Source organism: Onychostruthus taczanowskii, unplaced genomic scaffold (genome assembly GCF_017590055.1).
Source record: "Onychostruthus taczanowskii isolate IOZ18803 unplaced genomic scaffold, ASM1759005v1 scaffold14, whole genome shotgun sequence".
NCBI lineage: Eukaryota > Metazoa > Chordata > Aves > Passeriformes > Passeridae > Onychostruthus > Onychostruthus taczanowskii.
In genome coordinates, this window is record NW_024498573.1 from 259,588 (window position 1) to 329,185 (window position 69,598).

The following is a 69,598-nucleotide window of genomic DNA, read 5'->3' on the forward strand; positions in this document are numbered from 1 at the left end:
GGTCCCGGTGCCCGCGGGGTCCCGGTGTCGGGGAGCGCTGACAGCCTCCGCCGCGGGCTCCTGCGGGCAGGGCGGCAGCGGCGCGTCCGGGTGCACGCCGGCTGCCGCGGGCACCGACCGCTCTGGCTCCGTCCTTTCGCCTCTCTCCGCGGGGCCTGACCCCTCCGTTCTGACCCCTCCGTTCTGACCCCTCCGGCCTGACCCCTCCGGCCTGACCCCTCCGGTCTGACCCCTCCGTTCTGACCCCTCCGGCCTGACCCCTCCGATCTGACCCCTCCGTTCTGACCCCTCCGGTCTGACAGCGCTGCGGGCACGCTCGGAGTGGCCCCGACCGGCGCTGACCTGCGAGACGAGCGCTCGGCTTTAAGACACGAAATGTCGCTGAGGGATTTTTTTTTCCTCAAAAATAGTTTTAGTTGTGAGTGCTCCATGCTGGCGTTGGAGGATTTTAAAACATTATTTTTCTTCTGCCCCCGTTTGTGTTGGGATGCTGCTCCCCACACCTCTCCCCCTGTTCCAGTTCCTGTGTGACCATCGGCCTCTACAGGCTTCCTGGAGCTCAGACTTCCTGCAATTTTCCATGTCGAACGGCTCCAACAAAAGCATAAGCTGAATTATAAGCACATTTCCAAGATATCTCTGGAGATGTTTCCATTCTGTGACTGTGTTTTCCTCACTACAGATGGGTTCAGCTGTAGCTTCCCAGCGTTCCCCTGTTGTCTATATTTAGTTAGTGCTTAAATCAGCACAAAGGTGCCTTCTGTCATCCCTCCCACTCGGAAGGGACCTGATGGAGGTTGCAGGGAAATGCTTCAGAGCGAGAGGGAAGAGCAGCTGGCGGGGGCTGAGCTTCAGAGCAGATCTCGGGCTGTGGCTGCCTTTAGATGGAGTTGTTTTGAGCACTTGTGGGGAAGGCAGGATGGGAGTGTGGTGTGCTCAGGATGACCTGCCAACAGGAAGGAACAGGGAAATTGTCTCTGCTGCCCGTGCCACAGGCAGCTTTGCATGTCGGTGGAATTGCTGACGCTCTCCTACCCAGGGCCAGACCCAAGGGTGCCCATTCTGCCCAGCACCACGGGCACAGCTCAGTGTCTCTGGTCAGACCCACAGACGTGTTTAGCTGCTGTCCTGGCTCAGTAGACCAGATGGGAAATACCCAGCGACAGCCTGCAGCCCCTTGGGTTTTGGGTGCCATCTCTACCAAGCCCACCCCGGACTGTCACAGCTCACCACATGAAGGGTCACAGGGCCACACATGGGACTCAATGAAAACATTAAAAAACCCCACAGTTTGAGATTTAACCGTTTTTTCCTCTGCAGGCAGCTTTGCTAAACAAGGTCCCCAAAAAGGAAAATCTGAAATTCCTTAAATATGATGTTGTGGTGGAGCTGTGCAGGTGTACTTGCTGTACATGAGATGCTGCTCTTACTGTGAACTCCTTGTGTTACACCAGTCACTCCACAAACCGTGCTTGATACTACACTCTAAATAATTTTCTGACATGGATTATAAAAGAAAACCAGGCTGTCAGAGGCTGATTTGGCTATATTTGGGAAATAAACACTCAGCTTTGTAAAGCCATATGGCGGATTTATTCACAATCAGCAGTTCCTTTCAAATGCAAGTTCATGTCACTTAGTAATACAGTTTCCAGTGTACAGCTCAGCACTGTGTTTTCTCTGTTTCCTCTTGCAGAGTGTGATCTGGGAGCGGTCAGCTGGCTGCAGCCATGGGCCACCTCCTGTCCTGGCAATGCACACTCAGCAGTATAATTAAGCAATCACATTAGTGAGTTCCTATCAGCTCCTGTGGGTTTCATCAGCAGTTTTGTCCCTGCCCGTTTCCAGTGCTGCTGGCTGCTATTTTACTTTCTGTGCAGTGTTGCACAACAGTGCAACTTTTGGCTTGGTTTCTTCTGGAAACAGGGCTGTAAGAGCCTGCATGGGGAGTGTGTCTGGCCGTCAGAGCCACTCTCCTGCACTGCTTCAGCCACTTGCTTGGCCAGTCCAGCTCTGGCCTTGGGGTCTCGGAGGCACCAGCCCTGTGGGGACGCGGGCAGGGGGACATCCTCCCCGTGCTCTCTGGGCTGGGGGGCATCCCGAGGGAGGGGGCTGTGTGTCCAGAGGCAGAGCCAGGGAGCTGGGCAGCAGGCTCAGCAGGCAGGCAGGTGAGCTCAGCACCTGGCCAGGGCACAGCCAGTCCCCATCACGGCTGTGGGGGCTTGGGGAGAGTGGGAGCTCGTGTGGCTGGGAGCAGGGGCTGCACTGCTGCTCCCCATGGTGGGGCAGCCCGTGTCCCCAGGATGGGGCCCTGGGGGGCTTCAGGACAGTTACCAGCTGAGATCTGGAGCTCTGCAGCTCGTGTCTGGGGAAAGCCAAGAGCTGCTGGAGGTGCTCATTTTCACAAGGTGAAGGATGGCAGTGATAATTCCTGGGGCACGAGCGGGTCCAGGCCCCAGGACACCTGGTGCAGAGCAAGAAGCAGAGCTTGGCCCCTGTGGGGTGAGCAGGGCCTGCCCAGGGCTGTTGTGTGCTGCCAGGGGTGTCCTGTGCCTTCCCTGAAGGCAAAGAGTTCCTTCCCCATGTTTTTCTGAGGGTTCTGTGTCCTGGCTGCGAGCACATGCACAGCAAAGGCATTGCCTGCAGAATGACAGTCCCCGCTGCTTGGGCTGCCCTGAAACCTTCTTCTCCTTTTTGTGCTGGCTTTGTAATTTCTCAAGGGTAGTTGTCCTTGAGAGGAAAGATATTTCAGGTTTGCTGTGCTTGACCTCAATCCCCATGCTGTTGAAACTTAAAAGCCATAAAATTCACACTGATGAATTTTCACGTGTGAGTCTGTGAAGGCCACGGAGAATGTTGTTGATGGGCTGTCATACCCATATTTTTCTGACACCTATTTTTGGAGGGCAGGACTGAGGGGAACCTTGCTGTTGCATCTTTGACATCCTGTTCCCATAAATTTGGGTCTCAGGAAATCAAGCACCAGAGCATCTTTATCAAAGCCCATCGGCAAAAGATGTGTATGCTGGTGGTGGATAGATCTAAAACAGACTCTGCAGTCAGCAGGATGAAAAGTGATTTTCCTTGTAAGTTAAGGCAGGTTGGAGGGAAGGGCTGAGCGAGCAAAGCATGGAAGGGCTGGGGTGGAGGGAGTTGCAGGGGAATGCCTGTGGCTCCTGTGGGGAGCGGGGTGCTCTGCCTTCTGCCCAGGCATCCTGCCGAGGCAGTGCTCTGTGCGCTGCTGCCAGCGGCAGGGAGGCGCTAATTTGTGTGCCCTCGTGTGGAATGCACTGTTCAGCTGCCTCTCTGCAGCCAGCACAAGTGCTCGTTCTGTCAGCCGTCCAGGCAAGGCTGCCACAAGCTGCATGGAGCGGGTGTGAAGGGTGGGCGTGCAGCATTCCACGGACTGCACTGGGTGTCCACGGAGCACACGGCTGGATTGACAGTGCTCGTGGGACGATTCAATTGTTCTTCATGCACGGATGTTTCTCCCTTTCCATGCTCAGAAATCACTCACAAACATAACAGGAATTGAGACAGTTTTGTTTATTCAATTGGACTAAAGCAGCTGTATTCCTATGTTTACGAGGGCAATTGGATTTAATGCTACTTTGCATATTGTTCCACTCTCATCTTTGGGAGAGTAGTTGTCTGTTTGAGGAAGTAATTTTTATTTAAAGGACAATACAATCTTAATGATCACATCATCACATTTCAATGTAGACTTGTATGCCTTATGTCATACTGACCTCATTGCTGATGTTGTTACATGTAATTCAGGAAAAAGCCTTGGGAAAGGCACGAGGGTGTTCCAGTGTGCTGGAGCCCGTGCTGCTGCTTGATTCATGGCTGGGTTGGGGCTATTAGATCTCCTTCCCCCAGGCATTTTATAATCTGTTTAACATAACACAGTCGTTTGTCTTGTTTGCTGACTGCGTAACAGATGGATATGTGATTTTCATAATTACTATATGAACGTTAATAAGACATGATATCTTTTATTAAGCAACAGTTTTCCAGGTTTATTTTTTCAAATGACATGAGGTAGATTATATGTAGATATCAGTGACATACAAATATTAGTTTTACAGCATTGGCATTCTGAGAACTCGGCAAACTTTTAAGACTCCCCATGGTATCTCGTTTTTCTTTTTCCCCTCCCCTAAGCTGTACTTCATGAAGATTCTTAGGTAGCACAATTGGGTTTATGTTTTGTTTATGTTTTGTTATGTTTGTGGGAGTGTAAGGAAAGCCTAGACCTGGCTGATGTCCTAGGCCATCCTCTGTATTCACCCTGCAGTGTTCTTCCAGCCCATTTGTGTCCTCGTGTGACACTATCATCCCACCTTCCCTGCTGGAGATCTCCAAAAGTGGGCATCAGTGTGAACAAGTAGGAAGGCTGTACACCACACAGAAGAGAAGGTTTCTGTCCCTGCAGCCACGGCTGTTCCCGGGAGCTGTCCCTGCTCCGAGGCTGAAGGGGAGCCTGGAGGAAGGAGGTCAGCTTTCCTGGAAGCGGTGGGAGGCTGGCAGTGCCAGGCAGGGCTCCCCAAAGATGCACCTGGCCCTCGCACTGGGACTTCAAAAAGGAGGTATATTTTAGTTTTGTCATGGAGCAGCCCCCTCTGCTACCTGGGAGGGGACCAGCAGGTCCCAGGGAACAGGGATGGGGACCCGGGCCAGCCCCAGTGCCACCTTTCCCAGCTGCCGGTTTTTGCTGGAGACACCTGGAGGACCCCAGGAGTGATGGGTCCCACTGGAATGCTGAATTTCAGGTGATCCCAGAGGATGAATGGCTGACCTGGGGTGAGGTGGAGGGCAGGGCTGGGCAGGGCAGAGCTGGAGCTGAAAGGCTGGAGCTGCTCTGGTTGCTGTCGTTGGCCACTCCCTGTTTGTGGCTCTGAGTCACGGAGGAGTCGTGCAAATAACTGGATTTAGGACCATGTGCACATCAGAAACATTGAACAGGATTAGTGCAACACTCCCTGACCCTCTGGCAATGCATGAGCTTAGAACACAAACTCAGTTTAAGCTGACACGTTCCCTTCCTGGGGTCTGTGTTTTGTGGGACGATCTGCTGTAATGTGCAGTATGATGGCAGGTGAGGCTGTGAGGGGAGAGCAGGGCAGGCTCCCTGCAGCTCCTGCAGCTCCTGCAGCGCCTGCAGCTCCTGTAGGTCCCTGAAGCTCCTGCAGCTCCCTGCAGCTCCTGCAGCTCCCGCAGCTCCCTGCAGCTCCTGAAGCTCCCTGCAGCACCTGCAGCACCTGCAGCACCTGCAGCACCTGCAGCTCCTGCAGCTCCCTGCAGCTCCTGCAGCACCTGCAGCTCCCTGCAGCGCCTGCAGCGCCTGCAGCTCCTGCAGCTCCCTGCAGCTCCCTGCAGCTCCCTGCAGCTCCCTGTAGCTCCCGCAGCTCCTGCAGCTCCTGCAGCGCCTGCAGCTCCTGCAGCTCCAGCCCGTGCTCCAGGCGTGCCCGGCCGCTGCAGGCTCGGTGCCCCCGCAGTGCCCGGGCTGCTGCCACCAGGGCAGGACTGCCCTGCTCCCGGCCACAGACCCCGCAGGGAGTCACAGCACCTTGTGAGGACCCCTTGGTATTGCCCCAGAAAATACCAGAATAGTTTCATGCTGAGAACACGTTCTGGTTAACCAGAGCACGCGTGAGCCAGGCTGACTGTGCCGTGCTTTGCTGGTTCCAGGCTGGTTTGTCCTGGGGTGCTGTCCACAGCTGGGACCCTCTGCCAGGGCACCACGGGGGAGCACGGTTACTGGGGCAGGCCCTTGGCTCATGTTGGCTTGCTTTATGAAGTGCCACTAAAAATTGGCAAATTCCTGTTAGTGTGGAAACAGCAGGTGAGTTGATCACTCCTGACAGGCTCTCCTGGCTCCCCAGCTCTCAGCATTGCAGCAGCAGCTGTATTTTGCTGTATCCCATTTTGCACTTTCCACCAGGCTGATTTTGGGTCACCATCCATCCTTCTGACAGTTGTGGAACTTCAGCTAATCCCTGTGCAGGTCAGGAGTGCTGCTCTGCCAGACACACAGTTTCCTTTCCTTTGGGGAGTTAACTCTGACTGATTGGCCTTCTTGCTTTCCATTTTGTAAGGCTGGCCAGGCTGTGTCTGTGTGGGCTTCACTCTGCTGCTGCTGGGGGACATGTGAGAACAAGCAGAATGATTTTTATAAGATAGTAAACCCAGCCTCAGGTTCCCAATGCTCTGAAACTTACTGTGTTTGTGTTGCAAGACATGGGTAGCCCTTTTTTAATTTATAGCATGATTTCATTACTTTTTGATGTGGGACATATTCAATTAACTGAAGGCTGTGAAGTAATTGCAGTTTAGGAAATACAATTCACAGTGACCTGGATGTGTTGATGTTTCATTGGTGAACATTCTTCCAAATAAAATCCACCTTTGAGGCCATATGAAATTCTGCATATTAATTGCTAATTTAACAGAATAAATGCTAAATAGTCATTCTTGCAAAATATCCCAAGATAAGTGGGGAAGCATCTGAGTGTCCAATGTAAATACATTACATGACAAAGTTTGCTTTTTCAGTACTCAGACTGATTGATCCCTGTTCCTCTTTTGTTGGTTCTTCTGATTGTCAGCTGATGGATTAACAGTTGGCAAACTGTTGTTTGTGTAATAGTTTTAAAGGTTACAGGGTTGTTTGTTTGTTTGTTTGTTTTTATTACCGCGGGGTGTGACTGTCTTTGCCCTGTGGAGCTGGATTTGCCTTTGTGCTGGTGCCTGACACCTTTGGAGGCGCAGCGTGGGGAAGGCTGGGGATCCCTGATGCCTTGGGGAGGCTCTGGCTGGGCTGGGGCTGGTGTGCAGCCAGCTGACCACAAGCAGCTGTAGCTGTTCCACGTGTGAGTTCACATATTCACTCCCATAGGGTGACCCAACCTAATAAAAACATCTTGAGAGCTGTATTTCCATAGGAAATAGTCAAATTAACACACTGATTTTCTTCCCCAGCGGAAAATAAAACGGGAAAATCCAAGAAGCAGAATACTGCCTTTATTTCTCATTCTGTGCTTGATGTAGTAGCTCAGGCTGAGGCTTGCTCCCTGTTTCTCTCACGAGCAATGTCCCCGTGTCCCCATGGAGCCCAGCTCCCGTTGTGTGCCCAGTGCTGGGGCTGTGCCCGGTGCTGGGGCTGTGCCCAGTGCTGGGGCTGTGCCCGGTGCCCAGGGCTGTGCCTGGTGCCCAGGGCTGTGCCCGGTGCTGGGGCTGTGCCCCATGCCCAGGGTTGTGCCCGGTGCCCAGGGCTGTGCCTGGTGCCGGGGCTGTGCCCGGTGCCCAGGGCTGTGCCCGTGCCGGGGCTGTGCCCGGTGCTGGGGCTGTGCCCGGTGCCCAGGGCTGTGCCCCATGCCCAGGGCTGTGCCCCGTGCCCAGGGCTGTGTCCGGTGCCGGGGCTGTGCCCGGTGCTGGGGCTGTGCCCCATGCCCAGGGCTGTGCCCCGTGCCCAGGGCTGTGTCCGGTGCCGGGGCTGTGCCCGGTGCTGGGGCTGTGCCCCGTGCCCAGGGCTGTGCCCCGTGCCCAGGGCTGTGCCCGGCGCCGGGGCTGTGTCCGGTGCCGGGGCTGTGCCCGGTGCCCAGGGCTGTGCCCGGTGCTGGGGCTGTGCCCGGTGCCCAGGGCTGTGCCCCATGCCCAGGGCTGTGCCCGGTGCCCAGGGCTGTGCCTCATGCCCAGGGCTGTGCCTGTGCCGGGGCTGTGCCCTATGCCCAGGGCTGTGCCCCATGCCCAGGGCTGTGCTCCGTGCCCAGGGCTGTGCCCGGTGCCCAGGGCTGTGCCCGTGCCGGGGCTGTGCCCCATGCCCAGGGCTGTGCCCCATGCCCAGGGCTCCCAGGGCTCCTGCACCCGTGCCCTGCGATGTGCTGCACTCCAGACACCCAGCCAGTGTCAGCTCTGGCCTTCCACTGTCACCTGTGGTGCAGTTTGTCACTCCAGGTGAAACCCAAACCCAGAGCTGACAAAACACCGACGTGGACAAGCCTCGACTGCAGCGTGGCTCAGAGCAGCTGTTTTCAAGAAAAAACTTCTTCCTCAGCGTAGACTGTGCTACCCTGGCTCAGATGCTCCAGTGCTGAAGCATGTGGCCTTAATCTGCAGAAGTGGCAAATCCTATTTACTGTGTAAGTATTTAAGCTAATTATATCTCTGATGTGAGGAACATGTGACAAACTGTTCACACTGTATCCTTTAAAAGGCATTGATGTCTCAGACCCTCATGAAATATTCTGTGCCTCATTCCATTCTTGGTGTATTTTATGTGTTCTGCAGCGTATTTAGCAATAGTATAACTTAGTAATGATGTAGAGGTAATAAGCATGTTATGGCTGGATCATCTGTAGAATAGAATAAGAAATAATTCATAGCAAGTTTTTCCTGGAAGCACCATGTTTATGTTGCTGTTGCACAGGTGCATTATATTGTTGCTGTGCAGCTGTTGCATTATAGCAGAAATCTGAGGAGCAGGAAGATGTCTGGGCTTTTCTAAAGCCTGGCATAAAATGCTTAGAAGGGGAAGCCTGTATCTGAAGAAAGCTGCTAAAATGCAGCAGGAGCAGTTTGGTCTGATTGAAGGCAGGAGGGAAAGCCCCTGGGGAGCAGCTGTTCCCCAAGCCAGGCTGGTGTGTGGCAGTGCTCGTTGCTGGCACGCTGTTCACCATGTACAGCTTGTGCCAGCACCTGTAATGCATGGCAGGGGTCAAGGCCTGGAGATCTATTCATCATCTGACCTTTGGGGAGCAGAAGTCTTCACCTACTTTGCATTCAATGAACTGATTCTTCCCTTTTCTGCCCCAAGGTCCCAACTCTTGTTCTCCACCACAAGGGAAGAAGAGGGCTGCAGCTTGTCCTCTGCATGCAACCTGGCTTCCCAATTCTCTTGATCTTGGTTTAATCTGGTAAATTATTTGCCTTCCTCAAGTCATGCTAATTAAGGTTCATATGACAGGGACTTCATCACAGATGTAGGCTTCCCCAGCTTGCTTATGTGACTTACAGGAGAAAATGTGAAAAACAGATGACTTAGTGCAGCGAAATCAGTCAGCTCCTGCTGCGCTGCAGGAGCACAAAGGTTGGGCTCCAGAGGACAGCAGAGGCTGCACAGGGCCTCAGTGAGGATACTGACAGGTGTGGGCTTGTAGGCATTCCCTGGGGACCACGCAGCAGCCCAGCACACTGTCAGGGGATGGTCCTGCATGAGGCATTGACTGTGAGGGCGTTCATCCAGAGAGGTTCACCCTCTGTGCACGTCCCTTCATGGTGGGTGGGAATGTTTTTGCTGGCTGCTGCAAGCTGCTGCCCTTCCTGAGCCGTGCCCAGGCTTCCCAGGCTGGGAGACAGGAGCATCAGTCCCTCTGGGGCAATATTTACAAACTGGCTGTGAAGGACTCATTGTCTGTGGTCCTCTGGAGACCAAGATCCCTGACCTGGTGTCTCTGGCCATCCCAGGGAGCTGTACCTGTGCTTTGGTGTGTTCAGCACAGGGGATGGTGAGAAGCTCTGGGTTCCTGCAGGGTGGGGGGCTCTGCCCTGAGTCAGCTTTTTCCCTTTTTCCCTGGAGTTGTCCCTTAAGTATGGGCCAGCCAGCCACCAGCCCAGGTGGCTGACACAAGTTATGTGTGGAGAAGAGGAGCATAATTACCCATTTTTGCTGCATAATTAGCTCTTCAGATTTGTGAAGCTAAAGTGCTGTCTCTACTGGAATCTGTGAGCTGAAGGACTTGGAGCACTGGACGTGATGGGAGAAATGGTGCAAGGGCTTTAAGTGCTCTCCTTCTCACAATGCCTGTTGTGTGCCATGACCTTCAGCCAGATCACCAGGTGCTGGCTCTGATGTGAGGTGTTGAGGGGTTCATGAAAGGCCTGGTTTCCCTTCCTTAGCAGAGATGGGCTTTCACTCAAAGCATCTCTGAGCTGGTCAGTGCAGGTGGATGTGGCCACCACCTGTGTTGGTCCACAGTTTGATCAGTCACAAGGCTGAGGTGCTGCAGAGTGAGAGCATGGCCCTGTCCCAGGAGCAGGAGCAGGTGTCCTTCCACCCTGGGGAAGGGACAGAGAGGGGGAAGCAGTGTCTACATGCAGCTTCAGGTTGCTGTGCTGCTCACAGACCTGGGGCAGGCAGAGCCCTGGGGCTCTCCCTGCCAGCCTGTCCCCTGTGCCAGGGGCAGGTGCTGTCACCAGTGCTTCTACACACAGGCTGGCCTCTGGCACTGTCCACAGCTGGTGCCCCACTGAGGACACTGAGCTAACCGCCAGTTAACCAACAGAAATAATTCCTACAAGTTTAAAAGCAATTTTGTTATCTATATGTAATGGTTAAACGATGAGGGTATTGTTCAAAGAGTAATTAGGAAAATAGGTTGAGTGCTCGTGGATGGGAGAGTAAAATAAATGCTGTGAAGGAAGTTCTGTCCTGAGCATAAAATTGGAAGTTTGATTCAATTATTCTTCACACACTGTTTAGATCCCACAGAAAGCTGAGCATGGAACTCTTCAGCCTCTCTAATTGAAACAAAAATCATTGGAGTGGAAAGTGTCCTGGCTCTTCAGGAGATGTCAAAGTACAGAACATGGCAGACACCTGGGGGTTTGGGAAACTGTGACAGCTACAAGCCGACCTTTGGCAAATTTAATCTGCAAATGGATTCCTGCTTAGGACAGCTAATGCTTTTAGTTATTGTACAGGCTTGTTCCTGGATTTTAAAAAGCTGAGAATAAATGGATTTCATGATGCAGCTCCTATGTGTGTTGCATAACAAACAGGTAGCTTCTGGATCTGTTTAAATGACACAGTGCATTGAAAAACTTTGCAGAACTTATGAATACGTAAGTGTAGTTCATGCACAACGGGGGAATGATTTTTGCTACTTAATAAAGGAGAAGGGCCTTGGCACTTGTTAAAATGAAAATACACTGAAAGGGTGTCTACTGAAAAGGAAGGGAAGGAGGTCCCTGGTTGTGTTGGTGATATTCACGGGCATTGCAGGGGCTTGTTGCTCAGCTGGGCATTGCCTTTGGCCTGAGGTTTGGCATCTGGGGTCTGGTGGGAGGAGGTAATATGGTAGCAATTTCTTATTCAAAACCTGTCTTTATTTTTCTTGTCTGAAGCTGCTCTTGCCTCTTGCAGGACACCTGCAGGTGAGTGTAGCTTGTAGACAGAGAGGGATTTCCTGGTGACAGTGTTGTGGTGCAGCTTCAGCCTTTCTCCGTCTCTCTTTTCCTGCGGGAGGTCCGTGTCCTTCCCTGGGAGACAGGACTGCACAGACAGGAGCCAGCAGCACTCCAGTCCTGTGCTGTGCTGGGGTCTGCTCCCCTGGGCTCTTGCATGCACGAGGAGCTGCCAGCAACATAAAAATTATTTCTGGAGCATGATGTTAGTGCTGTGGCTGTGTTTGGCCTGCAGGAGAGCTTTGGTCAGCATATCTTTGCTGTGCTGCAAAGCCATGGCCAGGTCCTGTGCCTTTCCACAGGGAGTGAATTCAGACTAGCCTGTGGCTCCCACCCACTGCAGCCAAGAGCAACCTCAGCCTCAAATACAAGTTGTTTTCTTGACTTAAACGTGTACCTGGTGATTATAGCAAGTAAATCACATTCCAGTATAATTCAGTGAAGGCTTGGACATAGAGACTTCAGGCTTATGCCTGTCTGATGAATGCTTCTGGCTTGTCACATTAGTAATCCCTGTATCAATGAGTGGCCTGTGACATGATGTGGTTGACTGACAAATCCTGAAGTTATATATGCATATGAGTAAGTGCCAGAGTTCTCCAAGGTGCAGTTTTACAATGTCTTCTATCAGCCTCTATGTGACAGCGTGTCAGAAAACATCCTGGGGAGGCAGGCAGCTGTGGGCCCGGGAATTCACCTTTCCTCATAAGGTCACAGTGGGTAGAACAAGCTCTCCCTCTCTTGCCTCTCGTCCTAGAGTGTCTGCACACTCCTCCAAGGGATGTGGGGTGCTGGTGTGGCACAGGTGTGCTGCTGTGGGGTGTGCTGGGGATGCTGGTGTGGTTGTGCAGCACAGGTGTGCTGCTGTGGGGGGGCTGGGGGTGCTGGGGGTGCTGCTGTGGTTGTGCAGCACTGGGGTGCTGCTGTGGGGTGTGCTGGGGGTGCTGGTGTGGTTGTGCAGCACTGGGGTGCTGCTGTGGGGTGTGCTGGGTGCAGCACGGGTGTGGGACATGCTGTCCAAAAGATGATGTACGTACTGGATGTACTGGAGTCCTCGAGCCCTCTTGCTCAGAGGTGCTCTCTCCTGTGCTTCCCCCAGAATAAGCAGCCCCCAAGCAGGCAGTGAATCTCAGCAGAATAATAATAAATCTTGCACCTTCCCAATGAGATTTTAATTATGATACTAGGGTTGGGAGAGGAAATCAAGCTGCGGTGCAGCACTGTGTTTACAATGTTATCCACCATCTTTGTCCATTCCCTCTGCATCCTCCTGTTCCAGTAACAATTACACTCTGCTGAGGTGGCCCTGGGCTGTCAAGCAGCTCCTGTGCCGTGGCACGCCGAGCTCTGCAGTTCCTCCGTGGTGTGGGGGTCTCGAGGGGTGCTGGGTGGGTGGGCACACAGCGGGAAGGTGCCACAGGCCTGTGCCCACACGTGCCAGCTCTCTGCTGCGCCCGGCCAGTGCCCAGCACTGATGATGTTCCTGTGCAGGGTGAACAGGACAGTGCCAGGTGACAGCAGTGGGGAGCAGTGGGGTGCTGTGGGGTCAGACCCCAGGCTGGGTCTGTGCACCCGTTTCCCTTCAGCAGCTGAGTACTGGAGGAGGGGGCAGAAGGGACAGTGTGGGTCGGAGGTAAGAGTGGGCAGTAGTGCTGTCCTCTCACTGCTGCCCAGTGTGTGCTTTGCTGCCTGGCTGGGGATTTCCTGTGCCCTGATGCTGTGGTTGGATTTTACTGCCAGCTTCAGGTGCTGGAGTTGAGGGAACTTTTCCTCTGAGAGTTTCCTCCCTGTGTCTGTCTGTGGCTCAGACAGTGCCAAGGCTTCTTCCTGGACTCTACCAAGACACAAAACCCTTCCAGTGGGCAATTGTTTCCCTTTGGTGCGCGCCAGATGATGAGTCCAGAATACAGCCTGTGCTTTCAGAGATGTGCCCTGAACAGGAAAGCCCTCCCTTCCCCTATAGCCCTTGGGTTCATTTTCTTCTCTGGATGCCACCAATCCTCCCATTCACATCGACCTTTGTGGTCATAAGTCGCTGACCATTCCTACCCCCTTCCAAAGTCAAGACAGGGTGAGCCTGGACCAACTGCCCGTGGGCACACACCTCCTTAGCACGGCTGGCACGGCCACCTCCATGGCTCTCACTGCATCTCCTGTCCCGGCACCGCCAGCGTTTGCATGCTCTGGCTCTGCCAAGAAAGGGTCCCAGCCCTCGCCTGCGGTCTTGTGTTTGGGCAGGGAGGTCAGGGAGCAGCAGTCCTTCTGCCTGAAGGCTGCAGGAGCTTCCCCATGGGCAGTGGTCCAGCAGAGGCAGTGACGCCCCGGGCAGGAAGGAGCAATCCCCGGTCAGCAGTGTCCCCGGTGCAGGTGCGTCTCCAGGTATGCCAGCACCCCGCGGCAGCAGCGTCCCGGGGCAGCAACATCCCCAGGCAGGAGGGCGGGTCCCAGGGCAGGAGCATCCCCCCGGCAGGAGCCTCTCCCGGGGTGGGAACGTCCCCCCGGCAGGAGCCTCTCCCGGGGTGGGAGCATCCCCCGGCAGGAGCCTCTCCCGGGGTGGGAGCATCCCCCGGCAGGAGCCTCTCCAGGGGTGGGAGCATCCCCCCGGCAGGAGCCTCTCCCGGGGTGGGAGCATCCCTCCGGCAGGAGCCTCTCCCGGGGTGGGAACGTCCCCCTGGCAGGAGCCTCTCCCGGGGTGGGAGCATCCCCCGGCAGGATCCTCTCCCGGGGTGGGAACGTCCCCCCGGCAGGAGCCTCTCCCGGGGTGGGAGCATCCCCCGGCAGGAGCCTCTCCCGGGGTGGGAACGTCCCCCTGGCAGGAGCCTCTCCCGGGGTGGGAGCATCCCCCGGCAGGATCCTCTCCCGGGGTGGGAACGTCCCCCTGGCAGGAGCCTCTCCCGGGGTGGGAGCATCCCCGGGCGGGAGCGTTCCTGGGGCAGGTGCGTCTCCGAGCAGGACCGTGTTCGGGCCGGTGCCGGTGCCGGGGTGGGGCCGTGCCGGTGCCGGTGCCGGGGCCGGGGCCGCGCCGCGCTCCGCCCGCCCGCGCCGTGCCGGTCGGTGCCGTATGGGAGGAGCCACCGGGCACCGCCGCCCCTGCGCCCCCCCCGCCGCATTTGGCGGCCGCCGCCGCGGAGCAGGGCGCGGGGGGGGATGATGGATCCGCGGCTGCGGCTGCTGACGCCCCGCGCCCGCCTGCCCGCCGTCAATGGAGGAGGACGCTGAGACCCGTAAGATCAGCAGCAGTTTCCTGCGAGACCACAGCTATGCCACGGAAGGTGAGCCCGGCCCGCAGCCCCCGGCCCGCCCGCAGCAGGTGAGGCCGCCCCGCAGCGGCCCCGGCCCCCGCCCGCAGCGCCGCGCGTCGCTCCCCGGGCCGGGCCGGTCCCTCGGCGGAGCGGGGGCGCCGAGCGGGAGCCGCCGCAGCAGCGCTCGGGACGCAGCCGCCCAGCCCCGCCGGGCCCCTCCGGGAGCCGCCGCGCCTTCGCTCCTCCGGCTCCGGGAGAAACGGGGGTCCCGACCCTCCCGCAAGCCCTTCCCCGCCGGAGCGGAGCCCGCGGGGCCGCAGCGATGCGGGGCTCGCCGCAGCCGGAGGGATGCGGGCGGCGGCCGCGGCTCCACGGCGGCTCCCTCAGCCCCTGAGGGCGTTCGCGGTGCTGCAGGTGGCTGGAGCCGCGCTGTGGGTGCGGGAATACGGCAAACGCTGGCGCAGATCTCGTCAATGGAGCAGTTGTTTTGGGGTTATTTTCACTACAAGCCGCTTCGGGAAGGTGTAGTGAAGTGCATCCTGGCTGGAGCGTTGCAGATGCAAGGAGATGCCAAGGCTGTTGCACATGGATAATGTCACAGCCCTGGTGAGGCTCATGGTGCATTTGAAAGTGGTTTCCCATAATAGCTCAAGAGCAGGGAAGATGGTGTGGCCATGTTCGGTTCAGGCACCAGAACACGAGCTCAGCCTGCACATGCTGCTGCAGCCACCACAAAGGCAGCTCCAGCAGCGAGGGGTGAAGGAGGGATGGGGATGGAGCTGCTGTTGCCTTTGCTATCTTCCCTGCTAGCTGAAGAGCTGTCAACTTCACATCAGCTCTGTCACAACGTGCCTTTGCTCTCTCGCTTCAGGAGGAAAGTGCAGCTGATGTAAAGCAAAACGGAGCCCCCACCCTTTCTGGTAGCACTGACACCTTCAATGAGGCTTCAAAAACCAGACTCCATACCAGAGTCTGAGCAGGCTTATTCATAGCTTAATTAGTGGCCAAAGAGGCTTTCACTTACTGTGTCATCTTCATGAGACTTAGAGGAAGCCAGACTTTGGGAATTTTGTCACATGGCTAAAGGAGGATTTATCTAGTGGAAAATCTGTGGCTTGATATAGTAATGGAAAGCTTTGAATACCTGATGAGCCGAATAAATGGTTGTTTGTGTTGCCTGTGTGTAGCTGGAATGAGAGTGCCCAGCGTGACAGCCCCAGGTGCTGGGAGGGCTTGTCCTGGGCATCCCTGGCTCTGCTGCTCTGCCTGGGAGCTCCGCGCTGTGCCTGGGGTCGGCAGGACGTGCCGTGGGGCCAGGTGCCCGTGCCCTGTGGGGCGGGGTGGGCAGGCCTGCCCTGGGGCTGAGTGATGGTCCTGTGAGGGGTGGTGTGGGCCGCTGCCTCCAGGAGGGTGCTGTGGCCAGGGTGGGACTGAGCTCCCACACCTCCCAGTTGTCTGGCCCGCATCACCAGGTGCTGTGCTCTCTGAAGGATGATTTTGCTGTTGCTGCGTTCGCATCACCAGGTGCTGAAGGATGATTTTGCTGTTGCTGCGTTCTAAAAGGCAGCTGCAACAGCCAGCAAATGTGAAATGAGGCTGTGCTACCTTGTTGTGACCTGCTGAGAGCTCAGGTTCCCCGGTGGGGAAGGGTGGAGGGTTGAGATGAGCCCGCAGTGATTTCTGCCGGTGAGCCTGGGGCGGCTGGGGATTTTCAGTGGCAGTCTGTCTGTAATCTGTGGCTGTATGCTGGCATTTTCAGAAGGACCTTGTGCGTCGTACTAGGGAACCATAGCAATCCTCTCGGCAGAAATGGAACAGACAGAGGCGTTTGTGCAGCAGATGACCGAATCAGCCGGCGTGATCCCTGCTGCGGTGGCAGGGCAGGGGGAAGTACAGGAGGGGATTTAATGGCTGTGTGTCAGCTGGGAATTTTTATTTCCTTCGTGCTGTCCTTACTCTGTGCAGTGGTTCTGCTGGAGGGAGGCTGACGGCACTTTGAAATGGTAGATTCTGCTAAGATAAAAATTGAGCTGCTAAGATAATTGAGTTTTATTTTTTCTACATGTGAAAGCAGTGTATGCCTAAAACGCCGTGGTATCTGGTTTAAAAAGAAGAAAATCCTTCCAAACGCTGTGCAGCAAGTGCAGACTTGCTTTGGAAATGAAGGTGTCTCTGGTGTGTCAGCTGAGGGAAATAGCCGGTTATGTAATTTGCTTTAGTGAAGTGTCGTTGTCACTTAAATAGGTCTGGTATTTTCATGCAAATGTGGGGTGAGGATGGCATTTCACAAGTGCACATTTGAATGCCTTGTTCTCGTGCAGCTCCGAGTATTGCTGGGAAGAAACGGGGCCCTTGTGCGAATTCGACTCGGGCTGCCAGGGAGACGCTGAGGTGCAGCCGCGGCCCCAGCTGTGTCACAGGGTCTGCCGGGCACAGCGAGCAGGGCGAGGGGGTTCCAGGGCAATGCCAGCTCAGATCGCAGAGCACTGCTGCAGAACGGCAGATCCCACATGAAAAATGTCCGGAAAATGTGCTTGATTTGCTCTTGTTTTGCTCAAGTCTGTCTTCATTGGCAATTCTGCTGAGTGCCCAGACAAAAGTAGGACAAATTGAGACATTTGAATACAACCATTGGAGCAGCTTCCACTTTTAGATGTGCTTGTTGGAGATGTGGCCTTAAGGGCCCTTCCTGCCAGCGTGATGCCACAGGCAGGGTCTCTTCCAGGGTGTGATGGGTGCCTGCACCCCCGGGACTGCTCTGGGGAGGCACTGGAACACTGGGGTGTGCATTTTGGGGTGTGTGCTTTGGTCATTGGCACAGTGCACCGTCCCAGGCCCAGCAAAGGCTGTGGGCAGCACTGGCGTGGTCCTGCCCTGGCAGCCACGATTTCCAGCATGGCAGTGGGAGGAGGAGTAGTGCTCTCACCTGGGCCATGGCCAGGTGGTTGTGCTGTTGGAGCAGGATCCTTGGGAGTACTCATGTCCCACGGCCATGGTGTGGGACTGTCCTGGCATCCCCTGAGGGATGTCTGTGTTTCCCAATGGCTCTGCCAAGGGACCCTCTCCCCTGCCAGCCGGGACTGACCCTGCTGGAGCTGCGTGGCCTTGGGGACATGCCAGGGCTGACCCTGCTGGGCAGGACAGTCATGCACCTTGCAGCCACTCCTGGGCTGCTGCATGGCTGCTCCCTGCACCCTTTCCCTGGGTCTGGCTAATGCCCCTGCAAGTCTTTAATCTCCTGAGGGAGTGTTTCCCAAACGGAGTAGGTTTTGCTGTTGTGAAATCTATCACTAAGCCTTTATTTCCTTTTCCTGCTTTAATCTTGTTACGCCCTCTGTAGCTCCCTGTCAGCATCTCAGTCATGCCCACCCTGCCTGTGTCCCTGCCCTGCCATCGTGCTGCAGGAAGGATGCCAGTGCCTCTCTGCCCTGATGCCAGGGAAGTTTGCCTCGAGCTCTCTGTGGTATGGCAGTTGCTTTTTAAAAAATCTGCTTGTAGTCTCCAGGAAAGCACCAAGTGAAGCATTTCCCAGTGCTGGGTTAGGGCAAGAGCTGTTGGGTATTTCTGTTGTTGCAAATGATGCAAGTTGTTATTTGGAGATCATCTGGGTTGAGATTTAATTAATCTGGGAATCTCTGTGAAGTTGTTTTATCACATAAGTACTTCGGTTACAAAACAGTCACATCCTTTCTGCTTTTTATTTATACACATGTACTGTGTTTAGACATCCCTTCCTGTTCCTGAGCCCGTGCTCCCCCAGGTGGGAAGGACCCACAGACTTGGGGTCCATCCCATACTCTGTCTAATTCGGGATTGCTGCAGAAGCACAGCATAACTCAACTGTTTGCAATGCTCTGCGTCAAAGCCGATTTGGGGATGCTTTAAGCTCCAGATTAATGGGGGAATAGATGTGCCTAGGGACTCTGTAAACTAGAGATTACTGAGAGGACTGGGAGCAGGTAATGATGTGACTGACCCACTGCAGATGGACTGTGAGGAGGGAGCCTGCTCACTGGTGGTGGCTTGCATCTGTCTCTGTCTCCTCAGTTCTGTGCCAGAACCAGGCTGTTGCCTCTCCAGTGCTGGGGAAAGGTGGGTCACTCCCAGCAGGCACCAAGGGCACGCAGAGGGGTCTGGCCCTACAGCCTGGAGTTACCCTGGTCCCTGTTGCTGTGGGGTCTGAGTGTTCTGGGGAGCAGCTGCAGCCGGTCAGAACCCAGCACTGGTCAGGCCCTCAAGCCCAGGACCCCGAGCTATGCTGTGGGTGCTTGCAGGTGATCCTTGGGCTGCCAGCCAGGACAGCCCTGTCAGCAGGTTTTGGAATGGAATTGAGGGCCCTGGTGGAGTGGTCAAGATTTACTAAATGTAGAGAGACCACCTCTGGTTGATGAGCCCCCTGAGCTGAACATTGCAGAGGGCAGGAGAGTATTAGTGGGAACGTTGCATGTTTGTGCATCACCTGTTGTCTGTTGGAGACAGGACTCTGGGTGGGATGTGCTCCTCATCTGACCAGCAGGCTGCTCCTGTGGCTGCTCCTGGGAACAGGGGTCTGCAGGGCTTTGCCAGACCCCTGACACCTCCTCCCAAAAGAACTGGTGAGATCTGGTGCCTGGAAGGTCAGTAGGTGGGAGGGCTTAATGCCGTGGCAGATGAGGTAATCATCAGCCTGCCTAGCTCTGCAAGCTGGAGCAGAGGTGTACCCCTGCCAGCAGGCACAGAATCATGCAATCATTAAGGTTGAAAAAGACCTCCAAGATTATTGAGTCCAGACTTGTTAGCGATTGGCTGGGGGAATAAATGCTTGTGGAAAAAAAATCCTCTGAGAATATGGTGCGAGCTGCTGGATCGCTCGGAGTGCTGCTGCCCGTGCGGCTGTGAGAGGGGTGCCGGCCGGGCGCAGGGGAGGCTGCTCGCCGCGCAGGATGCCGAGCAGGCAGCGCAAGAACAGCTGCGCTGCTCCCTGCTCCGCCCCTGGCCGCTGAGCGGCCGCGCTGCGATGTGCGGAGCGGGCACAAAGCCCCAGCCGGGGCAGGGCTGGAGCGGGCTCGGCACGGCGGGGAGCGTGCGGCTCTGGGCATGGGGAGCAGCGAAGAGTGATCCCGGCTCTGGCATGGGGAGCAGCGCAGGGTGTTCCAGCTCTGGGCATGGGGAGCAGCGCAGGGTGATCCCGGCTCTGGGCACCACGGGCAGTGCAGAGTGATCCCAGCTCTGGCATGGGGAGCAGTGCAGAGTGATCCCCGGCTCTGGGCACCGGGCTCTGGGCATGGGGAGCAGTACCAAGTGATCCCAGCTCTGGGCACCACGGGCAGTGCACAGTGATCCCCGGCTCTGGGCATGGGGAGCAGTACCAAGTGATCCCCGGCTCTGGGCACCGCGGGCAGTGCCCAGGCAGCCCAGGCTCGCACCGGGGCTCCGGGCAGCCAGTGCTGGTGCAGCTCCTGCACAGCCGGTCCGCCTGGAGCTGACCAAAAGACGCCCAGGCTGCTCAGCTCAGCATCCCTGTGCAGAGCTGCTGTGGCTGCCGGGCACTGGAGCCCTGGGCAGTGGCACCTGAGCTCTTTGCAGCCCGTCCAAATGCCCATGACCTGGGGAGCTGGCGATTGCCCTGCCCTGCAGAGGGGCACTTGAGGCACAGCAAACCTGCAACTGCCCTGGGTCTGACCCCAGTGCTCTGGGAAAGGCTGAGATGCCACCGTGGCCACCTGCCCCAGCATTTGGGCACTGGAGCCAGATGTGTGCACATTGGTGTGTTTGTGTGCTGTCAGGAATGCTGTCCCCAGCTCACCTCCCTGCCCTCCTCCCAGAAAAGGTGGGATTGAGCTGTTGGAGTCATTGAGGGCAGCACTGGTTGTTTTCCCCTGATGCATTTTGCACCTGATTTCTTGAGGGGAGAGGGTCACCCTCTCTTGCCCGGGAGTCCCAGGATGGGGCAGGTGGCTGTGTGGTTTGTCTGAGGTTTCTGTTGTTTTGGTTTTCAGCTTTTATCTGCTTAAGCCTCCAGCAGCACAGCCCTCACTGCAGCTGCAGCTCGCTGTTTCAGGTTCAGCTTACAGAGGTGTTGTGGTTCTCTGAGGTGTGGTGTGTGCCTTGGGAAGGAGGTAAAGTGCCAGGCAGGTCAGGAGCTCTGTGTTGTGGCTCTGCAGGAAGCTGCAGGGCCCCCACAGCTGGGCTCAGGGAGAGCAGAGTCGCTTCCAGGCAGCTGAATATCCAGGAGGATCCTGCCTCCATGGCAGTGCTGCTTGTCTGCATTGCACAGAACTGTTGTGCAGCCTTTTTGTTTCCTTCAGAGCCTGTTTCCTCACTTCCTTGGGTGCCACGAGTCAGCTGTTGGGCCATCTCTTCTAATGTCATGCTAAGGCAGGTCCTGGGAATGGAAATGTAACTGGAATGTAAACCAGAAACCAAAGTAGCTGATTAATCCCTCGTTTTGATCTGCTCTGTCCTGCGTTTCAGCTGATTCCCTGGTGTGGTCATAAACCACAACCATTATCTCAGCTTCCCCAATGTGCAAACAAATTGCTGTGATTTTCCTGTGCTTGGATCAGTCCATATCCATATTCTCTGAACAACAATAAAACATTAATGGAGATAAAGACTGTTATCTCCCTCATGTCTATTTTGTCATTAGAATAACAACTTTAAATGTTAAGAGTGCTGAGATTTATAATGCCAAGCCTGCTCAGCAAAAATAAATCATGTTTCATAGAGCACATTACCATTTATTGCTGCTGTATTATCTGAAGCCAAGAGTGGGTGTTAACCCTGTGATAACGTCCTCAAAGGGGATTTTAAATAATTTTGTAGTTTAATTTAAAAATTCTGTTGGCTGCCTGGTTTGATCTGCAGCTCATTTTAGTGCAAGGGGTATCAAAGCTGAACCTCTCCAAATGCTGATAATGAGCTCGCAGAGATGTACAGCAGTGGGGGAAGCCCTGGACCCCAGAGTGGCCTCTGGTTCAGCTGTGGCTTCAGTGAACCAGCCCAACACAGCCACACAAGCAGGGCTCCCTAAATGTGCTCACTCTCAAGGTGCTGTAGACTTTGGAAGACCAATGGCTTTTAAAGTTTCATCTTGGTGTTTTCATTCTTGATATCTGGGCCCTCACTAGCTGATAGCAAGCTCATGGCAAGAGAGAAGCGTCCCAGCTGTGATTTGGGGTGCGAGCTGAGCTGGCGCGGCTCCGCAGTCAGCGCCCTTGCGGTGCTGCCCTGCTCTCAGCCTGCCCTGGCACCCTGAGGATGGAGCCACCGTGCCAGGGCAGTGCCCAGCGACCCCCAGGCAGCCCCAGAGCACGATCTGGCTGTCCCTGGCTGCCTGCAGCTGTGCTACAGCGCAGGCAGGCGCACGGCACGGCCCCGGGGCAGGAGGAGCAGCAGGGGAAGCTCAGCCACCTGCACCTGCCTGAGGATGGGACGTGCCTGCTGCTCTAGTTCCATGGAACCCTGCAGGGAGGAGGGGGAGCCTTGCTTGCTGTCTCGGGGCAGGGCATGGGGTCTGCTGCTGGAGGTTAGGTGTCAGCAGTGGCGGAGGTTGCTTCAACCTCAGCTGGCAAGTTGTCCCTGGAAACACAAATCTCTGTGGGATCTGGGGAATGGAAGAGGGAGAATTAGAGAGGCTGTTTTGGAGAGCCCTCCCTCACAATCCCTAAATAAACTTGGCCTTCGTTTCAGCAGGCTGACGGATTCTTAATTATAATAACAGCATGAGCAGTGTTGCTTTGTAACTGGCTCCCCATTGAAAATTTCTGGCTAGCAGGAATGGTGTGCCAGATGTCTGCCTGTGATTGCCTCTGCTCGGGAAGGTCTGTTCGGGTAGCACTCTCAGCTGGGGGATGCGAGTCGTGCAGGCATCCTGGGGCAGTCTGCTTGTTTGCCTGATGTCTTGGCAGAAGCCAGAGTCCCTTCAGAGTCTTTGCAAGCGTCTCTGCAGCAGTTTCCTTCTACAAATTGCTCTGTTTGAAGGCACCAGAGCAAACAGGGACCTGCACCTCTCAGCAGTGACAAACTGTTGATTTCTGGCTAAATTTTGGTGATGGTGTTTCTCCACCCTGGCCTTAGATGAGGGCTCTGCTCTGGGGGCTCTGCAGGCACCAGAGCCAGCACGATTTCCATCTGTAGGTCATGGCTACCCTGCCAGCACCTGGTGCTGCCTGTGAGTCCCAGGAGCTGTGCTGGCTTTGCTCAGCAATGCTCTGAGCTGTGAGCTGTGCTCTTTGTGTTGGGTGGAAAGCATTCCAGAGGCACAGCCACTCTGGAGAGCTCCAGCCTCTTGCTAGCAAGTGTGTTGTGGTGGTGGAGAAAACCCAGTGCTGATGGGCAGTCATGCTGCTGGCGTCCTGGGGGTACCTGAGGAAACCCCTCTGCCCCTGCAGGGCTCAGTACAAGCTCTCCTGCAGCAGAGATCTGGCTGTGGATCCTGTTTCACACTGTCATTTGGCAACCTGATGTAATATTTTTCATTAGGAGTCCTGCAAAGTGCAGCAGCAAGGTGTTACTGATGGAGCAACTCCAGCTATAACAGGGTATTGGCTTTTTGATGGAAGTCATCAGGGAGAAAAACACTGGGCATAAAAACAAAGCCAGAGATCAGTACCTGTGGCACTGAATGGTCAGATTCACCCAAAATTGTGAAGATGATGCTGTGCAGAGATTACCTTGTAGCTGGGGCTGTTTCTGGTGACAGTGAGGCCACATCCATGTCTCCCATGGATCTTTAGGTGGTCAGAGTTCCTCATCGTTGCCATCAGTGGCAACAGTTCCTGCTGACAGGCTGGTTTGGAGGTCAGCCTCAGTCAGGCACTTGAGAATTCAGTCTGGGTGTAGCTTAGAAGGGAGAAGAGTAGCTCTTGGTTCTGATCCAACACACCTTCACTAGCAGCTCTCAAAGCACTTCATAAACAGGACTTTACAGATGCCAGGCTGGGCATGGGTCTGGCTTTGGAGCTGAAGTCTGCTGTGTTTCCTCGTTTGCATGGGGCTCTGGGGAGGACACCCAAGTCTTGTCATATTTGGACATTTGATCGAATGTAAGAACTTTCTAATTGGGATGTTTATGAGTTAATCACATGTGACACTTCGTTTGCTCCCTGCTGCAAGCCTGAGATGTGTGTGAGGATGTGGGGAAGTGGATCATCCTTTTTTTGGCTTTGTGTCACCCTAATGCATTATCTCCATCTGGTTGTCTCCTCCCTCCTTGTGTCCCTCAGCTGGAAGCGTGTACCAGTGGCTATTAATAGATGAATCCTGCAACAGTCTGTTCTTGCAGATGGGATTCTCAGCTTCTGAAGGCTGAAACTCATTACAAATAAAGCAATACGCTGTGTGGTCCTTAATACAATTAGCCCTGCTCTAAGTTAGTCCCTCAGGGCCAAATGCTGCTGTCAGTTTCCATGTGAGGGCTGCCTGGGAGTGTCATGGCCTGTAGATCCCAACCCACATGTTCCCTTGCCCTGGCTGCTGGTGGACACAGCCGTGGTGCTTTGGGATCCTTCCTGACACCTCTGGCTGTGTGTCCCAGCCTCCTGTGTGGTTTACAGGGATGGGAGGACTGTGCTTCTGCATGTCTGTGTTGCAGAAGGATGTTGTCTTTTGAGGCATTTGACTTACCAGCTATCCCACCATGTCCTTGAGCAGCCAAAACCAGCCACAGTGCAGGGCTCCTCTTGGCACCAGGCTCTCCCTCAGGCAGGCAGGCCCATCTCCCCCTTCCTGACGGGTTGTTCTGCCTGTGGAAGGGGGCAGAAGGACAGAGGAATGTTCACAGGCATTTTGGGGATCCCTTTTCTCAGGGATCAGCAGTTGTGACCACATGGCTGTGGGCAGTTAGGTGTGTCTGCACTTGCTGCTGTGCATGTCTGTGTGCTTGGCTGCACACACACAGACACACACACAGACACACAGACACACAGACACACACACAGACAGACAGACACAGACACAGACAGACCTACACACATACACACACACACAGACACACACAGAGACACACACATACACAAACACACAGACACACACAAACTCACACAGACACACACACAACAGACACACAGACACACAAACAGAGACACACAGAAACTCACACAGACACACACAGAGACACACACATACACAAACACACAGACACACACAAACTCACACAGACACACACACAGAGACATACATACAGACACACACAGACACACAGACACACATACACACATACACAAACTCACACAGACACACACACACAGAGACACACAGAGAGACACATACACACACACATAAACTCACACAGACAGACACAGACACACACACAGACACACAGACACACGTCAGTGCCTCTAGTGAACCTTCTGCTTGCTGGGCTTGGAGTCATGACTGTTTTTCCTCCCACTCCCCCCTGCCCCTCCCCAGCTCCTCCTGGGGCAGGTGGGTGGTGCAGGCACGGACCTGCTGATGTGGGAGCAGCAGGAGAGCGGTGCAGGGTGAGCCAGAGCCTCCTTCAGACGCACATTCTGCACAGAACCTGCTCCAAATTGTGCTCCTGTCTGGTGTGGTTGCCTTTGCCAGGGACCCAAGCAGCCTGGGCAGCCAGAGGGGCTTTGGAGTGCTACTCTAAAAGGCTTTGTTTCTTTAATGAAGAGAGCTCTGCTTTCTCTTGAGAAAGGGAGCTGTGAGGCTGTTTTCAGATTAATTTTACCACGCCTTGCACGTTCTGGAGGGACGCATCCCAGCAGGAATGCTCGTGTTCCCACGTGCAGGAAGTGTCTGTCCGTGTCAGGCTGGGTGTCAGCATCTGCTGGGAATGGGCAAAGCTCCTTGCCCGACTTCCCCAGTGTGTCTGCAGAGTGGGGTGAGCTCGGGGCGAGCGCAGCAGTGAGCGTGGCCAGGGCAGCTCTGCTCTCCAAGCAGGGCACCACAGCCCCCCTCTGCCAGGCTGGGGAAGATGGTTTCACTTCCAAGCAGGGCACCACAGCCCCCCTCTGCCAGGCTGGGGAAGATGTGGTTTTCTCTCCCCTGGCTGGGAGTGATTTTCCTGCTCCAGGGAGGAGCCGTGCTCTGCTTTGAGGTACAGGTGTACAGCTGAATTCCAGACTTGGGAGGCACTTTGTTCTTGATCTCCTGATAGCTGCTGCCTCACCAAACCTCTTTCTTTCCCTGCCATCTGTTTCTGACAATGTGCAAAGTTATTGATGAGGTGATGAAATCAGAGGACTGGGCTTTGCCAGAAAAAGGGGTTTTTTCCTCTGCATATGCACTCTCAGGCCTTCAGATGAAACCAAGCCCTTGGGAAACCTGTGTGTCAGGCTCAGGCAGCAGCTCCTGGGCTGGTGGTCTGGTGGGTAGTGGTCCAGCCAGTGGGTTCTCAGTGCACAGGCAGGCCTGGGGGAGCTGTGGGTGGTAATCAGCAGTGGAAGAACACACCATGGCATCACCTGAGCGAGCTGTCCCCGGCGGTGCTCAGCGTGCTGACAGCTTCCTGCCTCGCTGGATTCAGCTTTGTTAGTCCTTGGCAGTGCTGTTTGGAGGCTGGAAGGCTATTTTAGGTATATTTAATTACAGTTTTTTCTTGCTTAGTGAATAGCTGCAGTTATTAACGTGGAAAGGGTTACAGGAGATGGCAAATATTCAAGGCATTCTTTTGTCCTGTCCTCCAAAAGACAGAGAAAACAGTTACATTTATCAGCAAGCGCTGTTTTCTGACTAGCAGAGTTTGCAAGCAGTTTTCTGTGTTTCTTTTACTTTTCAAAAGCCATTGATTTTTGCAGTGTTGCAGTTAGAAAACAAGCCTATAAACTGGTGTATTCCTGCATTTAAAATGAACTTTCATTCTCCTGCTGTCTTTTTACTGGTTTCCCAGCCCTGCTGAATGTTGCTTTGCTCAGCATGTTGTAATTGGCCTGTGGAGATCCAGGTCTGGCTGGTGTCACTTAAACCCCAAATGGCTTTGCAATAATGTCACTGTTTCTGGACTTCCTGCACAGGAGCAAAGGTGCCCACTCCTGCACAGCTTGTACTGCATCTGTATTGACTGGGAGCACTTGGCTAATCGCTTCCTGTAATTAAATTCTTCACTAAGAATAAAGTTAATCTTCTCAGAGCATATAAAACCTGACCCGCAGCCTGAGCAGGCAGAAATGCTGCTGTTTATAGGCACCTTGATCCAAGAGTAAAGGGCCCATTCCCAAAGCAGAAGCAATTAGGATAATTAAATATTCCTTGTCCTGAGTCAGGGATATATAATAATGAACTATATGTGATGTGGTAGTTTTCTGCTTGAGGTTCCATAGACTCTTGAGGTTGCAAGGGACCATTTTGCCCATTTCTCATGGCTCTGGCAAGACACCACTCAGCCCTGTGTATGTGATGGGACCACCAGTTCTCCTTGTCAGGGTGCTGGGGCTGGCTGGGGCTCTGTTGCGTTCTAAAGTTTTTCACATTTGCATTTTCTCTGTTTGATGATGCTCAATAAGTTTGGCAGAGAGAAATGGATGAGACTTTCCCCAACTTTTTTTCTCTTTGTTTACATAAACACATTAATAAAGTAATTGCCCAAATCCTTGCTGGCTGGCAGAAGCATTAAGCTTGCTATAGGCCGCTGACTTAAACCATATGGTTTGGTCCCAAGGCCTCTTTGGGTTTTTAGAAGAGGTTTAAAAAGTGCCTGTTTGCATCATCTTGAAACATTAACATTCCAAGCACAAATAGTTTTGCATAATTTATTACTCTCACTGTAGCTTTGCTCGTACCCCAAAGTTCAACTTCAAGTACTGCATCCTCACTCCTCATTATTTATGTACAGCAAAACAAAACAACATTAAGAGTCAACCAGGCATTGCTGTGTTTCACTGGATGGAGAAGCTCAGACTTCTTGTGTAGCCATATCATTTTGTGTTCAATTATTAAGAACCAAATTCAGAAGGAAGGTAACATTTCCAGGATCCTTTCCTGGAAGGCAGGAGTGCTTCTGGAGAGAAAGTATGTGGTACCCGGAGGATGCCAGGTACTTGCCATCAGCTGTTCAGTTTGGACAATTACAGTACATTTGTCAGTTCCACTTTTATTCAGAGTGAAATCCACTTGCCAGTTCTCACACAGTTCCAGTGCAGCAGTATTTCCTCAGCAAACAGTGTCAGTGGTGCCCGATATGACAGGGCTGATATCGATTCCCCTAGATTATTTTGTAATACCTGTTATCTTTGCAGCAAATGTCGTATCTGAAATCAGAAATGTGGGTGAGACATGCAGCAATGCCCCAGTGAGGAGAGTGTCGGGGAGAACTCAGAAGCAGAACCCCAGCCTGCTTCACTGTGAAGCCTGGTGTGCCAGCTGGGTTCCCCCAGCATGGTCTGGGGTTCCAGCCCATCACTTCTGCTCCAGCTGGTGGACGTGCAGAGCACTGGGCAGAGCCTGCATTCCTCCCATCACTGTGCAGATATGGGTACCAGGAAGATGTCAGCCACTGCATCAGATGGGGGCTGAATAAATCAGTGTGCACGGATTGTTGAGCCTCTTTGTTGTAAAACAAATGGCCTGTGGTCAGTTAATCATATAAAGAAACATCTCCCAGACCTCATGGCATTATTCATAAGTACTAAATCCTCTTGCAGTTTCATAAACAGAATCTCTGTTAAAATACGGGGAAATTACAATCTGGAACAGTGGTTAGAAATGTGGCTGCCACATACTGTGGGAAAAAGAGCAAGAGATTTTTTTTCTCTTGTAAAGGTCTCGTCTCTCCCTCACCTGAACCATCCCTTTGCCTGCAGCTCAGCGGTGTCCTTGTGCTGGAACCGTGCTTGCTGTGAGTGCCCAGCCTGGCTGGGTGCTGTGGCAGCCCTGCGAGGGACAGCCCGTGCCCTGGGCTGCTGGTCCAGGCTGTCCTGGCCCGTGGCTGCTGGCTGTGGAGCCTTCAGTCCCCCAGGGTCAGCCTGGAGCGGCGTGCCCGTGGCTCTCGGCCACCGCCGTGCCAGCGAGGACCGGCACCAGCCTGGCCCGGGTCTGGTGTGTCTGCTTTGGTGTGTCTGCTTTGGTGTGTCTGCTTTGCTGTGTCTGCTTTGCTGTGTCTGCTGTGGTGTGTCTGGTCATCGTCTGGCACTGGTTTGTCTTGGCATTGCCCCTTCCGTGTGATGGGGCCATCTTGGTGCTGAGAAACCGCCTTTGTTCCTGCCCTCGTTTCTCCCTGCTGGAAGGGGAATGAGCGTGCTGGAAGGTTGCCTGTTCTGGTGGTGACTCCCAGAGTCTGCCCAGCCTCTGCTTCAGTGCTGTCCCCACTGCTCTGTGGTGAGACAGGTGGGAGCAGTAGAAGGTCACAGATTCACTGTGCTGTTTTTATCCAGATTTACCTAATTCTGTGTTAAATGGCTTTGCGGTGGCTCCCAGCCATGTGAAGCTGGGCTCTCTGGGCCATGTCCAAAGGGGCAGCTACCTTCCCATAGCACCTCTCTGCTTGGCCTGTGCTCCCTGAACTTCCATTTCTTCTGCTGAAGGCCTGGAATTGATGTCCGTTGCTTTTCCATCATGATTTAAAAGAAGCCCCCTAACTGTGGTGTCCCAATTTACAGTTCGTGTTTCAAGAAAGTGGCTCTTATGTCTTGCCAGCCCTCAGCACGTTCACTTGTTAAATTATGCACATGCTAATGAAGTGTGAAAATCAGCCAAATAACAACTCTCTGTAATCGCTTAATGTCCCCAGAGAATTGTGGCTTTTTTTATTATTATTATTTTATGATTTGTGACCCATTCTGAATAATGTTTCTGGAGGGCGTTATTCCAACAACTGGGGTTAATTAGCATTTTCACTTTTTCCCCTTCTGAATGAAGCCCAGACTTGCTCACAGCCCACGGTGCAGTTTGTTTTCTGTTCTGAATTAAATAATGCCTAGATTTCGATCAGAATGGGAAGCAGCTTTCCAGCAGAGCTGTTAAAATCCACACCCTTACCCGCAGCATACACCTGGGCACATGGCAGGGGCCGCATCCGTGCTGGGTCCCTTGCTGGGATGCTGTTTTGTGGAAGTGGTGCTGCTCCTCGTGCCCTGGCAGCGCTCCCCGCCCTGGGATGGAGCAGCGGCAGTGGCTGACGTGCCCCAGCCTTGCCCTGGGGTGTCAGACCATCTCACGCTCCCCAGCTCTCCGTTCCCTCCGTGCTGGAGGCCCTGGGGTGTCAGACCATCTCACGCTCCCCAGCTCTCCGTTCCCTCCGTGCTGGAGGCCCTGGGGTGTCAGACCATCTCACGCTCCCCAGCTCAGTTCCCTCCGTGCTGGAGGCCGTGCAGGCGAGGCTGATGCGGGGTACCCGTGTCAGGAGGGTGCAGCATGGGCAGCGAGTCACTGTCCCTGGAGCTCTGCTCCGCCTGCCCTGAGCGCTGTCAGACGCGGTGTTTGGGTGCTGCTTCGTGCCCCCCGCGGTGGGCGTGGGCGCGTGTTCGTGGTGCTGACCCCCTTGGCAGCCGAGGCTGTCCCCAGTCCCTCCAGGACAGCGCCGGGCGGGCCGTGACATTCGGAGCCCCTGGGGGCTGATGGGTGATGCTGTGTTTGGGTGGGGGGCTCTGAGCTAGAGCTGTGTGTGACTGAGGAGCTGAGATCAATGTGATTCTCTCCTGGGGAGCCCCAGCAGGCAGGAGCAGAGACAGGGGAGCCCAGTGCCTTGTCTTTGGATGAGGATCGGGCAGACATGATGGCGTATAGAAGCAGTGTTGCCTGATGTCAGGTAACATCCAGTAACCTGCTTTCTCACTGACCCATGAGGAGGAAAAGAGATGAAGTACCCAGGTCCCACCTCATTTTTAGAAGGTGAGGTCTGTAAGACAGCATACTGTTTACCAGTGCAGCTTTTCAGTGGATGCTGGATGTTGTGTAGTTACGTCTGTTGGGTGTTGACCATGTGTGCTGCAGAAACACTCACTAACCCTTCTCCTGCTGCATCCAGGTAATTTTCACACTCACCCACCCCTCTCATGTCAGAAACAGCCTTGTATTCAGGATTGTTATGCCTCGGTGTCACACCATTCACCTGTGGTTAAAGTGGAGTCACAACCTTCATGACAAACCAGAGCTTCATTCAAGTGCTGTCCTGTGCTAGCTGTGTGCTCTGCTGATGCTGCAGCCTGCTGGGAGCTGCTGTGCTCCAGGGCAGGAGCTGAGAGCCCCGTTCCCCTTGCACACGGGTAGGAAGGCCGGGCAGGCAGTCACTGGAAGCAGAACCAGTGACAGCCCCTGACAGTAGATGGGTGGCAGAATCACAAACTGCTCAACAGGAGCCGTGGTGGCCTGAGAGCTGGGTGTTCCCCAGAGCTGCTCTGGCTGTGGAGCTGCTCGTGGAGCTGCTGGCAGGACTGCCATGCCTGGGCAAGGGACAGCTCCCTGCCCCTGCCTGGCCTCTGTGTGCCTCTGCATCTGCCCCTAGTTCAGAACAGGCTAATCGCTTTTCCATGCACTCTAGCTGATTTTGGTGTGTGGCTGTGGTGATGATAACACCCTGCTGGGAGCAGCCAGGTTCAGCTCTGACTCTGGTCCCTGCCCTGTGGTGGATGAACAATGTCAAGATTATCTCAGCCCAACAGTTTGGTCAAAAATATTTTCCACTGATCCTGCCTGGGGAAGCACCATGTTTAGTTTCAATGATACAGCCCTGACACCAGAAAAAGAGCTTCCAGCAAAGACTTTTAATTCCCTGTCAGAGTCAACGTAATTAAATCCCATCTGACGGGAAGAGGGTTTTCACTGGATCTAGTGAATGTCCATGCTTCTATTTGGAAGCCTCTAACATCCCTGAGTTTATTCCCAGCAACAAACAAGGGTTTTGTTTCCACTAAAGATAGCTGTATATATGAAATTTGTTACTTTTCAAGCAGAAATATTTGTTATTTACACTTGCAGTTTATAAACAAGTGGTTTTCACTCTCTGTAACTTACCAGCAGGAGCTGGGAATACTGCCTTGCCCACAGAGACCTTGGGCCTTCCCCAGGGACTTGAGGCACTTGGGTGCTTCCTGCACCCCAAGTGGCAAAACTTGTAAAGTTCAAAGACAGGCTCATTTATAGCTGCAATCTGCTCCTTCAAGCTGCTGCACAAATCACTTTTAAGCAATTCATTTCAGCGGCTCAGGACATCACTTAATGAACCCAACTAAATTGAAAGAAAGAAAGTTTAATTAAAATACTGCAAGGAAAATGTCTTGAGACAAGCTCTTCCAGGAGCAGATTGAAAATGATGGCACAGACATCTGTCTTCCATGGGAAGCAATGTGAAAGTCGGCAGAAAATTTAGTTTGTGATGAGTTTTAGAGGGAGCAGATAAAGAATGTGCTGTGGTCTGGCCCCACAGGGGCTCTGGGTCACCGTGAGCTCTTGCAGAGCCTTGTGAAGGGTTGGTGCCCCAGCAAGGAGTGCTGACAGGGGCAGGCAGTGGCACTGAGCCACATGTGGGGGCAGAACCTGGCAGTGGCCACCTGCCACGGGTGTCTTTGGCACTCTGGGCATGGGGCATGTCCCGCAGGGAGGGCCCTGAGTGGCACGAGGTGTGCTGACAGGCTGTGCCACTGCCAGAGAGGGGGCACTGGGGATTGAGTGGGGCCGAGGCAGGGGAGTGCTGCTGTCCCAGAGAGGGGTCTGTGGGCACTGGGGATTGAGTGGGGCCGAGGCAGGGGAGTGCTGCTGGCGGAGCACTGTGGTGGCTGATGCCAGTTTGAAATATCCTGTCTGCCCAGACTTGGGTACTGAGGTGGGGGTGGCACAGCCCAGGGCTCTGCCCAGTGCTCTGCCTGCCCCAGTCCCACTGTGCTGCCATCTACTCAGCACAGCCCCAGATGTTGCATTAAGCCATCTTTGGCTGATTAAATTCAAACCTGTGCAACAAATGCCAGGGACTGCCTGCACAGCGTTGGTGTGTTTGCTTTCCCGTTGGAATTGGAGCGTTAAGAACATTTTTTCAAATGCCACCACTCTGATGGGCATGGACCCTGCGGGTGCTCGCTGTGGAGAGGTGGTTATGGCAGAGAAGGGTCAGTCTCCCATGCAGAAGGTGCTCATATTCCATCAGCCACATTCCCCATTTGCCTCCCCCATTCCCCTTCGTGTGCCAGACGCTCGGTGTCTCACTGCTGACCCACCTGTGTTTGTGTCTCGGTGCTGCCTCCCGGGCTGGCCCACCTGCAGGCAGCTCGCTCAGGCACCCCGTGCCAGGTTTGCCCTCGGGCACCCATCACTGGAGTCCCACTCCATGTGCAGTGTGATTTGGGATCCTCCGTGGAAGCCAGTGCCAGGTGTCTGTGAGAAGCTCCTGTTGCAGCAGGTGCCTGTTGTGCCTCCCCTGCTCAGCTTGTTCCAGGGGCACCAAAGTGGAATAATGTGACAGAGAATGACATCAGAGCAAGATGGCAACAAAATTGGGCTGTAAGCTGAAAATAGCTGCTCTACATGACAGCAAAGATTGCTGCTTCTGAATTTTGCTCGCTTAGCTGACATTTGGGTACTTCTAATTAAAATTTTTCAACAGTCAATAGTTTTTGCTGATCAGCTAACAGATGGCTGCAGCAGGATGACCAGAAAGACAGACTGCATGGCACATGAAGTGTGTTGGAAAGCATCCATGCCCGTGTCTGTCAGAGGAGCAATGCAGGGCTGCAGCTGAGCTTCCTGCGTTTGTCCCAGGGCTCAGGTGTGTGCTGAGGGTCAGACCTGCTGCTGCAGTGTTCAGCACAGCGTCACCTTTTGAGAAAAGCAGCTTTTGTGTTCCTGCTGCAGATAAAGATCTCGTAAGCAGTAAGAGCTCAGTACTGTTACCATCTGTGAGTATCTCCCTGTTCAGATGTTCAGGTTTTCAGCAACCAGTGATGTCCCTGGAAATCATAGGTTTTCAGAAGGTATTTTGGAACCAGGCCACTTTTTGGGTTGCTTATGCCTTTATACCCAAGCATGAGAAGTGCCCTGACAGTTCTGTGGCAGAAATCATTGGAATTTTTAAAGGTTTTAATGTGGAAGGGGTGGAGGACTTGATCAATGCTCAGCTGCTTTTTACAAAGTCTCTTTTTTTTTTTTTTAAGGGTGTATTTTTGCAGATGGACTTGGATTTTCCATCACTATTCCTAAGCCCAAATCAGCCATTTTGAGGAGGTTGTGTCTGCTGTGCAGCTAAGCCTCTTGGCACAGGGATGCAGCATAAATCCTGCAGTGAGCCAAGGCACAGAGCAGTCGGATGAGTTGCCTGGAATGCTCTGGCAGTGTGAGCCAGCACAGGCAGCGAGTGCAGGGAGCAGCCAAGCACAGGGCAGGGGGGGCACGGGCAGGGGGCAGGCTGCTGCCAGCCTGAGCCACTGCCCCAGTGCTGTCCTCTGAGCCCAGCTCTGGGAACACCAGGGAGTCACAGAGGGCTGCCCTGATGAGCCCGTGTCTGCTTGCAAGATGAATAATGTAGAAAAGAATAGTAAACAGAGGAAAAAAAAAATCATTCAGGAAACTCTGGGTTTCAGTAACTGCCCAACTCTCAGTTTGCTTTTGAGCCCCTAAGATTAGCTCTGTTGGTTAGAGCTTGGTGCAAATAATGCCAAGGTTGTGAGTTCAGTCTCTGTATGGGACAGTCACAGACTCAGTGATCCTTGCAGATCCCTTTCAACTCAGAATATTCTGGGATTTCTTAGAAGAAGCTGCCTGTAGACCATGGTTGGTGGTTATCTGAGGTGTACATGCAGAGGGTCTGTCCTGGCTCAGCCTGGACTGTTCACTGGGGCAGCACCTGTGAGCCTCTCCCACCCCACCCAGAGCTGGCCGTGCTGGGGCTGGTGGTGAGGTTATTTGCACGGGTGGGGAGATTCTTGGGTCCCAGGCTAATTGTCTTGATTTACGTGCTGTTCTGCCACCACAGGTGTGATGTGTAACAGCTTAATAAGGTGTTCATAGCCTGACCAATTAAAAATTGCCGTTATCCAAGAGCTAATGGGTTGTTCATCGTGATGCAGATAGAAGAGTTTTGTGTTGTGTGCACAGCCAGGACTGGTGTGCAGGCATGGGTGCTGTGTGGGGCCAGGGCAGCTGGGCCAAAGGCAGCTCTCCTGCTCTGCTTCACTCTCTTCACCTGCTCAGATGGGCTGAGCTGTGGCTCTGCCTGAAAGCTGCCCCTCCCTTCCCTTTCTGTTCTATCGTTCTGCTCCTGTCAGTGGCCCAACCCATCACATCCCCTCCGTTCATGTCCTCGCCCTGGGCACCTGGGGCTGTGAGAGCCCCTGGGGCTGTGAGAGCCCCTGCTCCCTGGGAGTCTCTGTGCTGAACCCTTCCATGATGTTATTTCCTCCTGAACTCTCCTTTCCATCAGTTCCAGTAAATTACACCTGGCCAGGATGGTGGAGTGGTGTAAATTCACATTCTTGCATGCTGGCATTCTGAAATGGGTGCCTTGGTGGGGCACGCTGAGTGACACGAGGGTTGCTGCCAGCTGGGAGTTTCTTTCGTCGAGGTTGGGTAGCACGAAATTCCTCTTTGCTGTAACAAGGGCACAGAAATTTGGAATGTGCCAGTATTTTTAGCTGCTCAGTCTAGGAGTGTTATTCCATTCTGGGGAAGAGGAGCAGCTGTTGGCAGCTCTGCAGCATCATGTTGCCGTGATGAGGAGCAGGGTCCAGCCCTGCCTGAGCTGCTGGGGGTCCCGTGTGAGCCGTGACTCCCCGTGACTCCCCGTGACTGCCCGTGACTCCCCGTGACTCCAGCCCCATCCCTGCAGGAGCAGGACTCACGGTGGGCAGAGGGATGGGCCTGCCCCTGGCTGGGAGCTCTTCGGGCATGGTGCTTTCCACTCATGGAAAAGTGCCCATCCCTCGCTCACCACAGCCCTGGCCTGGCTGGGATGAAGGGGTCGGACAGGTGCCGTGCCATGCCGTGCCATGCCGTGTCATGCTGTGCCATGCCGTGCCATGCCATGCCATGCCATGCCATGCCAGGCCATGCTGGGCCATGCCATGCCGTGCCATGCCATGCTGGGCCATGCCATGCCGTGCCATGCCATGCTAGGCCATGCCGTGCCATGCCATGCCATGCCGTGCCATGCCATGCCATGCCAGGCCATGCCGTGCCATGCTGGGCCATGCTGGGCCATGCCATGCTATGCCGTGCCATGCCGGGCCATGCTGGGCCATGCCGTGCCATGCCGGGCCATGCCATGCCATGCCATGCCATGCTGGGCCATGCCATGCCGGGCCGTGCTATGCCGTGCCATGCCGGGCCATGCCGGGCCATGCCATGGCTTGCTGGGCTTCACTTTGTGGTGTCAGCAAGCTGTGGTGTTTCGGGGTGTTTTGCTGATGCTCCAGATCCTTACTGGGCTTAATGCAGTGGAATTGATTTCTGTTTCCCAGGCTGTGATTCACCTCAGCAGGGGATAATCAATGCCGATCAATCACACGTGATTTTGCATGCCGTTAGAGTGCAGTTTAACCTCTGCTGTCCTCTGCCCTCCCCCCTGCCGTGGATCACTCGGTTTGGGGCAGGATTGATGGCCCAGCTCCCCACACTACCCTGCACATGGAACCTAGCCCGCTCTGGTGGGACTTGGATGCCGGTTCCTCGTGCCCGTCAGCTCCACGGCCTTGCCCAGGCTTTCTTCCCCTTTAGCCTGCCATTTCTGTACCTGAGGGGCCCTGAAGTCCCCCCTGGTTTAGTTCCTGACACTTTTTCATGGGCAGGGAAGGGAGATGCATTCCAGTCTTTGAATGAGCCCCTTGCTCTGCCCGCTGGGCTGGGGGCTGAGGGTCCAGCTCTGCTGCAGCTGCTGGCTGTGCTGGGTTAGATCTGGCCTGACAGAGGGCACAGAAGCTCCTGGCTCCTTCAGGGTGCCTTCAGTGTCCAGGCCTGAGCACTGGTGGGGCCACAGCTCCCATCAGACTGCACATAAAGCCCTGCCATGGAGGGGAATTCCTCAGCACTGATGGCAATGCCTTTCAGAGTAAACACTGTGCCAGCTCTTGTTGTGTTTGTTTTAAGAGAGGCAGACAGAAAGGGAGACCAAAGAGGTCTCTTTTAAACAGTGAAATGTAGAGTCTCACCATTTTCTGAGCAAAACAAGACCACAGCCTGACACTGAAGGTCAGACCTGGGAGTCCTCCTTGAGAGGCTGAGGATTGGGCTGCGTTAGTCAGTTGTAATTCTGATGTTTGTGTCCTTCTCAAAACCCCTTTCTGAGCTCAGGGTCCGTCTCCTGCCGTGGCATGATGGGATGCAGAGAAGGTGGGATGCACTGAGACCTCCACAGGGGATCTATGGGTGGACCTGTGCTCTGGCTCTCCCATTACCAGACGTTGCCTCCATAAACCTCTTAATTTTTCATTGCCTCTTTGCTGTCTTCATCCTGAGTGGTTTCAGATGTGGGTTTTGTCCCCAGTTAACAGGACCCATTGTTGTCCCACTTGCTTTCTCCCTGTGGGCAGGCAGAGCAGGGAGTGGCCACTGTGCCATGGCTTGGTTGTGCTCCCAGCCAGGGGCCACATCTCTGTCTCTTTGGCAAAGCCCTGCAGCCCCCAGTCCCTTGGGGGGTCCAGTGGGGGATGAAGGTTGTGCTTGTGGTGAGTTATTACCCCACACTTATCAGTATTAAACTCGATTTGGCAACTCATAGCCTGGGATTTGAATGACCTAAATCCTTCCTTTGGCAGCCTGGTTTGCTGTTATTTATGGTGCTTCCCAATTTATTATCATCTGCAGTTGGAGGCTTTGTGCGTGGTGCTGTCCACCGAGTGATTTCTGCACAGTAAAGAGAGCAGAGCATCCAGAGCCACGGTCCCCAGACCCCCACACCCCTCCTGTCCCCTGGCACCAGCCCTGGGGCAGAGCTGAGCGGACAGGGAGGGCAGGGGCTGCCCCAAAACGCAGAGTTGTGTCTGGGGAAGGAATCGGCTCGATGGTGTCATCAGGACAGCTCCTGTGCCTGGGCTGTGGCAGAGCACTGGGGCTGTGAGGGGTCAGGAGCACAAGGCTGATGAGGAGCAGCTGAGGGAGCTGGGAGGGGGCTCAGCCTGGAGAAAAGGAGCTCAGGGGGACCTTGTGGCTCTGCACAGCTCCTGCCAGGAGGGGACAGCCGGGGGGGTCGGGCTGTGCTCCAGGGAACAGGGACAGGAGAGGGAGTGGCTTCTGGTTGCACCAGAAGGGAAGTTTAGTTTGGATATTAGGAAAAATTCCTTCCCTGAAAGGGCTGACCAGCCTTGGCACAGGCTGCAGTGATGGAGTCACCATCCCTGGAGGGATGTAACAGATGTGTAGATGTGACACTTGGGGACGTGGGTTAGTGGTGACCTGGACAGTGCTGGGGGAATGGTTGGATTCGATTTTAGAGGGCTTTCCCACCTAAATGATTCCGTGATTGTGTGTGGTCACAGACCTGCCTCTCACTTCCTAGCCCAAGGAGGCATGCTGCACTGGGACAGCAGGCAGTGGGCAGAGCCCCTGCAGGGCTGGGGGCACCCTCTGCCCGCTGGGTTTGACTCCAGGGGTGTCCCTGCACCACGGAGGGGCTGCACTGCTGTGGCTGGGCCTCACAGGGGTGTCATCCTGAGTGCACTGGGGCCACGTGCTCCTGGCACAGGTGTTGGGACAGGTGTGGTGTCCCGTGGCCTCCCCAGGACAGGAGGGACCAGGGCCCTTTGCATGGAGCTGCTGCAGCAGGTGGGGTGTGCCAGGAGCAGGGATGATGTGCCTGGAATGCTCTGGGAGCGAGGACAGGGTGCTTGGGATGCTCTAGGAGCGGGGATGTGACAGCCAGGCCCCTGCCCTGGTGGGCAGAAGGAGAGGGGTGGCTGCGTGGGCAGCTCCCTGCTGCAGATCAGGCTGCTCCAGGGATCCGGGGCTCAGCACCGACTGCAGCTTCCCCAGTTCATCTTCTTTCTTTTTAAGAACATTCATTCCCTGTTCCTGGCAGAGAGCATGCCTTCCTCCACGCTGGGAGAGGGGGAGGGGGGTGTGTTGTAAATTTCCCATTTTTCTGATAAAACTGTATCGCTACGGCGGAAATCAAATCCCATCTTGGATATTTTTAGCATGAGAGCATGAAGGCACAGAGATGCCGAGGGAAGGGAGGATGGGAGGGGAGCGAGGACGGCGGGCTGGGTCTCCATGGAAACTGTTTGCTTTAAATTCCCGCATTGGGGCACTGAGTGTGTAGGAGGTGATGAAGGAAAGGAAAAAGCAAAAAAGAGGCAAGGTTTTTTCCTTTCTGTTGTCACAAAACTGCTGAAGGAACCTTAGGAGAAATGGGCATAAATTATTGATCATCTCAACACGAATACCTGTGCATTTTCATTAGCAACCACCCTGTGGTGTCTCTCGAGGGTGCAGGTGGGGTGTGCAGACCCCTGGTTTGTTCAGAGACACCTTTGGAAAGGAGCTGGTGTCTCTCTCTGATCCTGAGCTGGTTCCTCTGTGGGACTGCCCCAGCTGCCCTCTGGATGTTCTTGTGTGCCAGGCTGCTGTTTCTGCCCAGACACACCAGGGGAAAGAGCCAGTGCCCAGACCATGGGTGCTGGGGAATGATGCTTCTGTCAGCTGGCGTGGATTTGGGCTTGGGTTGGAGGCTTCTACTCAGAAGAGGGTTTCTTTAATATTTAGGGTATTTTTTTTAAATATGAAAGGTGTAGTTGGCCAGGCTCTATTGGTGTTCTTGTCTGAAGTCCTGATAATGGGCATGAGTACACCTCAGGTCTGGGGGACGTGTGGACATGAAACCCCCTTGTCTGTGGGTGCAGTGTAAATGGGGGCTGGGCTGGGGTGGCACGAGGGTGTCTGTGGTGCCTGGCCCTGGTGTCTCAGACCACAGCCCTGCTCACAGGCTGGTGCATTAGATCATGTCTGAAAAACTCCTCACTGCAGCACACAAAGTTATTTTTAATTCATTGAAAAGGGAATGACCTAAAACCGGCAGCTGGTAATGGAGAGGATTAAATAGAGCAAAACAGGTACATTTTCAACTGAGTAATTTCAGAAGGAAGCAGCATGTCTCATTATGAGGTGCACGTTAGCAGTGCCCAGCCAGAGCCACTGAGTCCCCTGGCTGTGCTGGAGCAGCTGCTCCCAGCCTGCTCCCAGCATCATCCGTGTGACACCTGGGGACACCAGGCTCAGCCCATGGCTCCGCAGTGATGCTCTCCAGGGTGGGCTCACCTGCTGCAGCAATGAAACCCCTGTGTGAGCCAGGGCTGAGCTGGAGCTGCTGGGCCAGGCTTGGGCCAAACACAGAAGTCTCTTGCTCAGCTGGGACGCTGTCTGGGGCACAGAGGTGTTGTGTGGGGCAGCCCATGGGTGTGTGAGGGGACTCTCAGGTGCCCTGTCTGGGTGGTGCTGCAGCAGGGGGTGTGGGTTTGGGGGATGCTGTCTGGGCTGGCATCCTGGAGGACAGACCCTCAGGGGTATTCTGAGCTGCACCAGGAGCTTGGGCCAGTTGCTGCATTTTGTCTTTTCTCGTTTGCTGAGGTAGCTTTCTGGTCTGTATCTGGGAGAAAACTCTTGGGGAGGGAGAGGCACAGCTCAGGTTATATGTTTCTGAGGCTTTCTCTGCTGGCACACACCAGAGCTAATGCACAGGAGGAAGCAGAGCAGTGCTCAGAGGGCTCTGAGTGCTGGTGGCCACAGCCCGGGCAGTGCCATGGCCTGTGAGCACGGCCGCTGTTTGCAGCCGTGGCCAGCACCAGGGCTGCCCTGAGCCCTGGGCTGCAGGCGTGAGAAGGGCAGGGAATTTGGGAATGCAGACGGCAGGAGTGAGCTGAGCCGGCAGCTGTTATGGCCAAGTGTTCATCGCAGAGTCCTGCCCCAGTGCTGAGGCTCCAGGGCTGCAGTTATTCTCCCAGTTCCCCAGCTTCTTCGTGCTGCTGGAGAGTGGTTCCCCAGGCAGTGGGTGAGCACCAGTTGGGCAGTAATTGCTGTGGAATTAACCTCTGACATTCTTCTAAAAATAGGCCAAATAAATCCAATCATTAACAGCTCCCCCTGTGCTGCCTGGAGGGTAAACACTGCAGATTAAAGCTTTTGCACTCACAGGTCTCTGTGTGTCCCCTGGCTTCTCCTGCCACTGAGCCCAGGACCCTGGTTTGTGGGGAAGGGGAGCGGTGTCAGTGCAGGGCCTTTTCAGCTGAGGGAGGGCTGAAAGGCACCACTTTAATTTACCTTAGTAGGCGATGGTAGGTTCAGCAGTGTGCAGAGGAGAGCAGCAATGTGGATGTAGTCACCTGAGCTGTTCTACCTGAGAAGCTCAGGGAGAGAGGGCAAAGGTGAGGTTAACCTGTCTGCTCCCTCTCCTCTGAGGGTGAAGGCAGACCACCAGCCAGGCACAGGGTGGCACAAGGGCCAGGAGGGAGCCAGCTCTGCCCATCAGCCAGCTGCTGAGATGAGATGCTGGGGGCACCCTCAGCACCAAGCCGTCCCCAGGTCTCAGGAATTGATTGTGTCACCCCAAACGGTGAGGGCAACTCCCCAAGGCATGAGGGGAGCATGCTGTGCCATGCTGTGCCGTGCCACGCTGTGCTGCCCAGCCCTGGGCCCCTGCTGCTGACAGCAGTCCTCAGGCTGCATTGAGCACAGGCACAGTACCTGGAAATCCCACTGGAACCGGGGCTGGGGCACAGGCCAGGGCAGGGGCCATGGCAGCATAGTGCTGAGCCCGTTCAGTGTTAAAGATGATAGAAAAACAGGGATTTATGGAGATGCCACAGGGTACCAACGAGGCACGTCGCTGTACAGGGCATGGTGCTTCCTGGATGCCTGTGGAAGTCAGGCTGCAGTTACTTAAATTGTCTTTGTCTTCTCTTTGCCAGCTGACATCATCTCCACAGTTGAGTTCAACCACACTGGAGAGTTACTGGCAACAGGGGACAAGGGGGGCCGGGTTGTAATATTTCAACGTGAGCAGGAGGTAAGTGCCAGTGAATGCAAAATGCCCATTTTATCCTTTTAAGTGAAGTGTCCTGCTGTTCCGTAATCCGCCTGTGTCACTCCTAAGCTCGGGGCTCTCCTGGCATACTACAAGCTGAAAAGTAGCTGTTAACATCAGCAGGGCCAGATTTCCTCCTGCCAAACACCTTCCAAACATCACATTGCCTGCATCCCTCTGCTCCATGTGTAACAGGGACCAGGCAGCACATCTGAGTGTGTGACGAGTGCCCGCCTTGGAGATGACACCACCCCAAAACCCATCATGCCACCAAAATTCTGCCATCCACCAGTGTAGATGGATGCAACAATTAAGTTTCCCTTCCAAAACTTTGCTCAGGAAGTGCTAGCAAATGCTTTGTTGGAAGCTGGAGGTTGTGCCTGCTGGAGGAGCGTGTGTTCAGCCCTCAGCATGGCCCTGCGCTGGTGGGCACCCTGCCAGCCTGGCTGGGGGAGCTGTGCCAGCTCCTGCCACCTGGGATGGCCCCCACCATTTCCAAAGCTGTCCCAGTTAGCTGCTCTGCTCTGAGTCAGTGGGACCTGTCCTCAGCTGCTCTGGAAGGAAGGCATCAGACCTGGGCATGAGACAGGTCACGGTCCAATGATGGTTTTAAATTTATGTCAAAGTTAAGGCTTTAAAATTGTTTCTACATACTCTGAACTCAGTGGTTGACCATCACATGTGCAGACACCTCATCAGCCTTTCCAGCACTGGTCAATTTCTCCTTTTCGTCTCATTTCATTATTCTACTGCTTTTCCTGAACTGTAAGCCTCCAGCATAGTTCTGAGTGTATCCACGCAGCTCCTGTTTGAGGGGACACGTGGGGCTCCAGCCACCCAGCCAGACCACGGCCGCCCATCCTGTGGCTGCCGCTGCTGCCAGCAGCTCTCCTGTGGCTGGGTTCAGACAGGCAGGAGCTGGCACTGGGGACAGACTGGGGTGGCATCCATTCCCTCTGCGTTCCCTCTGTTTCCCCTCCATTCCCTCTCCATTTCTCACCCATTCCCACTGCGTTCCCGTTCCGTTCCCTCTCCATTGCCGCTCCGTTCTTGCTGTGTTTCTGCTCCGTTCCCTCTGGTTCCCGCTCCCTCCCCACGGAGCTGGCCGAGCCGCGGTGTCGCGGAGGCCGTGCCGGGCGCCCGGCCCTGCGCTCGCTGCCACGGCGCCCTGAGCCTGCTCCCCTGTCCCTCGCAGAGCAAGAACCAGCCCCACCGCCGGGGAGAGTACAATGTCTACAGCACCTTCCAGAGCCACGAGCCCGAGTTCGATTACCTGAAGAGCCTGGAGATCGAGGAGAAGATCAACAAGATCCGATGGCTGCCGCAGCAGAACGCGGCCTACTTCCTGCTCTCCACCAACGGTACGTGGCACGCTGCTCCACCGCCCGGCCTGCTCTTCTCTGTGCTCTTTATTCGGGGAAATAGTGGCTCAAAACTCTCCCTGCAGGGTCACTCGGGTGTCTTGGGGCAGTGGGTCTGCCAGAGCTCCATCCCTGTGCACCAGGTGTGTTTCACAGCACAGGTGTATTTCTCTTTGAGGGAGAGAGGGAGGCTTCTGCCCTGATAACAACTTATGGTTTGTATTCTCAGGATCCTGGGATTTATTTATTTTTTTTAAGACAAAACTGCAGGTGTTTTGTTTCAATTTGCAGTCACGTTGGGCTCAGCAGTTCCATGTTATGTTCTGATAAGTATCATGAGGATCTAGGAATATTACTTGGGATGAATGGGACCTTAAGATGGATGTGACTTAATTACTTCAGGGGAAAAGGAGGGGTCTAATTATATTCCATAACCAACTTACCTTGTGTTATAGAATTGACTCTATTGATCACTGTAACAAAATTCAAAGACTTATTAAACTCATTTGGGGGAGAATCATTGAAATGAAATGAAGATTAATTATACAGCATAATGTTCTGTTAATTGAGTTTTTAAATAGTTTTTTGATTAACAGGGATATTACCCTTCCATTTGGGTGGTGTTCCATATGCAGGCAGGTTATCAAAACAATTAGTTTGGAAATACTCCTGTGTTGTACTGTTTCTTTTTGCTCTTACTATTACACTAACATTTTATAGTGAACCCCCCCCAAAACAGAGCTTGTTAATAAAAACAAAATTAATTTACACTGCTTTGGAGTTGCTGTGTAAAAGAGAAAATGAAGATGGATGATGGGTTTTGTATGAAACCTGGTGGAAGTGATGATAAACTATGGATGGAGCCCCTGCCAGGAGGGAGCGAAGAAAACACCATTATTCAGAGTTACCCCACGTGTTCGTGGTGTTCTTTCTGCAGGGGCTCTGTGGCACAGGGGGTGGGATGCTGGGAGGAGACAGGGAGCTGCTGGGGTGGGAGCTGCCTGCAGTCCTGGGGAGGGCTGGGCTCTGCACAGGTCTGGGAGGGGAAGGTCAGCGTGACTCTGGGTGAGTACAGACACCCTGTCACCTCAGGGCCCTGAGGTGTGCCCTGCACAGCTGTGCACCTGCAGCTTGCTGTGGGCACAGGTACCCCTGTCACCTCTGCCAGCAATGGCACTGGGGCACAGGTACCCCTGTCACCTGTGCCAGCAATGGCACTGGGGCACAGGTACCCCTGTCACCTCTGCCAGCAATGGCACTGGGGCACAGGTACCCCTGTCACCTCTGCCAGCAATGGCACTGGGGCACAGGGACCCCTGTCACCTCTGCCAGCAATGGCACTGGGGCACAGGTACCCCTGTCACCTCTGCCAGCAATGGCAATGGGGCAGAGGTACCACTGTCACCTCTGCCAGCAATGGCACTGGGGCACAGGAGGTTTTCCTGCCTTGGCACATCTGTCAAGGCTCGGGGAGCAGCCACCTTGATGCTCTCCTCTCTCCTCCCCCAGATAAGACTGTGAAGCTATGGAAGGTCAGCGAGCGGGACAAGAGACCGGAGGGATACAACCTCAAGGATGAGGATGGCCGTCTCCGAGACCCCTCCATGATCACCGTGCTGCGGGTGAGTGTGGGGGGACCGTGGTGGCTGCGGGGTCTGGGATGGAAACTGCTGCTGGTGTCCCCTGTGTGCCATGGGGCCTGCAGTGCCATGGGGCCTGCCGTGGGATCTGCAGTGCCATCATGCCATGGGGCCTGCCGTGGGGCCTGCAGTGCCGTGGTGCCGCGCTCGGTTGGTGCCCAAGGCAGCCCCCGGTGCTGTGACTGGTGCAGGGGCTTGGCAGTGACGAGGGAGCTGCCAGGGCTGCCAGGGCTGTGCTGATGCAGGGCAGCGTGTCCCCTGTCTGGTGCCACAGTGTGCTCCATGTCTGGTGCCACAGTGTGCCATGCTGCCCCACGGGCTGTGCCCATCCCAGGAGGTGCCAGGGCAGAAGCTCTCCCAGCTTGGAGCGTTCCCAAATGTAGCTGCTGCTGTAGGAGTACTTCCTCCAAATGAGTTTTCCTCCTGGTCATGACCTTCATCAGACCAGACCAGCTTGTAATTTATTAACACCCTGTCTGAATTTGCATTTTGAGTACTTGTGGGTTTTATATTTATACATATGAAATTATTACTATGATTGTGCTATGATTGCTATGACTCATTTTATGGGTCCCAGTTCCATTGTGCGTGAAGCCATTGAGAACCCTGGGCAGGCAGTTAATTCTTGTCTCTGTACAGGGCTGTTCCTGGTGACTGGCAGTGTTTTTCTTTACACAGCAAGAGAGCATTTATTTCATGTAGATGTGTATCTGCTGTTAAGTTTCAGGCAGCATTTCCAGCCTAACGTGGTGATACCTGACAGCCCGTTGGAGAGGTTTGCTCAGTGCCTGGCTGTCAGAGCTGGGGCTGTCAGCCCTTGGCAGGCTGGGAGGCAGGATTTGAAAGGCAGCAGTGTTAAGGATGTTATCCCAGGTGGTGCTTCCTTCTCTGCTCAAACACACTGGGAAGGCCCTGGGATTTCTTTCTCCCCTGCAGGAAGTCATACTGAGATATCAGAGAACCGAACAGGGTTGGAGTCCACTCCCTGCCTGGAAAGTTTCAGGCTCTGTTTTGCTTTCAGCCCGTGCACTGCTGGCAGCAGCTCAGTGCAGTGTGGCTGGAGGAGCTGCTGTTTGGTGTCTGCCACTGCGCCGGGGTCAGGCTGCCCCTCCTGCCCCTGGCCAGCGGCCGGCCGAGGCGCAGGGCACCGCGAGGTCAAACACGCTTTGAGTGCTCGGTGTGATGCTTACTGGTGTCTGCTGTGCAGTGCCTGTGCTCCCCGAGGACTGAAGATTGAGTCTTCCACCAGCCCCCTTTGATCTAATGTTTTGGTGATTTCACTTAGACAGATATTTACAATAGCTGTAACCCTTTTGCTGCAGCTTGGTGTTAATCTGACATGTAATTGTCCTGTGATGGGTGTGCTTTCAATTAAAGCCACGTCCATCTATGGTTTAATTTTTAACCACAGACAAGTGAGAAAAGGGTTTTAATGCACCTTGCTGCCATAATTTCTCATCCATTTGGCTTAATGGTTTAAATGCACTTGATGAGCATCATCCTCTGAAGAATTTCTAACCCACACAGTGCAAAGAGGATATTTAACTCTGCTCAGGCTGTGTAGTGAGGTGTTTGCTGTCATTAGCAGAGCTCTGGTGATTTGAATCACCCCCAGTCTAATAGCTGCAGCCCTCTGACCTTGTGTAACTACCTTGGTGTGCTCCTGAGTTCCACTCGCTGTACCTGTGCCTTGGGACATACTAGGAGATAATTAACACAAGGGATATCCAGGGCTTAAACCTTTCCAAAGGGAGGATGTGTTGGCTTTGGTCGCTCCCAGTGCAGGGCAGTCTGGGGTGTGCCCTGCCCCGGGGGCAGGTGCTGGGTGCTGTGGGTGCTTGCTGCAGGCTGTGCCACTGCTGGGGTGCAGTGTGTGCCTCTTTCCTCGTGTTTGGGGCTGTCACAGAGCCCTCTCTGAAGAGCTGCCACTCCACTCTCTCTGTTCCAGCAAATTCCGTGATAAATCCTGGTTTGTGTCTCCATTTTGCGGAAGCACTCAGATTTCTTGGCCCCGTGCGGTTTCCCAGGGATGCTGTGCTGTGCCCCGCTGCCTCTGATTGCCCTGACAGCAGTCCCAGAGGGGCTGTGATGGAGATGCCTTGGCGAGGTCGGCTGTGCTGCTGCTGCATTTCTGCCTCAGCAGAGGGATTTGCCTCTTTTTCTTGTACACGTTCTGCAGAGCATTTCAGTGACAAGGCGGGGACAAGAGATGGAGGCAGCAACTCCGTCAGCTGCGTGGATGAGCAGCGAGGCAGCAGCTTTGTCCTCCTGCAGGAAGGTCCCTTCTGCATGTCACAGGGCAGGTCAAATGTGACAAAATTCTGAGCAGTGTGAAGTTGTCACTTCGCACTGTGAAGTCTGCCATGAACACAGTGCTTGATGCTCATTTTGTCTGCAAAATGCTAAGCTTGGGGTGGCATTGGGCAGTCACAGAATGTAACTTATGGAGGTTGGAACTGAATTCTGGGGAGTGTGCCTGGAGGAGCTGAGCCGCTGGGGCAGGTGGAAAACTCACTGGATTTATCCCTGAGCACTTCCCTGCTCCCTGATTTGCCGGGGACCGGATTACAGTTTCCTTCTCGGAGACTCAAGGCTGGGGTCAATCCGAGCTTCAGCTTGACTAATCCCACTTGACCAAATCCTGTGGAGCACGCTGAGCTCCGGCCGTGCTGCTGTGGAGCAGGGGGCTGGGCTGGGGGAGCGGGGCAGCTCTCACCAGAGGGGGATGTGTGTCATGCACAAGTGTCATGTGTGCTTGGAGTGAGTGGCAGGTCTTCGGCATGGGGTACCTGCCAAAAGCAGAATCAAAATTAAGGTTTACTTCGTTTTAAATGAAAAGTGACTGGCATTGCCCCCCTTCCTGAAAACAGAAAGTAATTGAATTTATTAGTGTTTTATTTTCTTTGACACGGTCTTTCTGTGTACTTGATGAGCTTTGTTAAACGGAATTACCATTTAAAAATGGGTGTGTGTGACACCAGAGCCTGTCCTGAGGTGGGCTCTGGAGCTGGAGCAGGGGGGCACAAGGAGGTCTCTGCTGTTCAGGGTTGTTGTGGCAGCGCTGATTCATCTGGGTGGGTTAGGCAGAAGCTCACTTGGCCTGTGCCTGCTTCAAAAAACCACAAGAACCAGTTCCAGTTGCTGTCACATTGCCCCATTGGTTGGTGTCTCCACTGTGGCTGAGGCCTGGCTGGGCAGCTGCTCCCCTTGGCTGTCCCGAGCCAGGATCCCTGTGCTGCTGTTGGGGAACGAGCTCCCCATCTGCTCCCAGCAAATTCCTGACTGCCCATCACTCCCATCCCCACCTCTGCAGCCAAGGAAAATCTCCTCAGGCAGCACACACATTGTACAAGGAATGGAGCAGCTGGAGGACACAGCTCACTGGCAAGCAGGAGCATGGGCTGGCACACTCTCTGTGTCCGGAGTTATCACTGACCCCACTCCTCACACACGTGATCCCCTCTGCATCTCCCCACTCCCCACTGGGTTATGCTGATTTAGCTAAAGGCAAACACCCATAGCTCTGTTCCTGGTCCTTCCCTGTCCCTTCTCATCTCTTACCTCCATCACTTCACTGTGAGACAAATGAGAAAACATTTAAAGAAAAAATGTGCTGACCTGGCTCTGTCAAGCAAGGTATTTCTGTCAGAAATGCTCCAGGAATTTCAGATCCTGGCCAACAGTGACAAAATGAGGAAGAAGAGGTTCTTCATTTTGTTTTTTTTTTTTTTGTTTTTTTTTTTTTTTTTTTGTTTCAAAGCTTGAACAGTAGCTGCAGCAAGATCAGAGGCTGGTTTACTGGGCTCTCACTGCTTCACTGTGCTCTAACCATCCCAGAGCCTCTCTCAAAATTAGATTTTGGGTCTGCTTGTCCTTCTGTCATACAGGTGGGAAGGCATTAGGTTTCCCTGGGGAGAGCCTGTTAGGGGTGAGTGGATAGAAGCACTGGCATCCAGAGCTCGGTGGGACCCCGTGAGGCCATCCCCCCCTGCCAGGTGCTGGCCTGGCCTGGGGCAGCTGGCTGGACCCTGTCCATGGGTGCTGATGCTCTCTCCTCGCCCTGCAGGTGCCTGTGCTTCGGCCCATGGACCTGATGGTGGAGGCCACTCCCCGGAGGGTGTTTGCCAACGCGCACACCTACCACATCAACTCCATCTCCGTCAACAGCGACTATGAGACCTACATGTCAGCGGACGACCTGAGGATAAACCTGTGGAATTTTGAAATCACAAATCAAAGTTTTAGTATCCTTTGGTGTGTGTGGCTCTGGGAACAGCCCTGGGTCCCAGGGAGGTGCAGCCCCAAGGGAAGCAGCCGGGCTGTGCCCATGCCTGTGTGGATGGGGACAAGTGGGCAGTGCCTTAGCCCCACACCAGTTGTGGTGCCTTGCTGCAGGAGCTTCACCCTCTGCAAGGCTGGCAGGAGTTCAGGGGTACGAAATACTGCTGCCTGCTGTGCACTGAGGGTCCCCAGGCCCATGGGTTGTTCTCAAGGCACTGCCCTCTCATCTCTCCTGTGCCGCTGGTGGGATGCCAGGCTGTGTCCAGACGAGGCATCCAGCACTCCCATGGAGCTGCTCCCTCCACGGCACGGGCTCAGCTGGCGTTGCCACCGCTGCTGCTGTCACCCGATGTGTGGGTGACACATCCTGAATTTGCCTGCAGGGTCTGGTGGGGCGGGCAGAGGGGGGGTGGTCTGCAGGTGGTGGAGGAGACAGATGCCTTGGGGAAGAAGCAGTAATGGTGCCTTGGGGAAGATGGAAGCAGTTATGGTGTGGTCCCAGTGCACCCTGCAGTGGTGACAGGCTGCCAGTCACTGCTCTGCAAATGAGGTTGTGACAGTCACGCTTGTAACAGCCACATCGGAAATAATAAACAGGGCACGAATCGTTGAGGGTATTTATATGGTGTTTCCTGCTGAGAAATCCCTGGGGCATGATTTAGGCAGATGGAGAGGATTTCAGCAGTCACGGGCATGTGGCGATGGGAGCTCTGAGCAGCTGCAGGAGAGTAGGGCTCTGGTGCCTGCTTAATTGCAAGGATGAGGGTGAGGAGTACCAAATCTGTGACAAACCCCAGGGAGTTCACACGGCCCAAGGGACTGACATAGGGGTTTTCTGTTGGTTGTTGTGCCCTGGGCTTTGCTGCCATTGCTGTTTTCAGTATGGCTACTCACCATGGCACAACGTTGCACTAAAAGACGTTTTCTGAGGCCTGGCGTGGGTGGGCAGATCAGGTCTCGTGTGCCACAGAGGGTCTTCAGGCTGGTACCAGAGCTGGGGTTCCCAGCTTAGCAGAAGACATGCTGGATGTTGGCCTTCCCCTGCTGGTGTGGGCCGGCCCCACTCCGTGCTTTGCCTTGTGGTGGTGGTGCCTGCCCGGAACACACAGTTTGCACGGCTGAGGAGAAGCGCCGGTGCCAGAGACATCAGCAGGGCTGGGCTGGGCTGGGCTGGCTGCGTGGGCTCCTTGACTGGCCCTGCCAGACATCGTGGACATCAAACCAGCCAACATGGAGGAGCTGACGGAGGTGATCACGGCGGCCGAGTTCCACCCGCACCACTGCAACACCTTCGTGTACAGCAGCAGCAAGGGCACCATCCGCCTGTGCGACATGCGCACCGCGGCCCTCTGCGACCGCCACGCCAAGTGTGAGCGAGCCGCCGCTGCCCGCGGGTTAAAGCAGCACAAAGAAGGGAGTGGGGAGGCCCACCCGGGCTTGGGTCTGCCCTCGTGCCTCGTTCCCTTCTCCCTTTGGTGTCCCCGTGGCCACTCACGCTCCCCTCCAGGGCCATCTCGGGGTCCCCGAGGAGAGGGAGCTGGGAAGGCTGCTGCGGGAGGAGGGAGCTGCCAGAAGGAGCTGCTGCGGGCAGGGCAGCACCTGCTCAGTGCCAGAGAAAGTAGGTTTGTTGTGTAAGAGGGAATTAGTGCTCAGAAATCCTTTCCGTGAGCTCAGCAGCCCAGATCTGCTTCTGCAGCAGGAGCAAAGCCACACAAAAGCCTTCAGCCCAAAAATAGCTGGCCCGAGCCCCTGCCCGGCCACTGGCTTTGGTTCGCAGACCCGCTCAGGGACTGGGCAGCACCAGCTGTGTGCTGGGACCCCCATCCTGGCTTCTCCTCTGTGTGTGTTTGTGCTGGGACCCCCATCCTGGCTTCTCCTCTGTGTGTGTGTGCTGGGACCCCCATCCTGGCTTCTCCTCTCTGTGTGTGTGCTGGGACCCCCATCCTGGCTTCTCCTCTGTGTGTGTGTGCTGGGAGCCCGGTGCCAGCAGAGCCCCTGCTGCTGCCAGTGCAGGGACCGAGCAGGATCCACACAGCAGAGCTGGTGGCCGTGGCCCTACTGCCCATTCCCAGAGGCACCCAGGGACAGAGCCCTCACAGGGAGACCAGTGCCTCATGACTGACCTGCTGTGAGCAACAGAGACACGTCCTGGGTTCAGCTGCTTTCTGCCTGCCTGAGATCTTTGTTTTTTCTTGTTGCTATCGCTTTTTATATGGAAAAAAACCTCCAGGTTTCTGCCGGTGGTGAAAGGCCACAGCTCTGTGTCCTGCTGTGGGCAGTGCCTGTTCTGCATTGTTGAGATCATTTATATGGGCACTTCAGACATTTTCCCACTGTAGTGGAGCTCCAGGACTTGGTGGGGGGGTGATAAATCTAAGCACATGTGAGTGCTGGGTACAGCATCATGCAAGTGCTCCCTCCCAGAAGCTTCCTGTGGTGCCAGGACAGGGTGGCAGTTCCCTGGCCTGAGATCAGGGAGCTCCCACCTCAGCTAATGCTGGGGCTTGTTCTTTCCTCCTGCACAGTTTTTGAAGAGCCCGAAGACCCAAGTAACCGGTCATTTTTTTCTGAGATCATCTCCTCAATCTCTGATGTCAAATTCAGCCACAGTGGAAGGTACATCATGACCCGGGACTACCTCACTGTCAAGGTGTGGGACTTGAACATGGAGAACAGGCCCATTGAGACCTACCAGGTGAGTGTGGCACAGCCAGGGGCATGCAGCAGTGGGGCACCCGCTGAGTTCCTTCCTGAGCCACACTCTGGGCCAGTGGCAGGAGGGGTGGGTGTGCACCTGTTGTGTGGGAGCTTTATGCCCGTAGATGGTGGAAAGCAGAGTGGTTAAATGTGGGCTCAAGTTGCCTGGTGGGTTGGCACCATGTCCCCAGGCTGAAGGTGGGTGAGGAGAGCAAGTTCAGATGCTGGGAGAGCCATGTGGGAGGCCTTGTGCAGAGCAGGAGCCCTGTCCTGTCACCCTGTGCCAGGGGATGTCCCCTGGCACTGCCTGGGGGTGCCCCAGGCATGTGCAGAGTGGCTGGAGGCGAGAAGAACGGCGGTGTGGGAGGGCACAGGCTGCCAGGCAGTGCCCAGCGCTGCCAGCTCGGCTGTGGCGAGCGTGGGGCACACCCCGTGAGCCAGGCTGAGCCTGCCAGTCCCTGGGCTGTGCTGGCCACCGCGGGGGCTCATCCTGTGCCTCCCACCGGCAGGTCCACGACTACCTGCGGAGCAAGCTGTGCTCGCTCTACGAGAACGACTGCATCTTCGACAAGTTTGAGTGCGTCTGGAACGGGTCTGACAGGTGAGCACGTGCGCCGTGGCTGCCTTCAGCTCCCTTTGGTTTGGCCCAAGGGCTCCCGTGGCCCCTTGGCAGCCCCTTCCTGGCCTTTGGCTGGCTGTGGGGTGTGCACAGGGGCAGCAGGGACCACCTACACCTGCAGCCTGTACGCAAGTGGGGATGGCTGAGGGTCCCACTCTCTCCCGGACAGAATCAGTTCTGCCTCTCTGCTGGAGGAAGGTGGTGGTGGGTTTAGCTTCAGATTGCCAGAATCTGGGGATAATGAGTATCCAGGTGTGACTTACACCGAGCTAGGTGGCAGGAAGTGTGTGACTCCCTGGCAGGGCTGTTGTGGTTTTTGTCTGAGCCATCAGAGTGAGCTGACAAAGCACAACAGGGCCTAAGACAAATTCCAATGCTTACCCAAATCTCATTATGCCTCTGAATGTTCAGTCTTGCTCTGGTCACCAGCAGTTTGCCTCTGAAAAGGTGTGAAAATCATCTGTCCTTCCCCCTTGCAGTGTCATCATGACTGGCTCCTACAACAACTTCTTCCGCATGTTCGACCGCAACACCAAGCGCGACGTGACGCTGGAGGCGTCGCGGGAGAACAGCAAACCCCGTGCCATCCTCAAACCCCGCAAGGTCTGCGTGGGTGGAAAGCGCAGGAAAGACGAGATCAGTGTGGACAGTCTGGACTTTAGCAAAAAGATCCTGCACACAGCTTGGCACCCCTCCGAGAACATCATCGCTGTGGCAGCCACGAACAACCTGTACATATTTCAGGACAAGGTTAACTAGGAGGACCAGGTCTTCTTTAGGAGTCTCATGTACTGATACCAGTAAACACAAGGTTTCAACTGTTCCTTTTCTTTCTTTCCTTCTTTCTTTGTTTTCCTTTCCTTCCTGTTCTCTGTTCAGTTCCTGCTCTGCAGATGGCGGTTGTGCAGAGGGGCGCTGGGGCGCTCTGGCCCCGGGGCCACTGGGGGCACCCCCAGACACCAGATTTACACAGGGAGAGCTGAGACTTCTTACAGGGCAGTGTGAGCATGTCAGGCCTGGCTGTCCCCTGTCCCCAGGCACGTCCCCAGGCAGTGCTGGGGTGGCAGCAGCCCTCTGTCTGGAGGAGGCTGTCAGCTGGGGAAGGGATTGATGGGGTAACACACCGTGGGCTCTGGCCAGCTCTGGTGGCAGTGGTCCCACTCCAATTGCTTTAAACCTGATCCCAGAAACATTCCACCTGTTGTGTGGAAGATTGGAATGTTGCCTCCCTTTGCCATTTTCCACATTTGTCTTTTTATTACAATTACTTTGTGTTTTACCAACAGAGACAGCAAAACCAAACGTAAAATGGAAAAGTTCAGTTTTGCAATGGACAAGCTTAAGGGGCAGGGGGTATGTGCTGCACCTCCAGATGTGTCTGCTCCAGCTAGGTTGCCCCCCCAGCCCCAGAACCCTCCTGAGGATTTGGCTTTGTAGATACTGTGGTGCCTTCTTTGGTATATGAAATACCTTTATAAATGATGCTTCCGACCTGCATTGATCGCAAACCAAACCAACCCTGGGCTCTGCTGCAGTTCTGGGCTTTGCTTTGGTCATTTTTCTCATTCTGTTGTGAGCTCTTGCATGTCGTGACTGACTGTCTCTCTCTCTCTCTTTCTCTTTCTCTCTTTTTTAATTAATTTATTTATTTATTCAATTTTTTAAAGATAAAGTATAAGTTGCTAATTTATGACCTAAAAAAAATCCAACTGTATATTGCTGTTAGCCCCTGACTGTGTCAGAGAGAGGCTGTCTGCAGTCCTACATTATAATAACAATGATAATAATAATAAAACCAGTAACTCTTTCTCTTTGCATGGCGAGGCTGCCTCTTTCTACTCTACAGATTGGTCAGGTCCCTCTTTACTTGAGCAACTGTTCAATAAAAAAAGATTGACTGGATTTTCTGTAAATCTGAAAACTGCTCCTGCAGCAAGAAGCAAGAAGTCAATTACAAAATTCAACACCATCACTTCGGCAGTGGCTCCACAAGGGTGACCCTGTTGCCATCCCTCCCGAGGGGGCACCTGGCACCCCCAGCACCCTTCAGGATCGGACACGAGTCACCAAGGCCAGGTGTCCCCAGGACAGCCTCTCTGCGGGCACCGTGAGGATCATGGCATGCCCGACCAGGGAAAGGAACTGCTACACACCCACAGAGCTCATGGACTGCAGGAAAAGCAGGAGCTGGCTGGAGGCAGGGGCCCCCCACACGCCACTTTCAGAGGAGCCATTCCAAGGGAAGAACAAAGTGCACTGGCTTATGGATTTATTCCGAGGGATGGCTTTCAGGAGTAACTTTTTTTTAAAAATGAAATGGTAAAATAAAATAGCAAGAGTAAATGCACCATTTTATAAGAAAATGCTCCTTTTTGGTTCTGTAAGAAAGCCTGCGCTGCGGTGTCAGAAGTAAAGTTGTCCCAAACGTGTCTGTGTGGTGCCTGTTGTGCCTCCCGCGCGCCGGGGACGCGGCTCTGCAGCAGCCCCGGGCTCCGGGGCTGAGGGGGCCAGGGCTGGGCTCAGGGGGTGACCAGAGGACCCCCAAGCCCCCGAGGATTCTGGGTCCCCCCGAGGGTGCGGGACAGCGGGGCACTGCGGAACGTGGCAGCACTTGCAGGTCCCCAGTGCACAGGAGGTACAGCCCTGGAAGGAGCTGCCAGCCCCTCCCCAGTCCCTGCCCCAATTCTGGGCTGCTCCTGCTGATGAATTCAAACAGCAGCCCTTAATTAGCAGCTGCAGGGCACGGACTGTGCAGTCAGGGACATGTTCCTCGGACACTCCTTTACCTTCAGGACTTTAATCAACTGAAACAGGAGGAACCCAGCCCTGGCTCTGCTCCGTCGTGTACAGCACTTGCTGGGTTGCTGGATCTGGCTGCTCCACGAGGCAGAACTTAGTTCAGCTTTTTTCAACAGCAGAGTTTCTTTCCCTTTCTTAAGCTTGCTTGGATTTAAGCTCTGCCCTGCTGTGAGTGCTTGGCCACAGAGGGCAGGGCAGGTCAGGGGACCTCCTGGGCTGCCCTAGGAATGGTGCTAGGGAAGATGTCAGCATCCCTTAAACCCAGTGTCACTGGATGAGGATTCCACAGGCTGTCCCCCTGCCTCTGGGGAAACTGGGGACTCTGCCTAAGGGGCTGCCAGGGGGGACCAGCTCCATGGTCCAGCAGCAGCACGCCCAGCCAGGAGCCCTGCACATGGGCATGATCCTTTTATCCACAGAATAAGCAAATAAATTTTTATGAACATCTGGTCTCCATAAAGCAGATCAATTAAAATTAATAGCCATCTTATTTAATGAACAAGTTCATGACATTTTAAACCAGCCATAACAAACACACGGCTTCCCACTGGGCTGTGCTGAACAAGAGGAAATCCAGATGCTGGCAGAGCCAGGGAGTGGGCACAGGGACAGGACCCCCAGCACAGCATCCTGCTCTGGGCACCTCCTGTGCCCCAGACACGACCATGGCACACACGAGGGCACCGTGCTGGCTGGCAGGGGCAGATGGGCCACATCAGGTGTGGGGAGGGCAGCAGGGTCCCCCTGTGCCCACCCTGTGCTGGGGAGTCAGGGGGCTCTGTCCTGGCAGCTGAGCCCTGGAATGAGCTGACCTGGCTGTCATTTGGGGAGACTGTCCCACAGCCCAGCCAGGGCTCCCCCAGCTCTGCAAGCCTCCCTGCCAGCTGTGATTTTACTTTCCAGGTGGGAGCCACGTGTCCCACAGGCTCTCACACTTCTGGTGTTAGTCAGCTGCAATTACTCCACTCCAGTCCCAGCACAGCCTTTGACTGACACTGGTTTCAGATGTTTTGGGTACCCTCACACCAGTGGAAGGGGCAGACACCAAGAGGGGAGGGACACTCCCCCGACTTTGGGTGTACACCCTCACTAGGAGCACCACAGCTCCAGCTCCACATTCTGCTGCCACACGTGTCCCCAGACTGTCCCAGCCTTTGTCAAACAACCCCTCTCTCTTGCTGCCTGCAAGTCCTGGCCCTGGCCACCACCACCAACTGCTGACAAGAATTCACTTGTCAGGATGAGGGAAGAAGGGACTTCTGCCTCTGCTCCTCTAAGAGCAAGAGACATGTAAACACAACCAGCAGGAAGAAACTGGCTCTGCAAGCACTGCCAGCTCATGTCTGAGCAACAGACAAAAGAGCTAAACTGGAAAATCATTCTGCTCACCCCCGGCCCACATGCTGACCCCACACTGCTCAGTGCCACAGGCCCTGTTCTGCCCAGCACAGCCAAGAATGTAGGCAGTATCACTTCAGTCATTTGCTTTACTCATAAATTCACAAGTCCAACAAAATCCAACAGAAATCGGGATTAGGCCTGTACAATCCATATATAAAAAGGGTTGGTTTATTGTAGTTCAAATACATAAGCTGAACAATCCCAACATTTCAAAATTAAACTTTAGAAACACAAGTTTAACATTCAAAACAGGAGTATAGTTTACAAGAATTGCCCAGAGGGGTATGCACAGTCTAACCCAGAAGTATGTAAAGATCACTTTATTGTAAATAAAAATGTGTTTATACAACCGTCCTGGCCTGCTCGGTCACCTCTGGGATTTCCAGCTTCGAGCAAAACTCATTAGACAGAACTTCACTTGGGAGAGCAACCTGACTGCTGCAAATCGATGGCTGGGGGCAGGAACAGAGCAGCCTGTGAATGAACCTGGTTTGGTCTCCAAGTCCCTGTTCTCCACTCAGCTCTAAGCCTGGCTCTAACAGATTGAGTTCCATGCCCAGGGGTGGAAGCAGAGAGCTGGGAGTGGTGTTGCCAGAGTGGGCTGTCAGTGTAAGCTAGCAGAGCGTGTCGGCTCCTGGAGCCCGGCACGCAGGCACAGGGGGCAGCTGGTGGCACACGCAGGACACGCTCAGCCCACAACGCCGGCACCCTCGGGGACACTGCTGAGAGGAAAGCCCCGGGGACCAGACACCACCCCTCACACACACCACCCCGAGACCCACCAGACAGCCCACGCCGTGGGGTTTGTCACTCATACTCCAATTAACTCATAAATACCCTTAACGTGAGTTTTTGCTGTCGGTTTTCCCCCCAGAGATCATTTTACGTTCACTAAGGCTGCTTCTGCCTCTGCCCCTCAGATGTCTGAGCATGTTCACGGCAATGGATGTGTGTAACCTGACAGATGGCTCATGCAAGCGTTGGGGCTCACCGGACAGCCGTGCCTATTTGGTGGTTCTCCGCGTGGGCTCGGAGGCGGTGGGCGGCGGCGGCGGCCCGCGCCGGTCCAGGTCATCCACGTAGGACACGATGAGCTTGCGCCGCTCCTCGGGCACGCAGTCCAGCACCAGGTACCGCTTGTCGTTCTGCAGGATCTTCTCCACGTCCTTCAGGTGCTGGTCGGACTCCTGGATCAGCTTTTTGGATCTGAAAGCAAGCGAGAGGACACGCTGCAGCGTGGGGCGGGCAGGGAGCCCCGGGGAAGCCGCCCCAGCCCAAGGAAGCACAGGGAGCCACAGCCAGGCCAGGGTGCAGGGACTGGGCCCTCTTCTGAGCAACAAGGATGTCACATCAGCTTGGGACTGGGCGCCTAGCAGCGCTCCGGGCACAGAAAACACAGGCTCCTTGCCTACGCTTGTGCTCTGGTAATTAAGCACCATTAAAGATTTCAGTAACAGACAGCAGCCGGGAAAAAGCAGCCATCAGTTTGCTGCTGTTTGCATGGCAGAGCAGCACAAGAGCCACGGCCTGCCCAGCACGGCAGGCCCACCTGTAAGTGATGAATTTGGTCTCTTTGAGCAGCGTCCGGAAGTCGGCTTTGGCAGTGATGTATTTGTCTCGGATGTACTCCTCAAACTCCCTCTGCTTTTTCTGAAAGAGGAAAGAAACACCAGTCACTGCGTGCAGCTCCAGTACCTCCTGCAACTCAACACCAGCAGTAATTACATGTCAATTATACTTTTCCTTACCTTCTACATTTTAACTTTTTTAAAAATCGTATTTAACTACTAACACCTGTGTCCACACAGAGCTGAACCCACTGCAGCAGCCCCAAGTCACTCCTGTACCCTGCACCAGGCTGGAGGCTGGCAAGAGCAAAGCAAACCACTCACCCTGTCGCTCGAAGAGAACTTAATGCACCTTGGATCTTCTTTAATGATTTTTTTCACTTCCTTCCATGTTGATGTTAAGGTTATCTTTCAAAAGAAGCAAAAAGAGTTAAATTAAAAGTAAATTAGACTCTAATAATAAGGAATGCAAACACTACTAACTTCTGAAGCCTTTAAATATACCCCAAGTCCACTGAAGAACTTGCTGTGAAGTGCTGGGTTCTCATTACTTATACTGTTACAGTTCTATTTTTGAAACAAGTTGATTTTACATAGTGACTCTTCTTTCGTATTCTGAGATGGCATTTTCAGATCAAGGTCCTCCAAATATTACTTACTTTCCAAAGTATTTTTCTAGTACAATTATGTATATTGTATTAAAAATTACCTGCAAAAAACTTGCCTCTAAATTAAAATAACTAATGCATTAAAAATTAGGTTAAAAACCTCCAGGTTAAATGAAAGCTGCCTGAAGTTGGCACAGAACTAAAAAAGAGGAAGCCTCACTAAAACCCCAGTGCACAGAATCAGGGATGCATTCCACAGCATGAGCAGAGTAAAAGTTCAGGTTCAGCAGAACATCAGAACAGATGAACTGGGTAAGACCACACTGATGGCCATGAAGGCAAACACCCTGCATATCTGAAGGAGCCAGAGAGTGAAGAGTATCAAATAACTCAGTACTGAAGAAATAAAAAGAAGGTGAAAAGATCACAGATTCGAAGTTTACATGCAAATTAACTGATGTTCAATCAAAGTAAAACTCCAGATAAACAGGTAAGGAAACATAAGGCACAAATTTTGTTATGAAGGAGAAAAGAGAGCAATGAAGCAAAAAGGCCCTGGCAAGAAAACCAAACCAATCAGACTGTGGGACAGAGAAAGGGAAATCCCGGTGGGCTGCCAAGATTGTCAACTTGAACCTCAACCGCTCTCACCGCTGAAGTTTCATCCAGAAGCTGCCTGAAATGTTCCCTCTTCTTTTTGGTAAGTGCCTCGATGTGCTCATTGAAGAGCTTCTCCTTCTCCTCCCTCTCGAGCAGGGAGCCCGACTCCCAGCGGTGATCTTTGCGCAGAGTCCTCCTGGTGTCGGACCAGGACACGTCTGAAGAACGCACCTGGGCCAAAGAAGATTCCTTTTTAAACAGCTTTTCCACACTTCACTGACAGTTATTTTTTATCTTGTTTGAAGTTAAGGTTGAAATAAAAGAGAAACCCTCAGCTTTTAGGAAAAGACTGTAGCAAACAGTCTTTTCCTAGAACACAAACACAGAACAGGCAGCAGCAGAAGGAATCCCCCTGCACTGGTCTGGAGCAGAGGGAGATGTCCCACTGACCCGCTGAGCATTCTCAAAACCAGAAAATCCAAGCACCCTCCTCTCCTTCCTGCTCTGTGTTCACCAGAGTGCTTGGAAAGGCAGCCTCAGAGATGGTTATTTCCAGAGACACCAGTGTTTCCAGAGCCTGTTTCCAGCCCGGAGAGCACCCTCTGCATGAGAGCCCTAAACGCACAGCCCCCTTCCAAGCAAGGCCAAACTCTTAGTGGGATTTCACCTCTTTGCTGAGCTCCAAGTGCCAGAAGGCTTTGACAGGGAGCACCCAGCAGCTGAAGGCCGTGCAGAGGAGCCTCACCATGTCTGAGAGCAGTGCTTTGAAGTTCTGGATGGCCTCCTCCCGCTTGTGCTGCTCGCGCTCGCGGTCGATCTCCTTGGTCTGCTCGGAGCGCGCTTTCTGCACCTCCCGCTCGCGCTCCCGCAGGCTCGCCTCGATGCGCGCCTGCCGCTCCAGCTCCTTCTCCTTCTCAGAATCCAAATTCTGCAATCCAACAACAAACTCTTCTCAGCAAAAGCATCGCTTCTCGTTACAAAGAGAATGGCAGGGCTGTCAAACTAAAGGCAGCTCAGAACAAAAGACTTCCAAGGGATTACAAAATTTTGCTTCAAGAGCCCTGAAGCATTTCAGGGCTTACATGGGTGAGAGACAAATTTTGTCAGAGATCAACTATTGCCAGGAGCTGTGTCCAGTGACAGACTCTGAGTAAGGGAGGCCAAAGGGATCACTGTTTGTTGGCCCAGCTTTACATTCCCAACCACTAACTGCCTCGAAGAGAAAGGTAGGAATATTGGATTAAGAAAGAAGCAGCACTAAAGGAACTGGGTATGAGCACACATCCCTGAAGGGAGCTCAGCTGACAGGGAAAATCACAGCAAAGGAAATGCAGCCCATCCTAGGAGGAAGTGATCAATGTGGTGTCTGTATCTGCTGCGGTTTTACAGCCGTTTTTACCACCAGTGATTTCACAGGAATCTTTGAGGCACAAGTTCTCTCAGATATCATGTGTGCACGCACACAGATCCCAGAAACATCCCACCAGAGACAGAACTTCCAAAGCTGTTCCCAGCTGCCATTCTGGGGTACTCCCACAGTAACTCTGGCAAGGTCAGTCTGCCCACAGCACGCACACAGCCACGCTGCCAGGGCTCCCTGCCCACCTTGGCTATTTTCTCGATGTACTGCTTGAACAGGTCCTCCCTCTGTGAGGAGCTGTCCACCGCCTTGTACCGTGGGTCAGTCTCCACTTTGTCCTTCACTTTGCTCCAGCGAGACTGACTATCCAGGTGGTGGTTTGCCAGCAGCTCAAAGAAGTCCATTTTGATCTGTTATACAGACAGAAACAGAAAGACAACACTTGAGAAATACACTTTAATATTCCACAGCTTGCTCTTATGACAAAAGGAGTCAACTTACCTTCATCAGAGGCATCACATTAACATTACATACCATTGCAACTTAGAGCAATCACCAAAACTCTGAATTTAGTCATAACTGCAGCCCAAATGCACTGTTCCTTGAGACAATTTTGCCAAAGCAGATACATTTAGATGATCTGCTACATCTAAGATGAACTCTATTATAAAGAATGATCCACCAATACACTCTTTATTATTTTACTCCAATTTAAGCTTGTTTTTTAGCTTTTATTTATATCAAATTAACAAGTTACTGATGCTGCATGACAGCATTTTGCCTGTCAGTACTCCAGAAGCCATGCAGCTTGAAACAAGGTTCTAGAGGAATCAGGTGCTTAAGGATTCATCCCTCAGGTGTACAATTAGCAGAGGTAAATGCTTGGATCTGCCAACACAGACTGATGTCTTAAATGGATCTAACCAAATAAAGAATTATCCACATATGGTAATTAAGTAAATTATATTTAGGATGGACATGCACATTTACATAAAAGCTGAAAGAAAATGCTTTAGTCTACTCTGTCAGCTGGAAATGGCATGTCATGTTTCTGTCCGTAGCAGCAGCCGTTGCGAGGGCTGGCAGAGGATGGATCATAGCAGGTTTTATTTCAATACAACTGGCACCATGTTTTCATCCAAAGTCCCAGAACCAGCAGCTGTAAGGGCAACTACTGTGCCTTTACCAGACAGCTTGGTTTCTGGGGACGATGCTCTCCCAGCTCCTGCTGCCCTTTAGCTCACAAACCTTCCTGGGGGCTGGCTGCCCCAGGGCAAAGGGCTCTGCCTCCACACGGCTTCATGGCACACAGATTAAAAACCCAAATCCAGGAGGAGGACTGCTGTTACTTGCTACGTATCTCCCCTCCCCACCCCTTAAAACAGGGAGGCCAGGAGAAGCAGTTTAGCTGCAGAACACTGAGGCTCCTCAGGGAAGGGAGCAGATGGACAGAGCAGCTCCAGCTTGCCAGAGACCTGGCACATCCTCATCCTCCAGAACGTGCTTAGTTACAGAATGCAAGAACGGAATGGAGATCAGCACCAACATTCTGCAACCCTGCCCACCAATACTTTTAGTTCTTCAAAATATTAACATATAAACATAAAAGGCTCTATAGGCTTTCTTTACTATACCAAAGGAGACTAAGACAGTAAAGCAGAGATCAGAAACCAGCCCTTTAGTGCCAGTGGGATGTTGTGCTACAGCTACAGCACTACTGCTTTATCTTAAAGGAGCTCAACAAAATGCTAAGCAAACTGTATTCATTGTAAATTAAGAATGTTGTTTCAAGACATCATAAAACATGCATGCAGTTTCAAAATATGAAGCTTTCTAAGCCATGGCATTTGAAATATTTTTTAGAAACCAAACAGTTCCCAGCTGTTGCTACAGAAGTCTCTAAGGTAAGGGTGTCCCCAAATTCTGGCACAAATCACCCGTGTGTGTACTGCAGAGGATGAGGTGCCACACAAAGCTTCACTGAGGCCACCAGCACGGGCTGCAGAAGATGTGGGAGCTGGCAGTGGCACCAACAGCCCCCTCAGTCCCTGAATCCCTCTGGAGCTCCTGCCCACTGCCAGTGGCACCAGCTGCAGCCGTGCCAGCTCCCGACTGCCAGGACAGGAGGGCACAGCCAATTCCCTCCCCAGGAAAGCAATGGCACTGCAGGCCTCGGGGCTCTGAGGCAGCTTCACTCCACTCGGGTGCCCTGCACACAGCACAGGCGCTGCCAGCTCATTTTAGACTTTACAAAGAGGATGAAAATGTCTCGAATAATTGAGTCTGAAGCACCCCACCAAGGAGTAGCACTTCCAGATGCCAGCTGTGGACAGAGCTCTGTGTACCTGCACACAGGGACTCACCTGAGCACGGGGAGTGTCACGGCTGCTCTGGCCTGGGGACAGCACCAGCACGGGGCACAGCCCCAGAGCCAGGCAGGCTGTGCCACCTGCCCAGCTCACACAGCCCACCCTGGGCACAGGGCACAAGGAGCACCGGGCACCCTGACCTCCCTAACCCCCTCTCTGCCATCCGAGAAGCATGGGATGGCATGGAATGTACTCACTGAAAATGGGATTCACTCACTGAAAATGGGATTCATTCACTGAAAATGGGATTCACTCACTGAAAATGGGATTCACTCACTGAAAATGGGATTCACTCACTGAAATCAGGCACAGGAATAAAACTGGCCATTGGAGAAACTGGCTGCTCCATCCCCATCCCCATAACCCCATAAAGCAAAATCAAACATCATATATATAATCTAAAACCCTTACGTTAAAGATTTCTGTAAAGTTGATTCTCCCTAAGCAGATTTTGGACAGACTGAGAAAGCTTCAGGTTAAATGCCTTAAATTTTCTTTTATGTTTTAAACACTTTCAAAATCAAAGGAAAATAAGGCTGAAAACATTTCAGGTGTATTTAGAAGTCTTTTTTTTTTTTGGCAGTTAACACATTGCAGGTACAAGTCTCATCACTTCACAAGGAAAAAAACTAAAAAAATGTAAAGTACCGGAACTGCGGGAGGCTAAAGTCACCACACAGAGATACCAATGCTTTCCTCACTAGGGAATCCCATAATATTTGCGTGTCAGTGATTGACAGCTGTCAGACTGAACTGATTGACAGGCCGCACAGCACATAACTGTAAAGTCTATCCACTTGTTATAAAACAGAATACATAAAATGGTTACAAAAGGCTTTTGGAGAAAAAAAACACATTATTTAAAGCAAACAAATACAATCTCTTCTTTTAACTTTTCAACTTTAGAACAATCATGCAACAACAAAACTAGTATTCATTCTTTAAAGTCTTCAACTGCACTATTAAGCTGCAAAAATGCTTTAAAATTCCATATTCACAATCAAACTGCAGTATGTAAAATCTAGTCTCGAACTACATCAGTTCCCCTCTGAAAGCACAATCATTTATGGAAAACAGCAGTGATAAGGCAACGTTTGAGAAAATCAAGTACAGAAATTTTATCAGATCACCCAGACTTTAAAAATATGCAAAGCTTCTCAAAGAATGAAGCTGTCCCCAAATCTGACCTGTCCCCCAGCATTTCTCTCTCCTGCAAGCATTCCAGGTAGGGAAACCTGCAATAACTTCACACTGTGTAATGGAGATAGCAGACCTCCACATGTCCAAAATGATTGGCCTTCAGAGGTGACCTTCCCACTCACACACACACAGGGACATGGCAGGAGGTGGCCCCAGGTTTTGGTGACCCCGTTTGAAGTCCCTGCCCAGGGGGAGAGCTGCTCCCCACCACTGGCACAGCAGGCACGTGACACTGGGAGCTCAGTAATCTCTAAAGCTGACCTTTAAATCTAATAAGCAGCAGTTTACACAGAAGATCTACTTATTCAAAGCTTAAAAAGTCCCTTCCTAAGTGCCTGCTTTGAGATGGAGAGGGAACTGTTTGAAACTTGAAGAGACTATGCTCAGGGAATTGCAAGTCCTGCCTGCCCCAGTGAGGGAACAGAGACAATGACCAGCTCTGGGGTTCCAGCCAAACAGGGTAGGACTCCTTTGCTTTTTCATGCACCAGGATAAAAGAAGTTAATAAAAAAAATTAAAATCAAGCATTACTTCAGTTAAGAAGATGATGTTACTGCTTGGGCAAATTAAAGAAACCAGTGTTGTTGAAGCAAACTCAGCTTCACAAGTAAACACAACTCAGTTCTAAATATTCTAAAAGTCAGTAAACTGCAAACTTGAAATTGCTCAGAAAGACCAGGGGGACACTCCTGAAGTGTCTGCCTGTAGGAGCTCTAGGAAAGTGCAGGCCTGTGTCTGGGGGAAGGCTCAGGGGAGCCAAGCACTGGCTCTGTCCCATCTCACTCACAGCACTCACACTGCTGGAACTCAAGAGTCCCCTTACCTTCTCTCCCCTGGTCTTCGAGTCTTCCTTCTCCTTCTTTCTTGCCGCTGTGATAAACTCATTAAACAAGGCCTCTCGATCTTTCATCTTTTCAATTGCCTTGAACCTCGAGTCTTTAGCATGCTTGGCTGCAAATTCACTAAAAGTAGTTCTGCAACAAAATGGCAAGTGAACTCATTTGGCAGAGCTGTCTGGGCTGTGAGGCAGGTTCAGCAGGGAGGCATTTCCTCTGCTGCAAGACATGCCAGAGCACAACTGACAAAAACCCAAAAGGCAAATCCTATGGTCTCACTATGGAGCTGCTCGACCAATGAACTCTATAAAAAGAGTCAGCACTCGCACAAGAGGTGTTTGTCAGACTTACAAGGGTGGGTTGGTTTGTTCAGATACAGCCACCTGCAGAAGGGGCAGGTGTGGAGAGAGACTACAGCACAACCAAGGAGAAGAAACGAAAAAAAATCTCAGTTGTCTACAAAACTCTTCTTTTCTGTGGGTTAGCAGTTCAGCCACCAGTCTGTCCAGGCATTTCACAGCTGTGAAACCGAAAATCTCGGGTGCATTCGTTGCAGCCAAACCATGCTAAGAGGTCACCAAGAAAGCCAGCCTTTGAGAGGAGTCCCCACAGAACACTGGCTGCACCAGCTCTTCCCCCTGCAGTGCACATTGCAGAGCCTGAGCTAAAACCACACAGGGCTGAAACCCCTTCAAACACTCTGGGCAGAGGCAGCAACACTGGGCTTTCAACCCCTCATCCCACAGCGTTTCCCTGACCGTTCTCTCACCTCCAGGGCCAGATTCCAACCTGTGCAGTAGGTACATTACTGCCACTTACCTCGGAAAAAAATCACTACTGTGCTTTTTCCAAGCTCTGATGCAAATCTGGCCCCAAGAATACGTGAGACACTTATAATCATACGAATGTTTTCATCACAGCATGGAAATAATTAGACTTGGAAAATCCAGCCTACTGTTGCTGTAGGGTAAATTGAAACAAGAAGAGAATTTGGTAGCTTATTCAAAAGGATTAGAAAGTGAATGTACAGCTAGATTGAAGAACAAGAGCTGCTCAAGTGAAGTGGAACACAAACTCTTGAGCATGTTGGACTGAGATAGATGATAAAAAACCAGTCTGGCACTCACAGAAGTACAGCAATATCTTTAGACAAACACTGAAACCAGAAGACAAAGGATAAGATTAAACAAGACAGTACTTCAGCTGGAATTCTCCTTCCCACCCCAGCCCATACTCAGGTAAAGAATCAACACAACATAGTGAAGATATGCTGAAAGCTGAGGATATTAAAGCTAACATAACTGTTTCTTAAGGCATTTCCATGCCTCCAGCCTTCCAGCCTACTACTGAGTTATCAGTCAGCTCTGAAGCAATTCAAAAGTTACCACAGCACCGTCACCAAATTTCCAAAATGAGTCACTGAAAAAAACTGAGCTGAGTGAAACAAATGAGCTGTTATTTCACTGGGAAAGAATTAATGCCAGATGAGCCAAGAGTTGCTGAAAGAGGACGGTTTGGAGCTTATCTGGTGACATAAGCATGAATCTCATGACCTCTGTGTGCAGAAGCTGTGAAACAAATAATGCCAGCAGTGAAATCCTGAATGTACATTCACTGTCACCCCCTCACTCTTACTGCTGCCAGAGGTCTGAATGAGAGGGGGATGTAATCAGTGCTCTATTAAAGCAACCAGAACACTTTATCACATCATCAGTGACATAGTTTGTAACAAGGAAAACATCCCTTCAGCCCCCCTCCAAACCCAAGAAACCTCCCTAGTACTTCTCAAAGACTTATGAAAAAGAAACAGGGTTATTAAAGAAACTTGTGGTGGATCCAAGGCCTTTCTCACAATCCAGGGAGCATGCTGGGGATTTCTTCAACTTGAAATATGTAAATCACAAGTTCTATTTCTTTATGGATTAGGTGAATACAAGCAAGCAAAGGAAGATTTCAACAACATCTCATGATTTTTCTCCTCTTTGCCCATTTTGAAAAGATTAATCAGCCCAATAGCACCCAACACGCTGCATCCTAGTAGAGCTTATGCACATGAACCACAAAGAAACTCCTACCTTGGATTAATCTTTGCTTCTTCCATCATTTTCTTGAAATCCTCCTTGGCCTGCATTATTTTATTTTTCTTCTCCTTGCGCTCTTCCTCTGCTCGGGTTTTCACATACTGATCAAACACCTACAGAAACACCAGTCACCCACAGCAAACACACAAGTGACACACAGAGGCTCTAGGGATAAGGGAGGGAAAATCCCACTTCCTTCCTTCTCTCTTGTTTCCTTTCCTCTCACCACAGAATCAACACACAGGAGGCAGAAATCTTAGAGACACTTTGCATTTCAGACTGGAATTGATCCAAGCTGCTGCACATGCAGGGTGCTGTACCTAACACACCATCTGAGACCTGGGAAGAAGCTCCTTACACATTCCAGTTAACATTTTCCTGGGTCCCATGTTTCAGACACTTCCCATGTTCTTGAAGCTTTCAATTTCCCTACATTCACTTGAAGAAAAGCTGCTGAAGTGAGAACTTGCTGAACAATAAAAATGCACTTTAGATTTCCCCCCGAACACTTTTTTAAAAGAAAATAGCTAGATAACTTATTATGCCAATACTTTGACAAGACACTGATGACTCTCACTATTTCATTCAGGTTTCAGCAGTGTTCTGTGACATACAACTTCCACTGTGTCAAAATATGAGACCTGCCAACCACAGGAAATAAAGCAACTATCAACATTTTCCCTTGCTGGTTTCTTTCATTTCCAGGCAAACCCTAATCATGACAAAAATGCCTTGCAGCACTAATTAGTCTGAAAGGTTTGCAGGAACAAAGACTGAGGATTCAGATAAACCTGTAGTAGCTGTGTCTGTATGGAAGTGAATTTAACTTTTTTACCTGTTTCCTTTCTTTTGGGTTGAGCAGCAAGTAACGAGGATCAAAAACGATCTTGTGCAGCTCTTTCTCCCATGTTGAAAAGGCAGAGACCTTTAATTAAATGGAGATGAATACACAAATTATACATAAGTTGTGCAGTTTTCCTTGAAAACACTAAGATGTGATGAAAACCAAAGATGTGAGGGAACCAGACTCATCCTGGAGTTCTCATCACTAATGGATGACAGGGGCTGTCGTAGAAAGTTTCAACATCAATTTCTTCTGAAAACTTCTAAAACATAATACACACTTACTACTGCTGTGTGACATTAAAAATAAAATGTACATTGAAAGAAAGCCTTGAGAAACTGTGTTCCATAGGCAGCTGGAACCACTTCCATTTTTCAGTTACTATCCAAATTTACATTCAACTAGTTTAATTTATCAAAATTGATTGGCATCAAGTACACTTCTTTAGTTAACTAAAAGCAAAAAGTCTCATTTAAGGGTAAGACTGTACAGACTAGAGTGGAAGTTGCTGCTTTTCTCAGTAGGAACATTTCCAAAAACATTAACAATGTGTCCAGTCTGTGTGTCCTATTCATCTTCAATGGCAATTTCCACTTATGTAATTACTTAATTTGGGGAAAAAACAGAGCTGGGGGGAGGAAATTATCTGTCTTGACCCTGCCATTTCAGTTACAAAATCTCTGCTGTAATTGTAAGTTTCTTTGAAATCTGGAGTTTTGTACCAAGACCTTTCATTGATCAGAGGAAAGACGAGATTGTTTCTGTACACAAAGTGCAGTAGGTCTGCAATTCACCAAGAACTCACAGCTCTGCATGAGCCTCCCTCTCTCCCTGCTCACACACACAGCTCTGATCTGCGCCTCTCTCACTCCCACACACAGCTCTGATCTGCGCCTCTCTCACTCCCACACACAGCTCTGATCTGCGCCTCTCTCACTCCCACACACAGCTCTGATCTGCGCCTCTCTCACTCCCACACACAGCTCTGATCTGCGCCTCTCTCACTCCCACACACAGCTCTGATCTGCGCCTCTCTCACTCCCACACACAGCTCTGATCTGCGCCTCTCTCACTCCCACACACAGCTCTGATCTGCGCCTCTCTCACTCCCACACACAGCTCTGATCTGCGCCTCTCTCACTCCCACACACAGCTCTGATCTGCGCCTCTCTCACTCCCACACACAGCTCTGATCTGCGCCTCTCTCACTCCCACACACAGCTCTGATCTGCGCCTCTCTCACTCCCACACACAGCTCTGATCTGAGCCTCTCTCACACACACAGCTCTAATCTGAACCTCTTCCCCTCCTCACACACACAGAGCTCTGATCTGAGCCTCCCTCTCTCTCTCCTCACACACACACAGAGCTCTGATCTGAACCTCTCTCACACACACACACAGCTCTGATCTGAACTTCTCCTCACACACACACACAGCTCTGATCTGAGCCTCTCTCTCCCTCACACACACAGAGCTCTGATCTGAGCCTCTCTCACTCACACAGTTCTGATCTGAGCCTCTCTCACACACACACAGAGCTCTGATCTGAACCTCTCTCACTCACACACACAGCTCTGATCCGAGCCTCTCTCTCACTCACACACACAACTCTGATCTGAACCTCTCTCCCTCCTCACACACACACACACAGCTCTGATCTGAGCCTCTCTCACTCACACACACAGAGCTCTCATCTGAGCCTCTCTCCTCACACACACAGCTCTGATCTGAGCCTCTCTCCCTCCTCACACACACACACACACAGAGCTCTGATCTGAACCTCTCTCCCTCCTCACACACAGCTCTGATCCGAGCCTCTCTCCCTCCTCACACACAGCTCTGATCTGAGCCTCTCTCCCTCCTCACACACACACACACACACAGAGCTCTGATCTGAGCCTCTCTCCCTCCTCACACACACACAGAGGTCTCTGACCCCTCTTTCCAGCAGCATGTCCTTGAACTGCTTCATGCGAGCCTCCAGCGGGACGATGGCTCTCTCTCGAGCAGCTTTAATCTCAGCCT

The 69,598-nt window shown here is 53.0% G+C and overlaps 2 protein-coding genes across 8 annotated transcripts in view; one reads left to right on the forward strand and one right to left on the reverse strand.

Annotated features, from left to right (window-relative positions):
* Positions 1–14,311: 14,311 nt before the first annotated feature.
* PPP2R2B (protein phosphatase 2 regulatory subunit Bbeta) lies at positions 14,312–52,728 on the forward strand. Its single transcript, XM_041397510.1, has 9 exons — positions 14,312–14,459; positions 41,192–41,289; positions 42,503–42,668; positions 44,178–44,290; positions 48,375–48,552; positions 49,794–49,958; positions 51,115–51,284; positions 51,796–51,887; positions 52,385–52,728. The coding sequence occupies exons 1-9, from the start codon at positions 14,390–14,392 to the stop codon at positions 52,662–52,664; spliced, it is 1,332 nt and encodes a 443-aa protein (XP_041253444.1). The 5' UTR covers positions 14,312–14,389; the 3' UTR covers positions 52,665–52,728.
* Positions 52,729–56,251: 3,523 nt separating this feature from the next.
* The window catches only part of TCERG1 (transcription elongation regulator 1), a 29,555-nt gene continuing 16,208 nt past the window's right edge, over positions 56,252–69,598 (reverse strand). For 5 of the 7 annotated variants that reach the window (XM_041397506.1, XM_041397503.1, XM_041397508.1 and 2 more), the window contains 10 exons: positions 69,510–69,598; positions 67,563–67,652; positions 66,722–66,840; positions 64,634–64,784; positions 60,487–60,651; positions 59,627–59,809; positions 58,933–59,112; positions 57,998–58,081; positions 57,655–57,755; positions 56,252–57,311 (listed from right to left, as the gene is read on the reverse strand). The exon at positions 69,510–69,598 is cut by the window's right edge and continues 47 nt beyond it. In XM_041397506.1, the coding sequence (XP_041253440.1) occupies positions 57,110–57,311; positions 57,655–57,755; positions 57,998–58,081; positions 58,933–59,112; positions 59,627–59,809; positions 60,487–60,651; positions 64,634–64,784; positions 66,722–66,840; positions 67,563–67,652; positions 69,510–69,598 (1,364 nt within the window). In that variant the 3' untranslated portion in view covers positions 56,252–57,109. The remainder of the gene's footprint in view (positions 57,312–57,654; positions 57,756–57,997; positions 58,082–58,932; positions 59,113–59,626; positions 59,810–60,486; positions 60,652–64,633; positions 64,785–66,721; positions 66,841–67,562; positions 67,653–69,509) is intronic. The other 2 variants (XM_041397505.1, XM_041397504.1) reach the window with 2 other exon arrangements.

Coding starts and splice junctions, on each gene's coding strand:
- PPP2R2B (XM_041397510.1), top strand. CDS start 14,390: ATGGAGGAGGACGCTGAGACCCGTAAGATCAGCAGCAGTTTCCTGCGA. Junction 44,291..48,374: donor CCATGATCACCGTGCTGCGG/GTGAGTGTGGGG, acceptor CTCGCCCTGCAG/GTGCCTGTGCTTCGGCCCAT. Junction 49,959..51,114: donor CTGCGACCGCCACGCCAAGT/GTGAGCGAGCCG, acceptor CCTCCTGCACAG/TTTTTGAAGAGCCCGAAGAC.